The 64,556-nt window shown below is 32.9% G+C and overlaps 7 protein-coding genes across 9 annotated transcripts; 2 read left to right on the forward strand and 5 right to left on the reverse strand.

The window, feature by feature from the left end:
* Nucleotides 1-2,954: 2,954 nt before the first annotated feature.
* LOC25499733 (UDP-glycosyltransferase 73C3) lies at nucleotides 2,955-4,674 on the forward strand. Its single transcript, XM_013595152.3, has one exon. The coding sequence runs from the start codon at nucleotides 2,986-2,988 to the stop codon at nucleotides 4,435-4,437; it is 1,452 nt and encodes a 483-aa protein (XP_013450606.1). The 5' UTR covers nucleotides 2,955-2,985; the 3' UTR covers nucleotides 4,438-4,674.
* A 428-nt stretch (nucleotides 4,675-5,102) lies between these two features.
* Nucleotides 5,103-11,159, reverse strand: LOC25499734 (uncharacterized). The gene is made up of 5 exons (XM_013595153.3): nucleotides 10,886-11,159; nucleotides 8,095-8,420; nucleotides 7,045-7,140; nucleotides 6,145-6,204; nucleotides 5,103-5,640 (listed from the first exon to the last, which is right to left on the reverse strand). Exons 1-5 carry the CDS (start codon nucleotides 10,980-10,982, stop codon nucleotides 5,437-5,439), a joined length of 783 nt encoding a protein of 260 aa, XP_013450607.1. The 5' UTR covers nucleotides 10,983-11,159; the 3' UTR covers nucleotides 5,103-5,436.
* Nucleotides 11,160-12,880: 1,721 nt separating this feature from the next.
* On the reverse strand, nucleotides 12,881-15,060 carry LOC25499735 (E3 ubiquitin-protein ligase SINAT5). The gene is made up of 3 exons (XM_013595155.3): nucleotides 14,520-15,060; nucleotides 13,734-14,120; nucleotides 12,881-13,411 (listed from the first exon to the last, which is right to left on the reverse strand). Exons 1-3 carry the CDS (start codon nucleotides 14,748-14,750, stop codon nucleotides 13,058-13,060), a joined length of 972 nt encoding a protein of 323 aa, XP_013450609.1. The 5' UTR covers nucleotides 14,751-15,060; the 3' UTR covers nucleotides 12,881-13,057.
* Nucleotides 15,061-17,349: 2,289 nt separating this feature from the next.
* Nucleotides 17,350-20,280, reverse strand: LOC25499736 (UV-stimulated scaffold protein A homolog). The gene is made up of 2 exons (XM_013595156.3): nucleotides 20,005-20,280; nucleotides 17,350-19,515 (listed from the first exon to the last, which is right to left on the reverse strand). The coding sequence occupies exons 1-2, from the start codon at nucleotides 20,200-20,202 to the stop codon at nucleotides 17,836-17,838; spliced, it is 1,878 nt and encodes a 625-aa protein (XP_013450610.1). The 5' UTR covers nucleotides 20,203-20,280; the 3' UTR covers nucleotides 17,350-17,835.
* Nucleotides 20,281-30,804: 10,524 nt separating this feature from the next.
* LOC25499738 (aspartyl protease family protein 2) lies at nucleotides 30,805-32,593 on the reverse strand. Its single transcript, XM_013595159.3, has one exon. It carries the CDS (start codon nucleotides 32,530-32,532, stop codon nucleotides 31,075-31,077), a length of 1,458 nt encoding a protein of 485 aa, XP_013450613.1. The 5' UTR covers nucleotides 32,533-32,593; the 3' UTR covers nucleotides 30,805-31,074.
* A 3,141-nt stretch (nucleotides 32,594-35,734) lies between these two features.
* LOC25499739 (54S ribosomal protein L17, mitochondrial) lies at nucleotides 35,735-41,391 on the forward strand. The gene is made up of 7 exons (XM_013595160.3): nucleotides 35,735-35,744; nucleotides 36,687-36,855; nucleotides 39,622-39,687; nucleotides 40,033-40,107; nucleotides 40,707-40,836; nucleotides 40,916-41,041; nucleotides 41,208-41,391. Exons 1-7 carry the CDS (start codon nucleotides 35,735-35,737, stop codon nucleotides 41,349-41,351), a joined length of 720 nt encoding a protein of 239 aa, XP_013450614.2. The 3' UTR covers nucleotides 41,352-41,391.
* Nucleotides 41,392-49,111: 7,720 nt separating this feature from the next.
* LOC25499741 (lysine-specific demethylase JMJ25) lies at nucleotides 49,112-61,358 on the reverse strand. 3 transcript variants are annotated; one of them, XM_013595162.3, is made up of 15 exons: nucleotides 60,838-61,358; nucleotides 60,662-60,748; nucleotides 60,335-60,400; nucleotides 59,907-60,037; nucleotides 59,683-59,782; nucleotides 59,460-59,586; nucleotides 59,313-59,376; nucleotides 58,304-59,078; nucleotides 57,892-58,221; nucleotides 51,957-52,493; nucleotides 51,805-51,877; nucleotides 51,635-51,720; nucleotides 50,749-50,868; nucleotides 50,421-50,491; nucleotides 49,112-49,328 (listed from the first exon to the last, which is right to left on the reverse strand). In XM_013595162.3, the coding sequence occupies exons 1-15, from the start codon at nucleotides 61,060-61,062 to the stop codon at nucleotides 49,310-49,312; spliced, it is 2,811 nt and encodes a 936-aa protein (XP_013450616.1). In that variant the 5' UTR covers nucleotides 61,063-61,358; the 3' UTR covers nucleotides 49,112-49,309. The 3 variants fall into 3 exon arrangements, with proteins under 3 accessions (XP_013450616.1, XP_039683552.1, XP_013450617.1); XM_039827618.1 differs by having other exon boundaries at nucleotides 49,131-50,040; XM_013595163.3 differs by having other exon boundaries at nucleotides 49,131-50,112.
* Between the last annotated feature and the right edge of the window lie 3,198 nt (nucleotides 61,359-64,556).

The following is a 64,556-nucleotide window of genomic DNA, read 5'->3' on the forward strand; positions in this document are numbered from 1 at the left end:
CACATGAAATAAAGAATAATGCAATATGTATTTTCAATTTGTGCGTAAAAAATTCAAAGCATGTTTGTGCATAAAAAAAAAAAGCAGGCCTTGACTAAGTTTATAAATTCAACAATTGGCCTAACTTGAGACATATTGAAAAAATCGTTTTATGAAGTACATTGAGAAGAAGCTGAACTCTGACTTAAGTTCTGACTGATACTTTGACTCTAAGCTTGAGAAGTGTTAAGGTCGCGACAACAATTCAAGAAATATGGTAAAAAAAAATCAAATTAGATTGTGAAATAATAATTTACTCTAACACTGTATTGTGAAATCATAATGCAAACTTACTAAGTCTTAAACTTCTCAACAACCGGATAATGTAGGTTGATGACCAGCCTCGAACCTGACTAATTGTTACATATATTTGGGTTGTCATTGACTACAAAATGGAAGCAAAGAACTCAAGGTAAATAGATGGTAAATGATAAGGCTACGAAATATTTTTTCCATAGTGTTACATCAACTATATTCTCACTGCATAAGAAAAGACATCTTTCAGATCATTATCAAAATTATACAAAATCCTATAATCTTATGCCAACAAATAAGAAAATAATACCTTTTATCTTTCAACACAATATTCGTACACAATTTATTTCTAGTCCCAATTGGAATTATCTTGACAATCTCATGAAGAAGCCCGATGATTTCTTAAAAAAATTACTATTATAAATGTTGGAATTTATACTATATGATATTATATTTGTTGGTGTCATGGAAACATATATGTTTAGTTTTTTTGAATAAGAAAAAGATATTGAAATATAATATTAAAAAATAAAGAAAAGGTTTCAAGTGTGAGTTGAAAAGAGGTGTTTGTGAAATAAATTATGTAGAAGTAGTTTTTTAAAGTAACATCAACAACTTCTGGTCAAAGCTCATTCCATTCAATTTTATGCGTTCAAAAAATGTTCTTTTTTTAGTAAATACTTAATTGATATTGTGTTTGGCCTAACTTCTCCTTAAAAATGTAGAGAAGTTTGAAAAAAGTCGGGTCAAACGATACCTTAATCTCCCACAACGGCAATGTAGAAGCAGCTGAATTTGGGAGAAAAAATTCAAAAATAATTAAAAGCTATTAAAAATATAAAAATTAGAAAATAATTAAAAAAATTGGTTAGGGGCAAAAATGGAAATTCATAGGAAACCTTCAAAAAAAAACACTCAGCCAATAATTAATTTACCAAATTGCCCCCAATAGGGGCAAAATGGTAATTTCAAAGGACATTTCTTTTAATATAAGTATATAGATTCGAAATTTGCCTGTATCAAATTGAAAGGGTTGAAAATGCTCGGACCTTCCCATGCACATGTGTTTGGTCAAGGTTTTTGTCTAGAGAATGAATTGTCCCTATCTTAATTATGTAGGTGAAGAGGCTGCCAAAAATAATCTAGAAGCAGCAGCCAAACTCAATAATATCTCACATGTTATATGGATGTAGTTTTTGCTAGAAAAATCTAACTAATTCAATTTCAGATTTTGTGAATTATTTTTGCACTATATAACTTTTTTTCTGCATAGACATATTTTATTAATAAATTCAATTTCAGATATAATGAACCAATGTGATTTTAATAAAAGTAATTATGTCAATTAATTAATATTTTGATCTTTACTCTCTTGTTCCAAAAGAAAAAGAGAGTAAACAAAGTTTAATTAAAGAATATTTTGATTAAAATTTGAGTTTGGATATTACGAACAATTCAACCTTAATTAATTGAACTTCGAAAGGATGGATGACACTCACTTGATTAAGATAAAAGATTAAATAAGTTAAAAATTATACTTCAAATCATGACAAAAAATACTAACATAACAATTAATCTACTAACATTTTTCTTTAAAAAATCAACCTACTAACATTTCTCATTCTTCAATTATTCAAAAAAAAAAAAAAAAAAACATTTTTCATTAATTTTTTTTTTAACCGAAGTCCATTAATTAAATGAGTTCATCTAATTAGTTTTTTTTTTTTTTGACAAATCATCTAATTAGCTATTGGCGTTTATACGCTTTCAAAGAGTAGAATTTTTAAATAAATTTCTTTTACAAAATTAATTGAATTTAATGTGCAGCAAAGGATCACTACACGTCGAGGAAGTTTTAGACAAGTTTTTTTCTTCTTCTTCTTTCAAATTGACATGATAATATACTGAAATCTGTTTTTTTTTTTTTTACAAAATATACTGAAATTTGTTAAAATTATTTTAATACTTTTAAATTTATTGTACATTTTTCTATAAAAAAAATAATAATTAGGAAATGGAAAATTATTATTGATTAGACATTTCACGCTAGCTCATATGGTATTTAAATTCCAACCTTTGAGGTTACAAATTCAATCAATGATACATGATAAACATGATGTGATCATACAAAGGATAATTGAGATAAATAAATAAGTGGGTAAGACATTATATAGTACTTTTCTAGGAAAACATAGAATTATACTGAATCTTCACGTCACTTCTCTCTGTCACTCTCACTCTTTTGTTTGGCCCCGACATAGATTTGAGGTAATCATAAAGCATGTTACGTGATCCATATAATACCCCCTCCGTTCCTCAATAGATGATTTAGTTGACTCTGACACACGTATCAATGCATATATTTTATCTTTGATATCTTCAATTCTCTACTAAAAAATATTATAAAAATTTAATATTTTAAAAATATTCATCGAGACGAATCCAACAACATCTTACATGATATTATTTATCTTTGTGAATTAGTAGAAAAATATGGTCAAAGTATGTCAAGTCAATAATGTATATTGTCAACTAGGTCATCTATTAAGGGACGGAGGGAGTATATTATAAAACCTTCTAGAACACACATCTCATCTTTATAAAACAAAGTGTGACATATATTTGAAACACACTTCAATTCAATTCAAGGGTAACCCTCAAAGTAGAAATCATTAATTTTATTTTCCAACCATGGTGTTGCCAGCAAACATTAATGATGTTCCTCATTTTGTATTATTTCCCTTAATAGCACAAGGACACATTATACCTATGATAGACATTGCTAAACTGTTAGCACAACGTGGTGTTATTGTTACCATATTTACTACACCAAAAAATGCATCACGTTTTACTTCAGTTCTTTCTCGTGCTGTTTCTTCTGGCCTCCAAATCAAAATAGTAACACTCAATTTTCCAACAAAACAAGCAGGGTTACCAGAAGGGTGTGAGAATTTTGACATGGTGGATTCAATAGACATGAGAATGAATCTCTTCCATGCAATCACCTTGCTCCAAAAACCAGCTGAAGAATTGTTTGATGCATTGACACCAAAACCAAGTTGCATAATCTCTGATTTTTTCATTCCTTGGACTATTCAAATAGCTGAAAACCATAAAATTCCAAGGATTTCATTCCATGGGTTTTCTTGCTTCTGTCTCCATTGCATGCTCAAGATACAAACTTCAAAGATTCTTGAAAGAGTCGATTCAGAATCTGAGTATTTTACTGTGCCCGGCATACCTGACCAAATTCAAGTCACCAAAGAGCAGATACCAGGAATATTGAAAGGTGAACTGAAGGAGTTTGGGGAGAAGATGCATGATGCTGAAATGAAGTCATATGGTGAAATCATAAACACTTTTGAGGAGTTGGAGAAAGCATATGTTAAGGATTACAAGAAGGAAAAAAATGGCAAGGTATGGTTTGTTGGACCAGTTTCACTTTGCAACAAAGATGGTTTGGATAAGGCACAAAGAGGTATTATAGCCTCAATAAGTGAACATCATTGCTTAAAGTGGCTAGATTTGCACCAACCAAAGTCTGTGGTGTATGCTTGTCTTGGAAGTTTATGCAACTTAATTCCTTCACAGCTTATGGAATTGGCTTTGGCATTGGAAGCGACAAATAGGCCATTTATTTGGGTTATTAGGGAAGGAAATAAAAGTAGCGAAGAGTTGGAAAAATGGATTAGTGAGGAAAGAAACAAAGGGAGAGGCCTTATAATTAGAGGTTGGGCTCCACAAGTGCTAATATTATCACACCCTTCAATTGGAGGATTCTTAACACATTGTGGATGGAATTCAACACTTGAAGGGATAAGTGCTGGTTTGCCATTGGTAACTTGGCCGTTATTTGCTGACCAATTTTTGAATGAGAAGCTTGTTACTCAAGTGTTGAGGATTGGAGTGAGCCTTGGTGTAGAGGTTCCAATGAGGTTGGGAGTGGAAGAGAGTTTAGGTGTGTTGGTGAAGAAGGAAGGTATTAAAGAGGCAATATGCATGGTGATGGATGAGGGAGAAGAAAGTAAAGAGAGAAGAGAAAGGGCTAGTAAACTAAGTGAGATGGCAAAAAGAGCTGTTGAAAAAGGTGGATCCTCTCATCTTAATATAAATTTGCTTATCCAAGATATCATGGAACAATGATCAAGCAGCAGAGTTGACACATGAAGGGATACAATCTATAACATCTGTCCTTTTGATGTCATTATCTGTTTTCTTTTTATTATTATTGCATATTCCACGCTGCAATCATGAAGTTATGTAATAAGTTACATGCTTGAAGATGTATTCAATACGTATTTATATGAAGAGGGTGCTATATGTTCTCACTTCTTTATAACAATAAATCATTATTATAAAAGTCCACCTGACAAATGACATGTGAATTTCTTCCTCACTCTTGATTCATAATAACTGTAAATGGGTTCTTTGAAATCAAGGATTCAGAAATTTACCATAAGAGATTGACGGAGACAACTGAGGCAATGAGTGTGTAAGAAAGATTGAAAGGAGCCATGGAATTTGGGAGATTAAAGAGCATTGCAGTGTTGTGTGTGAATAGTGCAGGGAAAAAATATATATTTTCTCAACCAATACAACCGGTCATTAGGTAAAATAAATAAATAATATGTCAAATTATAATTGAAGTGTGTTAGAAGGTGCGATCCTAACATTCCTCATTATATTATAAGGACTAAAAGCTGATGAAAAATTTATATAGGGACTAAAATAAATAAATAATAATTGAAGTGCGTTAGAAGGTGTGATCCTAGCATTTCTCATTATATTATAAGGACTAAAAGCCGATGAAAAATTTATACAGGGACTAGATATATTTAACTCTTTTGCTTGTATACGAGTCTAAAGAGAGTATTCAATAACACTCTTTCAGTTCATTAAGCTTCAACATAATAGGCTCGATTAGACCCCAAAGTTCCTACTTCTCAGATAGAAAAGAATGCTCAATGCCTTAGAATTTATAAAAGTACTACATAGGCACCATAGTAATCAAGGAATACTAGCAAAATCACTTATTCGCTAAATTTCAACCGTCTCTCAAACAAGGTAGAGAAACCAAAAAAAGAGAAAAAAAGATTATGCAAGCTAATTCAACACCACTGCATAGACATTAATATGGATGCCTTAAACGCTGTCTCCTTCCAAATCAAGTTCACTAGGCCTGTTTCTAATTTCACTCCTGTACGAGAAGTCATCATCGAGATTCTCCATAGTTCTCCCATAAACAAATGTCTTTGTACCCATTGTCGTAAAGGGCATTAAGCCAAATGCTCTGGCAGTTTTAATCTCCCTGGCAACCTTCCTTTGAGCCTTTGCGCTGATGCCAGTCTAGTCACAATGAATAAGAATAAACAATTGGTAAGATCCCAATATTTAATGTGCAGGAGGAAACAAGGAAAATGATTACAGTAGCAGTACAAATTGTAGAGCATCCACCCTTTATTTTTCCTTAATAATTCACCGTTCCTACCCAGTCTACTAACCTACAGCAGTGTTGTGAGTCTGGTTCGGTTGCTGTCATGACAGCAGGGAGTGTGCAGTTTGGGTGTGGGCAGCTGGAGCGGTTTGGAGGTTTGCTATAGGTAGCTTGGTTTGCACCTTGTTTTCCTGTGTTGAGGTCTTGCTTTGTGCGCAGCTTTCCACTTCTGTTTTGTAGCTGGATTGTAAAGGTTTTTTTTATTGAGTTTGTATTGGTGTTGTGGGGTCTTTTTGTTATAAGGCCTTTGTATACTCTTTTTCCTCCTTTTGCGGGTTAAGTGCATATTGTGCTAGCCTAGCTTAATAATTTTTGCCGATTCAAAAAAAAAAAACCTACAGCAGATTAGAACTTACCTTGCTTCTCTTGATAAGAATTCCAGCTTCTGTTATGAAGTTTGCCAGGAATCTTACATTCTGCATAAAATCAATGATACTACTAAGAGTCATTCCAGAAATAACATTGATAGGAACATTTTTTAATTATCAACGTAAATATACAAATCTTAGCCTCAATAACACGAGCTACAGCAATTAAACAGATTTGTCGCAAATATCTTCCTCACCTTCATCTGCCTTCCCACAATAAAAGTCGAACCACCATAAATCAATGAGGACTTTAGCACGACAACATCACAATAAATTTATGTGAGTTGCATATGAAAAAATTCATCCTGAGTTTTTCACACAATTTCATAAGGATACCAAACTGGATCTAAGGTGTAAAGAAGCAAGGCATAATATTTTAGGGAAAAACTGAAAGGACAACTCCTGCCCTTGTTCAAATGAATCCGAAATCTATGACAATTCATCCTTGTTTTCTTGCGTAACATGTGCATGTCATCTGTATTCTAACACTAATACGTATGGGAGTTAACATATACATGTCATCCTCTGAGGTCTGAGTTAAGGATCTAAGGTTGACTCATTCATACACCTTTTCCAAGAATCTTAGAATGATAAGATGGTGGGCATTGTACACAGACTACCTAGCCATATGTATAAAATATCTTTGACAATTGTCAAGTCTAGTTTATATGCATTCCAAAATTAGCTCTGAACCATAGCTTTGCCAAACAAATTAACAAAATCATTTTCTTTTATTGTTTCATAATACTTGCATGCAAAAAGAACAAATTCATGTACATGAAAAATTTCACCTTTAACATAAGAAACAGAAATAGAAAGTAATTAGTTAATTACAGCTATGATATATAAAATATCTTATAACAGAACTACTCTGAACGAAGTGCTGACCCTGAAATCTGCTTGACTAAGAACATCTTTGGTGGATACTGCGAATTCATTTCTTATGGGGGGTTTTCGTGCAGCAGGCTTTGTTAGATCAAGATCCTGTATGAAGAAAGATGTTGCACAGATCAGAAAATTAATTTGATACAGCTAGTACAAAAGAAACACCAGATAAAATCACCATATCAATTGCTTTTTGAAGCAGACAAAAACTGATGAGCTAAAAATAACTTATCCACATTATTGGCCCATATATCAAATCTTAATAGTACAAATGTGTGTGTTATTTCATGTAATTGAAATCCAGCAATACAATGGATTTTATCAATATTATCACAATAATTTAAAAAAGACAGAGAAAACACCAATAATTCTGTCCAGCCATCTAAAATTATATTCTATGCTACTGCAACACAGAATTTTCCTTTAGAGGAACAAAAAGGGAAACTGTGTTTTGGGTCAAAAGGGTTTGTCTGTCTATCTGCGAGTGAAGTGTGATTTGACAACTTAGGCTGAATAGGTATAGGTCAGGCTACATGTTTAACCAATAAGTGAAATTCAGGCTACGTGTTAAATCAATGTGTGAAATATTTGTTTCTATATCAGTCAACATCTGTTTTGATTCCAGTTCTCCCCCCTAAAACTCTTGTTTTCAACAGAAGAGAACAAAAAACTTGCTTGAGACAAGGCTTCCTTGAAAGCAACGTCTCATTCATGTTCAATGTGAACTAGAGTATAATAATGAATATTGATCACTATGCAATAAAAAACTTAGGTTCTAAATTATTTTCAGCAGTTCCCATAACAAGCTTCATGGTATCTTTGAGAAACCAGGTATATTTCACAAAATAATCTTCACTTTACTTCATGAAATATTTCCCACCAAATATCTGTTAGTATTGATCACATCTAAAGACCAATTCAGACATTAACTATAAGCTGCCCTCATTCCAAACAAAATTTAAAAAATTAGTAAGAGAATGCAAATATACAGAATATGGAATAGTAATACAAACAGTGATACCTGACGAAGTTAGGGATTGTTATTCGGCATACCTTTGTATTATATGTTGATCCACGATGAAAGGTGGTGTCATACCGATAAGAATAATCATCTTTTTCGATTTCATCAGGATCATATTCAAAGTATCTGGCAGCATTATTCAGCTTCCCATCCATTCCATCAGATAATGTGTCAAAAGTTTGTTCCAGATCATCCAGCAGCTGGGAACTTCCACCAGATCTATCTCGACCCCTTGTTTGTTGATTCAGCTTATCTAAAATGAAATCAGTTTTGGAAGTTCCACCAGGACTAAATATCCGCTGCTCAAATTCATCAGGAGACTCTGACTTGTTAACCTGCTGATTAGCATTTCCATTTCCTGCTTAATTAGGTGATCATAAGGATTATATAAGTAAATCATCATCAAAGAGAAAATAAAAACAACAAATTCAAAACATCCTAACCACAGACAGACTATGGCTTTATAACAGAAAACATGAAATTCTCATCGAACTATACGAAAACTAAAATTTATAGAGGTTTGCTTTATTAGACTCAGTTCCTCCTTATTCCTGAAATTATGCTGACCCTCCCGATTTTGAATATTTACAGAAAACAGCCTATAACCCTCAAAACAGTAATTTTTTTTTTTTTGAGGTAAGTGTATTAAACCATCCTATTATTGGACAAAATATGCAAGTACCCAAGAGTATAAAGAGAATAAAATTGCAAAAACACCAGCACCCAGAAATAAACAGATGGTGGTACAAATGATGATGTAGGTTTGATACTACACCAGCTCACCTATTCCCCTCCCATAGCCAGATGCTTACATGTCGCAAGTATCTCAAAAAAATGTTGGGGCCACTGGTGCCCAGTTTTTATCACTAAGAAAGCTGGTCCCAACACACTATTCAAATGAGGGATGGTCAGTTAGCAGACAACAAAAAACCCTTCGAAACCATAGCTTATAACACCGATGAAAATCTTTGTACACTGATTTGGTCACGGCCATGTGGATCAAACAACTTCATAATGTCCAGTCATGAAGGATTACAGATCTCTCAATGATAAGGCCACAGTTTCCCACTAACCATCAAACTATGCTACATTTATATTTTGGTCTACCCTCCTTAAATGTTTCATGATGAGTTTACTCTTAAGCTTAAATGTAGGATTCTTAAACAGAAATCATATATTGTGATTTCTCATGTCAAATAAGATATAGTAACTGGTAAGGATTCATGGTAGAATCTTCGTAGTTTTCCATATGGTGACATATACAAAATAAGTTTATTTCTGAAACGATGAGGCATTTAATGAATTAAATAGACTGTAGACATATATACATAATACATATTGATTAAATCCTCAGAGTCTGCACAACCCATGACATCGACCATTGTTCAACATGATTTAGGGAGGGTCGATCATGGAAACAAGCTAGAAAATGATGACCCAAACTTAGTAGACTGGAGGAAAAAATAGTCAAACAAATTACTCACGAATAACTTTTTGAAAAAGGGGAGAATTAACATGTGATATTTATCACTGGGTTAAATATTTTTATTCTCTATAAAATATACATTTTATAATTTAATCACAATATATTTTTTACCCATTTTTAGTCCCTACATTTTACATAAACGGGGTGCTTTGAGTCCTTATGGAGGTAACTCTTTATAATTACTAGCAAAAAGAATAGCCTAGACACATACTTTGCATATAGTAAGAAATTTTATTATGAGAAGGAAATTGATGTGGTTAACTCCTCATTATCGTACAAAATACCCAAGAATATTACGAGGAGAAGCAAATTGCGAAGACTCTACACCACCCAAAAAGAAAGAAAGAAAAAAAATATGATAGTGACTTATCACCCTCAAAAAACCAGGTATGCAGGACAAATGATGTTGCACGTTAATTGGCATCAACCCTAGTCAGGTTTGAACCTCCACTAGCACTTTGTTCCCCTCCCACACCTAAGTTCTTCAATGTTACCCACACAAAAGACGTCAGACCAATTGGTGTCCAGTTTGTATCTTCAAAAAACAGGAATAAACACTATTTAAACGAGGATCAGTTTGTTATCAGCTGACAAGAAGAGCTTAAAATCAATAGTTTGAAACAAGGGAGTCATTTTCTCAACTACATGTATCAAATGAGTCATAATGTCTTGGAATGGACTACGTACATAAAATGTTTACTTTTCAATCTAGATCTCTTTTTGGATGGCAAAACCAATCCTCGTAAACACAACATTCATGGACCTAGGAGACATGACATTGCTATGCATGACCTTTTGGACTCTATGTAGACGATCAACAGCCTCTGGTGCTAGAAAACCGAAAGTGTCAAAAGCAAATGGTATAAAAGCATGTTGATTGTCAGCGGCACAACTTGTTGCCCGCCCCCGCTTGCCTTCTATTCAAGTGTAAATAATGGTTTATATAATTATATATTAAATTAGATATCTTGCCTATCTCCCTAACTATTAAACTATCTTATGTCTGATCTACCTTCCTTAGAAACTATAACACACATCAAGGAAAAGGCAAACTGTTTGAAGGGTTTATTGTATGTTGAGATTTGTTATGAAAAAAATAGCATATTATTATTAACTGCAAAAGTTATCACATTAATTCTGAGACTGCAATGAAGAGAATATCTGGGATAAACAGGTGTAACACTACACATAAATTCGACATAGTTACTGGGAGTCCAGAGCTAAAATTCAAAATTGATAGGTTCTATGTTATTGAGAGTCGACAGCGTGAAAATGCAAATTTCAAAACACATGGTAAAACAACAACAGATTCAGAAATGAGCAAGAAGGGTATCTACCTGGAAATAACCAAGTAGAAAGATTTCTTGTTGTTGAAAGTGAAAAATTGGATTTGAATTTGAATGACCTAAGTGCTACTGAACTCATCTTCATCATTTTCTGTTGCAAAAGAAACCGCCGCGGAGACAGAAGATTCTTGTGAGAGATGAAATGACAAAATACGAAATTACTAAAATACACCCACCCTAGGGTTTAGTGTTGGAAGTGAACCCACAGCGCTGCCACGGAAGTAGAGGAGAAAGGGTGGGCGACACACTTTTTCTTTCAACTTTGATGAGTCAATTTTTATTTTTATTTGGCTTAAATATGATTTTCGTCTCTGTAATTTAGGCACGTTTTGATTTTCATCTAAAAAAAACTTTAAATTACATCCTTCTAAAAAAATTTTGGTTTGAAAAAGGTTCCTAGCCCCACATTTTTTATGATATGGCATGGATTTGCCACGTGACAGTTGCTGACTGTGCAACTTCTGCCACGTGGCGCGCAGTCCACGTAATTAAAAAATTAAAATAATTTTTAAAGTTTTGAAAATTATTTTTTTCAATTAAAAAAATATGAAAATTAATTCAAAAATCATTTAAAAAAATCGAAAAAAAACTGTTAAAATTTAATTTTCGAATATTAATTTTTTTTAATTTGAAAATTATATTTTTTTATTCATATTTTAAAAAAAAATTAAAAAAATCATTTCATTTTTTTTTCAAAAATTTCAGATTTTATAATTTTTAAAAATAATAATAATTTTTTTTAAAAAATTATATGATAAAAATAATTTCAGAAAATAATTTTAATATTTTTTTTCAGATTTTTATTTTTTTTATATTTTAAAATTTTAAAAACAATTTTTAGAATTTAAAAATTATTTTTAAAAAATTTAATATTATGTGGCATGCCACGTGGCCTAAGTTGCACAGTCAGCAACTGCCACGTGGCAAAAACCATGCCACTTCAACGTTTTAGTGGGGCCAGGGACCTTTTTCAAACAAAAAATTTTTTACAGGATGTAATTCAAAGTTTTTTTTTACAGGGACGAAATGCAAAACCGACCCAAATTACAGAGACTAATATCATATTTAAGCCTTTTTATTTTTTTTTACTAATCAGTTTTTTTTTTTTTTTTAATCACCAGTTTGTTCTCCTTGATTAAGTTTGGTTCGTATAGCCTAGAAATGATTTTAAAAGAAATCTATATTAAAAAAAATTAATAATAATTAATTCACTTTAAAATTTAAAAAGAGATTTATATTTATGGATAGGTTAGCATATAATTTTCGTTAAAAATTTTCATTAAAATAAATATGGATGACAACATATTTAAAAAATCTTCACTTCACATGTTAGTTTATATGATTGTGATAAGACTCAACTTTTGTTTCAATTGCGAGCTTGTGTTACTTTTATTCTCAGAGTAAAATTTTTATTTTTATTTTTCATTTTTTCTTAGGAATTCAATTATCGGGAATATTATTTCCATAAATTCTTGATATTCCTAGAAACTTTTTTAATATTTTGTTTAGATTTTTTTTTATAAAAAATTTAGTTTAAAATTATAAAATGAAAATAGGAAAAATAATAGAGGAAAGTAGGTGGTTATTGCTCGTTGCATTTCTTTTTTTCGGGAATAAAAAGTAACTCAATACGTGAGAATAAAAGTTGGGAAGTTGTGTGTAAATTTTATTACATCAAATAAATAATATTTAAGAACAATTTTTATAACCATGTACCATAAATGCTTATAATATATATATATATATATATATATATATATATATATATATATATATATATATATCAAATGTGAGAATTATATTCATTACCTCACTTTCTCTTTAACATGCGTTCTAATATTTTAAAAATGGAAACTTTGCCTTGAGAAAAAATGAATAATTTTTAAAAATATGTAAACTTCAAGGTGGGAACCTTAAAACTTAGGATGATAGCATGTTTCCATTTCTTACAAATAGCTAAAAAGATCCTAGGAAGATCAAAGTAGCTGTAGAAGTAAAGATTCTTGCTTGTATTACTTGTTATGAACACGAAATGAAAAGTGGCATGAGAAGGGAAGTGTGTTTTGTAAATTGAAACCTCCATAACCATTAACAAAACATACACCAAGATAACTAGATAAGACTTTCCAAAATCTAGTAATCTACAATAAGAAATAGCACAACCTAGCTACACATGTTGGGTGTGCATTCAGAGTTTTGCTGCTCTTTCCATATCCTTCCTGTTACTCTTAGTTTCAACTCTTTTCTATCCCCACCTGAGAAGAAAAGTGCCATGTTACGGTATATGATTAGGCCGTCATGACTATCCTTCACTTTCTTGTGACTATCTCTAATGCTTCTTGGACTCCCTTCAAATGTTAGTTTACGTCCATTTCCTCCCACTTCTAAGCTGTAGCTGTAGTTCTTGGCGTCTCTGTCATCACCCATGAATCGAAGAAACGCCATGTAAACAGGTGACGTTTCAAGCTGGAATGCTTCAAAATGGAGACAAAAATATTGACCAAAACAATGGAAAACCTACATGAACCAAACAATAAGAGTTAGTCATAACAATTTGGATAAGATATCAAAATGTATGACTGTGCATGAATTTAACTACAAAATACTCACTATTCTATTTAGTAACCAATTCAGAGACCGGTTTTAAAAAAATCATCAAACTCAAACCAATAGTTGCTAATGTTAACTACTGATTTCATATTTTGTCTCTCTATCACAAATTCGAATTCTTTGGAGCGTGGATGTGTATAACTGGTGACTATCAAAAATCTGAATTCATCAGTTGCTAAATAACTAAACCGATCAATAAATAGCAAATTTTGTTAAGGGTCATAATTACCGTTAGCATCCAAGTAGCATTTTCTACTTCCGTAGGATTTGATTTGACATAACGATGGTTAAAAGTGCATCCAGAATGCATATCAACCCCATGGTCATCCCTTAAATGGGCAACAAGGTATGGAATATTTCCAACAACAGAACAGTCTGATCCAGCATAAGGGCAATTGTATGGTCTAAAGGTACAGATAGACTCATGTTTGAGTTTGCTAAAATATGGAAATATCTCTGAACAACCAAGAGATATGTATCTACAAGGAAATTCAAGTGATTCTGCTATTTTCTCCAATGCTAAACACCTTATATCGCCTAGCTCTTGCCTGCAAGTTGGACATCTGTTGTGTACCCTTGTCTTACAATTTGAACAAAGGGTATGTCCATTGTGACACTGCAAAACAAATTTGATTTTTAAGAATTAGTCATCATGTTGTAGACATGATTAATCAAATTTTTCTAGTTTACTGTATTTCTTGTACAAGGACAAGAATGTCCTTTGGTTTAATGGAACATTTGTATTCTATTATGATCTCCTTGGTTTCAATTGTGATTAACTTGTTATATAGAACTAAAATATACCACTTTTTAAATCTCTCAAGTGGTATAGGTTGTGAAGCTGAAGAAGGAGGTTTGATCCCTACCATTAACAAATTATCTCTACTTTTGAGGGCTGCAACAAACTAATCACTAACATTTGCCAAGAAAAAGAGAAACGAAAACCGTAAAAAGATAGCAGTAATTATCTAAACATAGACTTGCAACATACATGGATGATATTCAGATAACAAACCTGATGGATTGGAGGGTACATTGAATTGGTGCAAACCGGACATTCAAGAAGATCATGGACACTGGTAGTGGTGGGAGCATTGTTGAGTAGCTTTGAGATTGAAGAAAACTGATGGTGATGATGTTCAGCCTCTTCCATCATAGTCAATGACAATATACTACTATCAACTCCACCTGTTTCCATTTTTAAGCATATATCACAGTGGAATCTGAGATATGAATGGTTGATCATATGAGAGATATCATACAATAGTACTAAGGACCCTTTGATTTATGTCTAACGGTTTTCATGATTTCAGCAACAAAAGCTATAAAGTGTGGAGTTAAGAAGACAGTAATGAGAAGCCAAGATTAAGATGGAACATGTAATGAGAGAGATATTTGTCACGATTGTTGTTGGATATGCTATGGCCTTTTCATGGTAATAAAGGGGCTTCTCTTCTCAATGATAAAATAAATAAATTATTTATCAAGGGAATTAATTACATAATTATCCAAATCCTAACCAAGATCAGGATTATGTCAATTTGAAATAAGAACAGGTCCTATATAATTGTGGCATGTGGAAGAAGATATGTAGTGAGTCATGCTCTAGACGCAATTTATTTGAATGATTGCCGTCCGTGGTGTACACTTTGGATACACCGTATGTTAGGTCCACTCACTATCAATCATTTTCACGTGTATTGCAAAGTTTATCATCACAGTTTGACAAATGGTTAGTATTTTAGTTTAGTATTCAAAGTGTTACATTTTTTATATCCTTGATTTGTGGACTTAATTGCCTTAGTCATACATAGATTTACTTAATCTGAGGACACTAAATAAAACACTTGTCTACAGAGCTATTTAGAGCAGGTATTGGTCCACTTGCTGATAAAGTATTTACTTCAATAGTTTTGTTTCAAGGCTAACACAGATATTCTTGTGCTGGTGAATAATTGATGATCAAATAATTATTTTGTACTTGTCGTTACTGTTATTTCTTTCTTTTTTGGTAAACGTGTTCATATTGTACAGTTGTCTTAGAGTTCTCTCTTTCAATTATGGTTCTCACTGTTCAGTATAATTTTGAACAGGATTCATGATGTGTGCACCAGTGAATTATTGTATTATGAGTTATATTTGCATAAATGTATCAGTTGTATCGTCAACTTTAAGTGAGTTCATTTCCATGTGTGTTCTGTTCATTATAATAACGATTCTCTAGCTCAAATACCTGTTGTACTAAAGAGTGTCACTCTTGTAAGCCACAAGTGATAAAGAAGATATTCAATGATGAGCGTTTAATGTTAAATATTTGTAACTTAGTTGTTAAGATCAATTTTTCTCCTTCATAGGGGTTGTACTAGGACCACCAACTCCTTATTAGTTCAAATCAGTTGAGTTATCCAACCCTACATTTAATTATATGTAACTATGACGAGAATAATAGAGATATTATGGGAAATGATAAGAAAGCATGGGAAACAAAATATGCAAATGAGTATAAGGAAATAATGTGAAAAAATCAACGATTTTAGAAGAACTGGTAAAAAATATTAACAGCAAAAGTTTTGTTTGGTGCCAAAGAAGGACGAATATTTCTTTTGTAGTTCCTAGTAACTTGGCTCCACCTCCATCTTCTCGTTTTTTTTTTTTTTTTTGAAGGATCTCATTTTTTATATAGATCATTAAAGAAAATCCATTTACCGATAAAAATACACCTGAAGTATTAGTATAATTTAGGTGTATTGGATTGAGATTTTAAAAAATTGTGAAGGAATGTATTAACTTTCAAGAGATTTTAAAAGACTTTTTAGATTTTGAGGGATTTTAGCTCATAGACTTCTAAAGATTTGAAAGTATTTTATGAGAATTCATAAGATTTGAAATAACTATCAAATTTAGCAATAATTCAAAATTACGAGAGATACATGAAAAATCAAAGAGCAAAAATAAACATCTAAGAGCTTATTGATAACTTATTGAAATGACTTTTAAAAACTTATTGATAATAGTAAAATAAACATGTAAGAGCACGAAAAGAAAAGAAAATAAAAACATGAAAGTAAAGAATGTGATCGACAACAACCAATTCGTGAAGAAAAGAGAAACGAGAGAATCACAAAAAATTAAAATCTGAAAGAAAAGAAAGAAAAAATGAAATAATGATACTCATGGAGAAACAAAAAACTGAAAGAGGTGTCAACACTGAACACACGTTGATGGCTGATGTGGGAGAAGGAGTAAAATGTCTCAAGAAATCTCAAGTCTTTGTATGAAATTGTTAGTTTTGAAATTTTTAACTAAAAAGTCTCACAAAATCCATTTCAATAAGGAATCCATTGAAATCTATACATTTTTGAATACCAAGAGAATTTTTAAGTTGCGAAAAATCTTGATGGAATACCACCGAATTTAGTTAGACTCTTTAAAAAATCCGAAAAATCTTAATTGAATACTACCAAAATTATTTCTAATCCTTTAAAATCTTGATTGAATACCTCAAGATTTTTTTTAGAACTAAAAAATCTTTTAAAATCTTTCAAAATCTCAATTCAATACTTATCTTAGTAAAATCTTGTTATTGAGGGAAACAATAATAAGGTCAACTACCAGCGGCAACTACTTAAACAACTTCAGTGACAGATTACCTAACACCTGTGACTATAATGGAAACCATTTATGACACTTTTCAGACTGCTTAAATATCACACGAGACTTTCCGAATTAAGATTCCTTCCACACCCCACGGATCTGGTGTGTACCACTACTGCAGTTTCATTTTCTCAGCCATAAAAGCCAAACCAAATCAGATGCCAATATTCATTTGTGACAATTTTTATGAATTGAAGACATGTTGCTATCTGCAAAGCAGGTATTATTGACAACAAATAAATTTGCAACATCCACATGACAACATCAATTGCCAAGTTTTTAATCCTCTGGCACCTAGTATACAAAACAATTTCACAGAAGATGTGGGGAAATTTTTTAAAATAAATCACATAAACAGACCAAACTACTACTTCTCTGTCCTTAACTGATCCTAAGTAATCTGCCTAAAAAAAAATAACTGCAAGGAAAAATAAATGAATGGATGAACAATTTCCCTCCCTCTCTCAGTTCAAATAATTGGTCTCATGATCCATAGGCAAGACTTTACTCAAAATACAGTTGATTCTGAAGTTTAGTTAAGACTTCCGAGCAATCAGACAAGCTCAACCAAAATCATACCAGTTTACTGATTTGGGAAGACATCTCTATATTTAGCATCCTCAATTGACAAATGCTAGCTACCTTGCCCGTGAGCATCCTCAATTGACAAATGCTAGCTACCTTGCCCGCGAACTCAAAAGCTTCTGAGCTATTCTATCTTTTGACGTTACTTTCTTTTTCAGCATGGATGCGAGACTTGCTTTCTTGTCTCTGTTAGTTACCTCATCATCTTCTCCAAAAGCGGCTGATCTTGAAGTTGAAGCCAATGCAGCATCCCGTAAAACTGCATCATTGTGTTCCCGAATTTTAGCAAGTTTTGCTCGTTTCAATTCTTGTTTATCAATTTCTCTCTTCTTGGCCGCCACCTTGTCTGTTTCCCGAACATTCTTTACTGCTTGTTTTGCTAACTTCTCTGCTAAATCAGTCTTTGTTATATTAACATTCATGTCTTCTGAAGGACTTGCACCAAGCGGCTTCCCTTCATCATCTCGAGGAATAATAGGTCCATGAAATGGACAAATTTTCATATCTTTTCTCCGACAGAGTCCCCCTTTTCTCAAAGGAGCACGGCATGGTTGGATCTCAATTTGCTTTTCTTCATAAGGCATTGCCGGAACACTCAATTCAGAAATTATATCTGATGGAATAACTGCATCATCATCTACCCTACCCCAGTGACTTTCAAGATCCAATCCCCGCTGGTTGGCCATAAAAACCCTGTTTGAACCCCAAGTATCCAAGTGAGAACCCCATCTCACCACAGGAGCTTTGGTCAAAAGTTTACTCCTCAGAGGGTGTGACTCTGATTGATTACCCCCATGAAGTAGGCTGTCAGTGTTGGAGCTTTTAGACTCTTTAGCATATGAACCAAGTTTATCACTACTCATATTCTGGGAAGTTGATGCCACGTCGGGATGTTTGTTTTTATTATCAGGCGCACTAGATGGGGTTTCAATGGATACAACATTACCCTCCTCCCAAAAATCTTCTTCCCCGTCAAGTTTTGATGAGTTTAGAAAAGAACAACCTGCCTCCTCACATCTTTTTTTAACTGATTTAACACGGTTTTGGATATCAATGAACTCCTTCAACGTAGAATCTCTGAATCTATTGTCAGCTACTTCAACTCTTACCAGAACAGAAACCCATTCTTGAATGGAAACCAGGTGCTTTGTCACCAGAAGTTTGTATAGCTCCCTCAATGCATCAAAAACTACCTTGTTATCACCGCTTTCATACACTTTCTCCCCTTCATTCAATGCTTCACGACGAAGCTGCTGCAGCTCCAAAGAGCGAAAGTCATCAAGCTCTTCATCGTCTAAGATATCATCTGACTCAAGTTCCTGTTTTGAATGCAAAATGTCTAAACACCCATCAATCTCGTCCATTGTAGACAGTATCTCTCCCTTTATTGAAGAAAATTTCTCTTTCAAAGATTCATACTTGTTCAACAAAATCTCTTTCGACCTCATCTCCCTCTCCTTTCTCTCTTGCCGAATCCTCTCCAGATTAGCTTGTATGTTAGGAAACTTAAGCTTTAGTGTATTCTTCAGATAATCATAACCTAATCTAAGCTGTCTGTAATGAACCCCAAACGAAACATTCCACTTCTCCAAAAATTCAATGGCCTTTGTACGCAAAAGGGATGCAACAGACGGAGGGGCAGGAAGCGGCAAATTTCGCCGAAACCCAACACTCAAGGACATTAATTGTTCCAAATTCTCAACAATGAGGGTCCTAAAAAGCTTTGAACGCATGAAGAGTTCGTCAATTATTTGGAGTGCAAGGTACCTAACCTGAAACACATATCAATCCATGTCAACATGGGGGTTTTATATTGGACTGGCAGCTCTAATCTGAATGTAAATAAACTTGAGTTGATTATTTCTACAATATGGATTATTCTCTCTTTATCATTTATTCTCTCTTCCTATTACCTTTGACATAGTTTTCCTTTTCCTTAGATAGTCTAAATTGATTTTTAACTGAAACCTATTGTTGAACTCGCTTTTAGTAACAATTTTATCATGGCAGAACCAAATATAAGTAGCTCCTTCACAGGTTACCCTATTTTGATAGACCCTATCTTGTATTGTATATAAACTAGTATAGTTTCATGTAATGTAATCAGAGAATTCATTCCAAAATCCAAAGAATTCAACTTCTTACGTAACACAATTATATCAACATCGACCGTGGCAATTATAAGAATAATTATTTGTGCAAAAAAGAATCAAATAATTGAGTTGACCCTAATTAGAGAGCGAGAAATTAAATTAAATTACCTGGGAGTGATCACGCTTCATGAGATCCATTAAGGTTTGAGAAGAAAGTCGGAGCTCCAGATCGGAGTAACGAACCACCGTTTTGATTGCTTTGAGGAGGCGGTGATCGACATCGGGTGCGGTGGAATTTGTTGCCTTTTCAATCAAAAACCTAACCTTTGCGCCTTTTCCATTCCCTTCTCTTTCGCCTTCTTCCATAACTATCCAATCTCAATCTCAATCTCACACTTATTTTATTATCTGATATTCTGATTATTATTATTATGAATTGAAAAACCTTAAATTTATACATATCCCATTTCATGGTCAATTGCTCCTTGCTTGCGCGCTACATTACCATACGACAAAATCGATTGTCGTTTGTGGAAAATTAAATTGTTCCCTTTATTTTTTTATTTTTACTTTTTTTTAACGGTGAATTGGTCTTTTATTGTTAATCTTTTAACAAGTTTTATTAAATAAAAATAATAAGTGACATTTTAACACATTTCGTCTCTCTTGTAAAAAAAAAAATCATATTTCATTTCTCTTTTTCCTACTTCTTTTTTTAAATTTAAAATCTAAAAACCATAGAATTAGTGTATCTAATTTTTCACACTAAGGTTTGTATTCATGAGTCGTGGTTCAAAATCAAGAACCCCAAATAATGACTAATTTATCTCCATTATGAGGCATCATAAATAAACATGGGTTAATTAAGTTTTTTTTTTTTAAAGAGAGTTAATTAAGTTTTTAGTCTCTATAAATATTCACAGTTTTGTTTTTAGTCCCAACAAAATAAAATCACACTTTTTAATATTTGTGACAAGGACTAAAAATGCTGATGGGAAATTTTTATAAGGATTAAAAATGTTAAACTTTTATAGAGACTAAAAAATGTGATTTTATTTTGTAGGGATTAAAAACAATATTCTGAATATTTATAGAGACCATTTACTTAATTAACCCGGTAAACATTTGAATATTCTTCATATCTCTTTGTGAAACAAAAGTTATAGACAATGAATATAATATGGTCTTGTTAATGCCCCCGTGACACTCTTCAAACATTTCAAAAAAAACAATTATTTTTTAAAAAAAAAGTCAAATATTTTAATTTCCAAGGTATTGATTACATACATTCTATAAATACTTACCATTTATGGTCCTTAAAATGTCTCGGAGGCACTCTTAACATTTCTCATCTTTATCTTTATTACGGAGTATATATATTTGCACTATTTTTTTTTTAAAGTACAAGTGTCACCTCTCTATTCTAAACATCATTTAATGTGATCTCATTTAATGTTATGAAATGATCCATTCTTAATGTTATTCATGTAACCGAAAATATTAATTTGTCTTTATTAAGAAGATTATAAGCCAATGTAATATCCATGTAACTCAAAAAAAGTGATGATACAACAACTTTCTAATTGGATGAAGGTGTTAATCACGTCATTAAAAAGAGTTCCTCCAATGGTTGTTTAACATGTGTCAATTTTGTTTTGTTGAACCAATCATATTGCTTGATTTTGGTTTTATTGTGTCATATATATTTTTTATATTGCTTCAAATATACAATACTTAAGCTCTTAACCTATATATCAGATGTTTTATTTGGTTCTTTTATCCGCTTTCTTCTTCTCCCGGTATCCTAAAATAAAAAACATATGCAGAAATAACTAATATATGCAATATTATCTTTCTTGCACATATTATTATGTATATTTTTAAATCTTTAAAAGTGTTTTGATAACTTCTCTTAATCTATTAATGTTGAATTATTCATTGCACAACAGATTCAACCACCTATTAGCTTCTTATGTTTGTTTTGATTCATGTTGTGCTTGATTCTTAAGTCCATAAATTTCTTTCTCTCTTATTTTTTCGTTCAATTTTTTGTGTCTATTGAATCAATTTATTTTGGATTTTTTTCAGATGTTCAATTGTTTCAGGTGAAGAAAGACTATAAATGATTGATGCGAGTGACGATGAAATTAACATCATTCTTCAAGAACATAAGCAAGATTTGAAGGCCTATTATATTTCTCTATACATTGTTTCTTATTACCAAATTCGTGTCAATTTATTATTCATTTCATTGATAAATTATTTTATTGTTATTACTATATTTTTATAATATACAAATCCATGTAGAAAGTTTATACTTTCACAATTATGGAATGAATTTCGATTTGAAATTTCTACCTAAGGCATGAGTTAAAAGACATGAATAATATTTAATTTTTCTCGCAATGCATGGGTTAAAGGATATGAATAATATTTGTTTTTTCTTGCATTTGTTCTTCTACTTTCTTGACTTCTTTTTTTTAAAAGCATTATAATATATCTTTGATGAAATAGTTCTTGGACGGTTATATGGATTTAGACAATTTGTGAGGTCGCACACAAAAAATGCATATCATATAATCATTTATAAAAACTAATTATTATTCTTTAATTATTGTTTTTCTATTATTTTTCGTCTTTTTATGTGTGTGATGTCAAAGGAAGTGAAATTTTTTGTGTTCACACAATAATTTCTCTCATCAATGTCATTAAAAAACATTAATATGTATTTAAGTCAAAATTCAAAAAACTTTTCATATTTACTTTCTATATATTTTTTTAAGGAGGGATATATTGACTCGAGTAAGTCTATACACTTACTCTAAATCTTAACCCTTAATTTAATTTTAATCTAACGGTTCTAATAATTCTTCATTAATTCAAATCGTGAACACCGTGCATATGCTTTCTATCAACGACAAACAAAAACTATAACATTTCAATTCTATGATTTTTTTTTAGAGAATTATTTCATCTTTATATTATTCATATCTTTCTTTAATGATATATCGCATTGATCACATCACATTTCAAATTATCGAGATTCCATTCCCTACCACTCCTGTCCCTAGCACTAAAATTATGGGCTGGCAATTTATTTATATTATTTAAAAATACAATAAATATATTATTTCTAGATGATTACAAGCACATTGAATTATTTTTCAAAAGATTAGGGAAGTGAAAAATATTACCAATAGAGATGCCTAGGGTGAACAACGGTTGGCCAATGCGCATGCCTCTACGTATGAGCCGGATTAGTCGTCCACCTTTGATGGATCGGAAACCGGTGCGAAAGCCAAAAACAAAAATTATTATCAATAGAGATGACAATATATATTTTACAGTGATCTAAATAAAGATTAAACCCTATCAATTGAGATGTCAAACTCTTACAATCAAATTGTCACCTCATGCATGCACATTGCTCTAGGTATGTGCATATAAGCGGAAAAATTTCATTTTGTAAAAAAACAAAGAGTAATTATAAAAAAAAATAGAAAAGGTTTTTTTATGAAAAAAAGATAAGAAACTATTTTTTATTTTAATTTTTTATTTGTGTTTAGAAGAATCCAAGTTAGATATTTTGGAGATCAAGCCTAGAGCCTCCAACTTAAAACTCCTTAAACGTCAGGTAGCTAAACTTAAACTTATGGATTTTGCAATAAAAATTGATAAATTAACAATAATTAACGAGACAATTATGTCTTGATGATGATTAAAAAATAAATTATTATATGATTGAAACTACTAAGTAAAAAATGAGACAATTATATCTCCGACAAAAATTTAACAAGAAATAATTTGATGTCCCAACAAAATATTTTTAAGCATAGTGAGATAAAGACTAAATTTTTCCGGTTTATTTTTGTAACTAACATGTGCTTTTATTTTTCTTAACAACTAAACTGGGTGGGTCTCAATATTTATAAAAAAAAATAAATAAAAAATTATTTTCACACAAAATTCAATTGTGTCCTCCTTCACTGTGTTAACCTATAAATGTCAAATTTTACAATATCACATTTCTAATCAATTGTAATTATTAATTATTTTATAGAAATGTATCATACCATATTAACCATCCATTATTGTATTTATAGCAATAGCAATGACAATCATATAGTTTCAATGCAAAGATATGCATATGGAAACATGTATTGCAAAATAAACGAGGATGCAACTTTCTTTCCTTTCAAATTTAAAAATTTAACCATTCTTTCATTTATTTGCATTCTCATGTATTTCATCTATTATAGCCCATAATTTGTGCATTTTATTTTGTTTTTTCATACATATGAAACTCATTTATAACCCATCAAATTATTTTCATAATTTATCGATCATAAAAGTTTATAATAAACATGCATTTTGTCAACTAAACATAACACATTAGCATTTATTTCATGGTTAGACCCCACCAAGACCATAAGTAAATGAATTTGAAATAATATAAAAAAATGAAATAGTTAATATATTGAATATAAAAAAAAAATCTACAAATAACATCCAAAAACTAACAAAACATTTCATCATAACGTTTGTAATTTTGAGGGAGCCTACAATGAGTTTGATCATCGCATTTGGTTACGAGAAATCCCACAAGTGAGATTATCAACATATCTTCATCAAAAACCTTAAGATATCTTTATCTTTATTATATATATTTGCGCTATTTTTTTTTTAAAACTACACGTGGCAACTTAATAGTGATAGGATCTAATGTTATTTCTTATGTACAAAAAATGTTGTGCAAAAAATCATAATTTGAAATTGTTATTTAATGCACCAATGATTTCTTTTATGTATACAATAAATATGGAAAAACTTATAATATTTTGATAGGAGAAGTTATTGCACCATGATTGCAATCAAAATTATTCAATGCACCGAAATTATTCACTAAAAAAAATGAGCACGAAAAAAAAAAACAAATGTATTCCTCCAATATAAGCACCGAAATTGTGTTGATGGTTTTTTGTCAAAAAAACAATAAACTACATGATTGTTTTTTTTTTTAAACAAATAAAAAAAAACTACATGATTGTTATATGAAAGATTACTTTTTCAATTTATTTTTTGAGGGAATTATTAGATTATTGCTACACACGTTGTTGTTTTTTCTTTTTGAAGGATTGATTAATATTTCAAAAAAAACAAATGGAATTGGAATTTGATTAGGTAATCGAAATTGTTGTGTAAAAAGTCATAATTTGTAATTGTTATTTAATGCACCAATGATTTCTTTTATGTATACAATAAATATGGAAAAGCTTATAATAGAAACAACAATCATAATTTCGAGAATTTACCTAAAATGTTATCTCCATTTGATAGGAGAAGTTATTGCACCATGATTGCAATCAAAATTATTCACTGCACCGAAATTATTCACTAAAGAAAATGAGCACCGAAATTAATTTGTCAGGTCTCCATTAACATTTTTTTTTATGCATTGAAATACATAATAAAAATATTATTAAAACTAATTTATGTCATTTGTAGGTATTCCTCCAATATTACATTGACACGTGTCAATATTATTTTTTTAAACCAATCATGTTGCAGCTATTTGATGTTATTTTTTTATTTTCGCATTGCTTCCACTGATATTATTTATGCAATTAGCCTATTTATACCAATGTTGTCTTCTGTTAAATCATCTGTCTTATTCTCTTCCCTCTCAACCTAGAAAAAAAGGTATTTTCAAATGGTTCCAAGATCAGATAACATATCTGAGATCAGTCCGGTGAAGGAATCTTGGAGCATAGTTGTACGGATTGTCTGTGCTTGGTTTGTTCGTGACGTCAATCGCGACGCACATCCATTTTCTCTCGACATGGTTCTCATGGATGCATCTATGAGCAAATTACATTAGTTATTATTATTATTATTATTATTATTATTATTAGTGTTTTGTGTTGTGTTGTTGATTGTTGATTGTTTTATTCTTGGCGTTTTCAGGGAAACAAGATTCACGCCACTGTACGAAGAACTCTGATCTACAAATTTGAGAAGGACCTGCAAGAGGGAAAGGTCTACTCTATGAGTTGCTTTGGTGTTGCTGCGAATCTTGGATCTTATCGCACCACAAAGCACGAGTACAAACTCAATTTCCAATTTAACACCAAAGTGAAATTGTGTGGCAAAAATGGTGTTCCTTCTGATATCTATCCGATATCAAATCCTATTGCTGTTTTCAGTTATGTTGGATGTCCAGTTATGCTGATGAGGAATATTGACCAGGCAGCTGGATTGTCCAATGAGACTAGGTTGATTGTAGACAATCTTGAGAAAAACTTTTATTGGTGCAACTGTTATTACCGGAAAAAATGCTGGTGAAAAGGTAATTATTCCAAGAATGAACGTAGTTCCGAGTGATCCTGGACTGCCTTTCAAATTTACTAGAAGACAGTTTCCGTTGGCTTTGTGTTTTGCAATGACAATAAATAAAAGTCAGGTCAGTCGTTGTCTCATGTTGGAATCTATCTTTCCAAACCAGTTTTTACTCATGGACAGTTGTACGTCGCTGTGTCGAGAGTCACTTCCAAAAAGGGATTGAAAATGCTTATTCTAGATGAAGAAAACCGCGTGTGTACTGAGACCACTAATGTTGTGTACCGTGATGTTTTTCGGAATGTTTAACGAGTCGTTTCTGATGACGCAGGTGTGTACGAGTTTTTTTTTTGTCTCTTTTATTTTGTTTGATCGCGTTGCTTCTGATTTTTTTTTGGAAAGTCATGTGACGATGTCATTCAGGCCAATGGTTTGATGATTCGATTACATTGTTGCAACTATACTTTTGGTTTTTACTTTTGGATTGCCTCTCTTAGTGAAGTATATTTATGAAATGGAACTAACTTCTCATAATTTAAAATGTAGAATCATGTTGATTCACCTATACCCGGAGAATTTGCTGCAATGAGTGGACAAAGTTTTCTTTTCAAGGTGATCCCCAAAGCTGTTTTTAATGATGATGTTAGGAGGGCAGCGCCGTGGAGATAATGTTAAGGATGATCATGATTGTTTTTATGGCTTCCAAGAACCTTTTTAATTTGCTTCAATAACTAGGTGTTCAACTACTCATTGAGCACTTTGCATTGTTTCGTTTCATTTTCGTAACTTCATCCTGATTACTTGGCTTTTTGTGTGTTTGACTGTGTAAGCCTGCTAAGGCTTTCGTTGTTTTTACTTTCAGTCGACGTTATATATTGAATGCATCATCAATATTTACAAACTTGGACATATCATCTTTCTCTTAATTTTAAGTAGCGCTTTCGGTTCTTTGTCAATTTTTTGTTTTTAACGTTGGTTTTGTTCTTTAAGATTCTTCTTTTTTTTATTTTATTTTATTGAGAGAAAACGAAAAAATTGGTTATTCCAGAGCCACGTACAATGGAATCGGACCAACTTTAAATACTAATATTTCGGCTTTACATCCGTTAAATCATTTCCGTTGATTGATACAAAAATCCAACCTCTATATAACTTTTCCGGACTCGCAGTTAGAAAAATATTGTAATTTTACGCGTTTCAGTAAAAAAATTAAAATAAATTGAGGATTACTCGAAATACTAAGAAAATTTTCAGATCCTCTATATGTATTTTAATAGAGATGTCTGCAAAAAAACAGCTCAAAAGTCAATTTTTAGGTTGATGTTTTCGTGTCTTAAATTTTAGGCGCGTTAAAAATTCATATTTAATCTGTCCCTTGTCGAAAAATTCAAATTTTTTGTGGGACATGTTATTTTTTTGTTCTAAACATGAGTGCAAAAAAGCCTAAAAAATTTCAACCTTTAGGACACTTTTTCGGACTCGCACTTGAAAAAAATTGCAATTTTGCATGGTTCGGTCGAAAAATCAAAATAAATTGAGACTTAGTCGAAATGCTACGAAACTTTAAAGACACCTCTATATAAATACATATAGATGATGTGAAAAATTTCGTAACATTCCGAATAAGTGTCGATTTTTTATATTTCTTTCAATTGCGATTATGCGCGTTTCGGTCGAAAAAATAAAAAAATATCGAGATTTATTCGAAATGTTATGAAACTTTGCACATCATCTATATGTATTTTTATAGAGGTGTCTGTAAAGTTTCGTAAAAATCTGAATAACTTTCGATTTATTTTGATTTTTCTACCGAAACACGTTAAATTATAATAAAAAGCAGCAAAGTCAGTGGCAGTTAACTGCCAGCGCATATGCCAGAGGCGGCAGTTAACTACCGATGGGGGTAAGTTGGTCATTTACTTATGTCAATAGAGAAAAACAATTTTCAAACACCGATTATAAATAAGGGTTAAACTTAAAGGACCATAAAGTCACAAACGTAATTTTGATTTATTTATGAGTTGACATTTTATTTACAACATGGTTTTATAAAAAACAATGGACTTGTTAACAAAACCCAACAAGGTGGAAAGCAAAATGCACATATAATCTCGATAAGTAAAGTACATTAGAGTCTTGGTTTGGCTAATGTGTGTAGTCTTATTCTCACTTATTGTCTCAGACAAGAAAAAACTTCACTAATCCTCTGCTTTTCAGTAGTTTTATCCCCGTCAAAAAAATACTTTGCAAATATTTTTAGAAGGTTTTATTATTTTGTTGGTTCTTGAAATATATCTTCAAAATATTACAGATTTAATTCAACTAAGACTTAAGACAGCATCTATTAGAAAAGACCTAAGTCTCACATCGGATATATTAGACTCTAGATAAGAGTTTATATAATAGAGACATTCATCTTACAAACCAATTTTGTAATGATGAGTTATGCCAAATTTTAATATAATCATCTCTACGAAGCTTATCATGACACAATTTCGAAGAAAAACAGATTTAGACGGAGGGATCGTAGCATGCCAAATCAATTTAGACCAGGTTTTATTATTGATGCAATGCAATAATGTTACAGTTGTGTAACCAAATAGGATAGATTGGACCATCTTCTTTTGAGACAATGATGAAATACACTTTATGATATACTACACTTTATGAATCGGGCTTAATTACAAAGCACTAATTCACATAACCCACTTGGAGCATCTGCAATGAAGGTCCTTACTTAACAAGGATCACTCCCCATTAAGGACCCTTCATTGGAGGAAGAAAAAATGAGTCATCGTTAAGGAACAAACAGCTATATAAGGACTCTCTCTTTCCTGGGTAACTATCGGATTCAACGTTTAAAAAATTAATAAAATGTGTACTACTTGGTCCCACTTGCATAAAGGAGTAATAAAATGTATACTACTTGGTCCCACTTCTAAAAATGAGTAATAGGTAAATTATTTTTGTTCAATGATGTAAAGATAGTGCGATTATTTAAGTACTTTTCATTGGACTCATTATTAATGTATTCTCATTGGAGTCATTGAGTCCTTAATAAATATTTTTATTAAAAAATTATAAATATGTGATGTGTCACGTGGATTCCATTTAAAGAGTACTGGTTAGTGAACTACCATTGTGGATGCTCTTAGTTTGAAAAGTGTTAGCTTCATGGTTGTTTTAGAAAGAGAAATGATATTTGTACAACCATTATGTATAGGGATGGCAATTGGACCCAGACTCAATGGGCACCCGCAAAAAATATCCGCTATGGATAGGTAAAACCCCGCTTTCTTGGGTACGGGCATGGGTATGGGTAATTACCCGCAAATTTAAATGGGTATAGGCACGGGGATGAGCACTGTACTACCCAGCCCCGCAACCCGCATATATGTATTTATATAATATAATAAATAATTTATTTATTTTTGTTGTACAATTAATTTATTTATTTAACTACTTAAGTCTAACCCTAAACTTAAAACAACTTAATAAAATTTTTAGCAACAATTTATATGACTTTAACATCTAAGTGCAACATTTTAACGTATAACTGATGTAAGATATCTATTTTTTCTTTCTTTTTAGGGATATTTTAGATGTTTTTATTTATTTGATTAAATACTACGATTCATACTATTTTATGAGTTGATTTGAAATTTTTTGGATCATGGTTTTATTTCAACTGTGCTGTTTTTTATTGTCTTTTCATGGTTAAAGTGCGGGTAATGGATGCGGATATGGACACTTAAGTGGCCATAGGGTATGGGGAAGGGCACTAAAGTTGTTGCCCACGAGGGTACGGGCACAGGTACTAACATTTTTTACAAATGCGGGTATGGGGATGGGTACTATAGTACCGTGCCCATTGGATACCCATTGTCATCCCTAATTATGCGACAACTTGTCATCAATTGGATGTACAAATATCGCTACTCTTTGTAAAAAGGAATTGCCTTGGGTTAGTACCTTAGTGGTTGCTCCACTTATAATTTTTGTCACAGCTAGAATCCAATAGTGTAGAAAAGAGACGATTGCTTTTACCTTTCCCAAGCTATCCCATCCCATACTAACTATTCGACGTATTTCTCTCCCTTTGTCTGTACTTATCAATTTTTTATGTGTGGGGGGTTAGTGCTCACATCTTTTGACTTACTGTCTCTAGCATGTGCAATTTGGCCACTTTGGAAATATGGCACTAGACCATGTGCTTTGCCTCCTTAAAACAAATTCAATTATATGAACGAATCATAAGCAATGTGGACAGGAGTAACGAGTAAGAGATACTGCACCGTTTTGGTGTAAGGGTGGAAAAATGACTTGCAAGAATTTTAGAGCACTACACCCTCTAGAAGCACTCTATTTGTTTAATCCAAGAGTTTTCCTTGCGGCATGAGATGGCAAAAAGGGTAAAATACCGAAAGAAAATAAAACATAAGTACGGTTTTTACACGTCTGCTGGTACAATGACACAAAGCAAGATCTTAAGAAAAGGATGTTCAACAATATTTTTATTGTATAGTTCAATTATTATTATTATTATTTTATCTATATTCAATTGTATTTTTGAACGCAAAATATAAAGTCAAGTACGGTCACAGTTAGATATTGAAGAAGCAAAACAGATCGTAGACTCATGGTAGTTGTGGTATTTAATTGTGAAATAAAAATCACACCAACATGCAAAGACTTAAATCGGTGGAAACTAAAAAAAACATTCTCATTTTGTTAAATCCCTGCGAGATCTAAAAAGATTATTAAGATCTCATTTTCCTTCTCTAATCTATAATAACATTAAAAACATAAGAATAAAAAAGACATAATATAAATTGATATTGATAGTACTAATCAGAAAACAAAGAAAAGGGAAAGAGTTGATCCCAATTCTCATGACTGATCTCATTCGCACCCTTTCGGTGCAAACCCGACCCGTGAAGTCGCAAGATCATAACTGACCCGAAACCCTTGCTGCTGAATGTTACCAATGATAGACAAACCACTCATCGTTCCGGCGAAAGCAAAGCAGAAACTCCCACTGTTGTCCACGGGAATCAAGTAATTCTGTGCCGGAAGTGACACGTCAGCACCCTGAAAATGAAGCACCAATGTCGGTACCTTCACCTCCGTCAGCCCAGATAAATCAAAGCAAGTATCGAACAACGAAAACTCCGGTGCCTTCTTCAGATGCGTAGCACCGAGCCTAAAAGCATCTCTCAGTGCAATGTAAGCAGGTCGGGTCAATCGGGTTACTGAAGTACCTGAATCAATTATAACTCCGCCGTTTCCGGCGGTGTCGAGTTTGAAGAGCGAGGCGGAGACGCCACGAACTGGAGCACCACCCACACTGATTCCGAGAAGCCCAACGTAATAGAAAGTGTCGAGTTTAGGGTTTTTGAGAAGTGGAGTGAACCGGGCGGTTCGAGAAACAGCCGAGTCACCAAAAACAACGGAAGACGGTTTTGACGTAGCAGATCGATCCACAAGACAATAAGAGAATTTCTGATTGAACCGGCGACCGGTTTGAACCGGGAAAGATAATCTACCACGACCAAGACCTAATAAACCAGCAGCACCAACGAAAAGACCTTCGTTATCATGACCACACCCTAAAGCCACACGAGCCACGCGCGTCTTTCGGAACGTGAGTGTTTCGGTGGAGAAATCACCGAAGGTGAAAGACCCGTCGCCGTAAGAAACTTGATACTGACAAACCTTGGTCTTGGTGTTGCAACCAGCAGTGTCGAGTCGCCGGCAGAGAGGAGCACCGCATGGGATTCCGGCGTAGGAGCGTGACTTCGTTGGGTCAAAAACGGGATCTGCTTGAGAGTAGCATTTCCGGCATGGTGCACATTGGAGCCAAACCACGTCACTTCCGGTGTCGAGAACCATGAAAACATACCTAGCTGGAGTTCCAACACCGATGCGAGTGAAATATTCGCCGCTGCCTTGAGAAAGACCAGAGACGATGGAGCTGCTGAAACCAGTAGCGGATCTATGGGGACGGGTTTTGTTGAGAGCTGTTGCGAAGGATTCGACTCTGGCAGCATCTCTTTGGAGTCTGAGATGGAAGAGTTGTTGTGGGGTTTTGTCGGAGGAGAGAGTGTCTATGTGGTGTAGCTGAAGGGATAGAGATTCTTGTTCTATTGGGTCTACGGATTCGGGTATGGATAAAGATTCTTGTTCTGATTCGGGCCATGTGAGTGTTGAAGGGTTGGGAAGAGAGCGAATAGAGAGGGTTTGTGTTTGTGTTTGTGTTTGTGGATGAGTAGTAGTGGTTGTTGATGAGAGTGTGAAGGAGAAGGAGAAGGAGATGGCTAATAATAGGAAGAGAAGGGTATTGTTATTGTTCCCTTCCATTGTAGTAATGGTGAGAAGAGAGAGAGAGAGAGAGAGAGAGAGAGAAAAGTGTGATAGTGAAGAAATGGTGGGGAGTGAATAAATAAATAAGTGAAGGAGTGAGTGAGTGAGTAATAATGCAAATTAGGGTGCGTGAAGGAAGGAAAGGCGGTTCTGAGTTGATGACAGTATAGTGTGGGGTGCATCACTCAGTGCACTGATTCTGGTCTAACAATATTACTACAAACGTTACACTACCCGTGTAAAAAGTAAATTATTCTTGTTGTTATTATAGTTGGTGTTCGGTTGGATAGCATTAGTTACTACTACTAATTGCCTTTCTTATTCTAGATAGACAGTTGAGTTTAACTTCTGCCAATAAATTGTTATTACTAACAGGTAATTAATTAATTAAATAGATTCAAACCTAGTTCACCACCAAAATTAAATTAAAAAATGATTAACAATCTATGTTGGTAAATTGTAAATAACATTGCCGCCGTATCTATCGTACACGGTTGTTGAAAAGTGGTGCTTGAAGAGAGTGGAAGTGCAAGACTAGTGCCCTTGGGTTATTGCTGTTGTGCAGTGAATTGGAAAGCAATGTATTCTCAATTTTTCATAACTTCACGTAAATTCTTTTTAAGGAATAATACTTTACATAAATTCTGAGTTGGAAATGCTGAAAATACCTTCTTCTTTTTTTTTTTGGGTAGAAATAAATGAGCAAGTTTCACAAAAAAAATAACACCTCTGAAATCCGCCAACCCAAAAAAACAAATTCTAACCATCTAATTTGATATTCTTCTCTTCTAAAAATAAAAAAAAAATTGTAGATCTATTGTTTTGTATTTTTCGTTTTTAGCATTTTAAAAGTTCATAATTAATTCGTCCCTTATAAAAAAATATCTAATTTAATGTGAAAGGTTGTGTTTTAACGTCTCCTAGGTCACTTTTTTGAACTTTATGTCAACAACTAAAAATAAAAGGTTAAAAATATGAAAAATCTAAAATTAAATGGTTAAAATATGATTTTTTAGAGTCATTTATCAGATTTCGCAAATAATCAATTTATATGGTCAATTTGAACAATCACCTTAAAAACTAATTAAATTAGTTTGTAGATGTGTGATTGGTTATTTTGTTTGAAATGGACTATGCCAGAATCGTGGATTTTTCAACAAATTTTTTATTACCATAATCTTGAACTGCAGTTATCATTATATGATAAAAAAAATAAAGACAAAATTGTCTCTCTTTTTCAAATTAGGATCTTCTTCATTTGTTAAAAATAAATGGATAATGTCATTTGATGAGAGATAAATACAATAAAGTATGCAGTGGGTTCCACAACTATTAATTATTTTCAAATTTATTTGTTTCTTTATCTCTTCAAATAGAAGAAATTGAGAGACTGATAAATGAAGACTCCTTCCTTTTGACATGAGACACATGGGATGTACAAGGATACAAATGTAGAGAAATATATTACTGCACTTGTGTGACATGTTGTCGCATGATATTAGCCTATTCAAAGGCGACATGTGGCAATACAATTTCAATTTTTTTAACATAAAAATATATGAAAGAGATAGAAAAAAATAGTTAAATTGACTTATGTGTCATAATTAAATTGATTAATGTTGCTGATATTCTCATCTTAATGGTACATAAGCGGAGTCTGAAAATGATAATGAAAATGAAACATTAATATTTTAATTGTTAACCTGTGTGAAAATAAAACATTAATATTTACATAACATGCTCCCCAATGTGAATGTTTATAACATGGATTTGTTGATGTTATGGCTGGCGACGATCCCGCCAATCATCTCTACATGGGCACATGGAATGCAGCTTATAATAATATCTTACGATATTATCGAATGATGATAAATAAATAAAATAGAAGGAAAAAAATACTATAGGAAGCTTCTTTTGGAGTATCTTTTTGTTTTGTGTCTTAGTCACGACAAATAATGGTTTCAATTTGAATGCGACTTTCTTATCGTGTAAAAAGGTTGTTAAGGAAAATCACTTGTTCTGCAATCTTGTGCCTCTCCTTTTCCTCACGCCCTATTGATTTCATATCAGAGATTGTTCTTTAACCATCTAGCAACTACTTACCGGTCCTATTGAACGACAACTAACTACTATTTATTACTAAACGGTAGTTAACTATCATTTGACACTGTATAAATGATTAAACAAATGATTTTAAAAGCTTCTCAAACAATAGTTAATTACCGTATGAGGTATTTTGATAATTTGAGGTATTCGTGAGCAATTGTTAGATGTTTAAAAAATAATTTTCTTTCATATCTTTTACACTTGAAATCTGTTTTAGATTGCCCATGTCTTAAACCCTTTTCTCTAGAAAACATTTTATGTTCTCAGGAACATTTTATACCCTAGGATAAAATTTAATAAAACTCCAACAAATATAAAAATACGTATTTTTATCATTTTATTCTTAGAAATCTACGGTGATAACAATATTGAAACGAAAATAGTATATATTTTTCTTAAAAAATACATTATGCATGTGGTCACTTTCTTCAATGACGACGATAAATGATTCAAGAGTCGTGTCTATTAAATTGAGGTAGTAACTAAATATTATTAAAACTGTTGAAGTCGATCAAAGCAATCGCTCAAATATGTTAAAGGAATAATTTAGTCCTTTAATTTGAAAAATATTGTTGTTGAATCAACTCAGAAATAGGAATATAGGATCCATTTTGAATAATTGTCAAATTTTGTTATCAACTAATAGTAACAACTCTTATGTTGAGTTTTTTTAGAAGAGGCATTAGTATGAGTATTTGTAACCTTACTATATATAATGTTTTTTTTAATAAACGATTATATATAATGTTATTGACTCGTTTCTTATATTGATATTTTCACCTTTAATAAAGTGAATAAGTTTTTCATTACAAAAAAAGAGGTTATGCTAATGTCTCTGGGACACCAGTTAAGAAAACAAAAAAATAAACTATATATATATATATATATATATATATATATATATATATATATATATATATATTTAAGAGTTTGACTTAGCTTCGTTGATAATGCCTTCAACGTGAGTGTCTCAAATGTAACATAAATTTATCCTTTCAGGTTAGTTGAACAGAGCAAGTATTGACATGTGTTTAGGAGACGAGGAAGGGGGTTTTGATTTGGAAAAAACCACGTGTTTACTCCTATGTGCAACATGGATGTAGGTGAAGCGGCTTATTTGTTTCATGCATTAGAATGAGTTAGGGATACATAGTTTGATAATGTTGACTTCACGCTCGATTAAAAAACAACAATAACAAACGCCTTCCACAACTAACGAGTAGTTGGCAGGGAGTTTGGCCATGTTATAACAACTTCTAAGAATATTTTTGCCTCTTATAAACTCTAAAGTTGAATTTAATATATGACAATATAATAAGTTTGTACATGCTCTCGCGTAACTATATTATTAACTAGTTTCACCATTTATTTTGAAACACCTTCATGTTTTTTATTTTGAGAGAAGAAACACCTTCATGTATTGATACTATTGCGACAATATAAAATGTTATAAGATATTTTTACCATATTTAACTCATTAACTAGTGCTCATGAACATTTTTTTTTCTTTAAAAAAAAAAAACATTTGTTAGCATTTTTTCAAAGCGATAAAAGAGTTAATTAATATTTATTGTACTTGACAAAAAAAAAACAAGATTTATTGTAAAAAAAGAAGAGAGGAGTTTCTCTATAATTTGATTGTTGAAAGCTAAACGACGTCGTTCAGGTTAAAAGAAAAAAGATAATTATATTTATACTGATTGAGCATGATAATATTGTTGAAACTAGGCAGTATCATAGGAAAGCAAATGCATACCGATTCACTTGGTAGTTTAATAAAATTATTTTTTGTTAGTTCATATTGATTTACATTATCTTGCGGTGCAAACTTATAAAAACTAAACATTTGATGACTTCTACATGCTAACTAACATAAGTCTTTTCATTTAATCTGAGTTAAATACCGCTAGTGAATTTCCGAGATTTCTACAGTCTAGTCTAACCATGATGACCAAAGGCTTATTCTATCTATGTCTTAAAACTCTTTATGCAGAAAAATAAATTATGAAAATGAGGTATGGGAAATTGAATCATCATATTTGAAGTGTGTGCAATCTCCCTCTTTTTTCTCTCCATTGGGTTTGTTTTACTTCGTATGTCACTGGTTCGTCCTCTCTTCACAAGGCGAGGCTCTCAGAAAATGGTTGCCTCTGTGCTCTTTGAGAGATTGCCTGTGGTCATTCCCAAAATTGATCCTATTGTTTATGCATTTCAGTTGATATTATCCTCTGCTTTGATATCAAATAAATAATTATAAAAGGACCAAAGATAGAACGGTTAGGGAATTTGACCTTTTATTTACTCTTGGATTAGTAGTAATGGAAGAATAGAATATGATTGCAACACACCTTAGCTACTTAGATGAAGCATCCTATTAGCAGTTGTCAATTATTTTTTGTATTTGAACATCGCTTAGCAAACTAGATAAGGCTTTATTTGTGAGTTGGATTTTGGAGGGGAGGGGAAGGTAAGAAAAGGCTTATGGAGTGTAAACCCTTGTTTGTGAGTTTTAAAAAAATAAGGGAAAAGTTTTGGGGGGTTTTGAAGGGCTTCATTTGTCCAATTTTAAAGTTTCTCCAAATTGGGGGTTTTGGGGGATTAAACATACAAATTGACAATTTTGCCCTCTTAATAATTCAAAATTCCAATTTTAGACATTACTAAAATTATTACAATCTTTTTTAAAAACAACTTATTCATACAAAACAGCTTATTACAACCTCATTTTCAAAAACCGCTTATTCAAAACAACTTATTTATACAAAACAACTTATTACGACCTCATTTTCAAAAATTACTTATTCAAAACAACTTAATTATATAAAACAGCTTATCACGACCTCATTTTCAAAACCCGCTTATTCAAAACAACTTATTTATACAAAACAGCTTATTACGACCTCATTTTCAAAAATAGCTTATTCAAAACAACTTATTTATACAAAACAGCTTATTATGACCTCATTTTCAAAAACCGCTTATTAAAAACAACTTATTTATACAAAACAGCTTATTACGACCTCATTTTCAAAAATAGTTTATTCAAAACAACTTATTTATACAAAACAGCTTAATACGATCTCTTTTTCAAAAATAGCTTATTCAAAACAGCTTATTTATACAAAACAGCTTATTACGACCTCATTTTCAAAAACAGCTTATTCAAAACAACTTATTTATGCAAAACAGCTTAATACGATCTCTTTTTCAAAAACAGCTTATTCAAAAAAGCTTATTTATACAAAAAAGCTAAATACGACCTCATTTTCAAAAATTACTTATTCAAAACAACTTAATTATATAAAACAGCTTATCACGACCTCATTTTCAAAAACCGCTTATTCAAAACAACTTATTTATACAAAACAACTTATTACGACCTCATTTTCAAAAATAGCTCATTCAAAACAACTTATTTATACAAAACAGCTTATTACGACCTCATTTTCAAAAACCGCTTATTAAAAACAACTTAATTATTCAAAAACCTTGTTTTGAATAAGTTGTTTTTAAAAAAGAGATCGTAATAAGCGGTTTTGCATAAATAAACTATTTTGAATAAGTTATTTTTTGAAAAGAGGACGTAGTAAGTTGTTTTGCATAAATAAGTTGTTTTGAATAAGCGGTTTTAGAAAATGAGGTCGTATTAAGCTGTTTTGTATAAATAAGTTGTTTTGAATTAGCTGTTTTTGAAAAAGATATCGTATTAAGCTGTTTTGCATAAATAAGCTGTTTTGAATAAGCTCTTTTTGAAAAAGAGGTCGTAATAAGCTGTTTTGTATAAATAAGCTGTTTTGAATAAGCGGTTTTAGAAAATGAGGTCGTATTAAGCTGTTTTGTATAAATAAGATGTTTTGAATAAGCTGTTTTGGAAAAAGAGATCGTATTAAAATGTTTTGCATTAATAAGCTGTTTTGAATAAGCTCTTTTTGAAAAAGAGGTTGTAATAAGCTGTTTTGTATAAATAAGCTGTTTTGAATAAGCGGTTTTAGAAAATGAGGTCGTATTAAGCTGTTTTGTATAAATAAGTTATTTTGAATAAGCTGTTTTTGAAAAAGAGATCGTATTAAACTGTTTTGAATAAGTTGTTTTTTGAAAAAAGAGGTCGTAATAAGATTTTTTGTATAAATAAGCTATTTTGAATAAGCGGTTTTAGAAAATGAGGTCGTATTAAGCTGTTTTGTATAAATAAGCTGTTTTGAATAAGCTGATTTTTAAAAAAACATTGTAATAATTTGTTTTTCATAAGATAAGCTGTTTTTTAAAAAGAGGCCGTAATAAGTTGTTTTGTATAAATAAGTTGTTTTTAAAAAGTGATTGTAATAAGCTTTTTTTTGTATAAATAAGTTGTTTTGAATAAGTTGTTTTTTAAAAATAGATCATAATAATTTGTTTTTCATGAGATAAGTTGTTTTGAATAAATTAGAAGTTAAATTATGAAGTATAACAATGTATTGATTTTAAGAGGAAAAAGGGTAAAATTGTAAAACTATAACATAAGCCCTCCATCTCCTTACCTTATTGACTTTTTAGCTCCCAAACAAGGGAAAGGTTTTCCCTCCTTTCTCCCTTCCCTCCCTTTCCTTCCCTTCCCCTCCTTAGCCTTTCCTTTCCTTCTCCTCAAAACTCGCAAACAAAGCCTAAGAGTAAAAGCTTGTCTTCTGGGTCACTGTATTTTGTATTCAGTGAATTATAGTTTTCCCAAGTTATATAAAAATGGTAATTTATGTATTGAAATACCAATGCTTTCTAAGGCAAATTATGAGGTTAAAGCCTAAAACATGAGGATTTGCTATCAATATTTCTAAGGCAAATTATTATATTGTGGTTTGCTAAGTAAAACATTGAACTTGATTTAGCAAAGATTGTTGTTATTTTCATCTGCTCTGCTCTACTGTCTGTTCCCTTCTGTTACTGATATTGTGATTCTTGTTCTTTTAAACTAACTACTACTTTTCTTTTTGGGGTTTGGATGATTAGGTTTCAATGGCGACAACAATATCAACGTAGATATCCTGATGAATTTCTTGACAGATCTGATGCAAGGTATAAGTACTTAAGAGCAGGTCTATAGTTAACATTTTAGGTCATTCAAAATTGATTAATTTGAAAGAGATATCCGAGCATATTTGAAAGCCTCAAGAGAGTTGAAATGATTTAAACAGAATTAAGAATGGAAATAAGAAAAGAACAAAAATTTGACTTATTTGCTAGATCACACTTATTGGATGTGTTTTTGATGTAAAAATAATAAACTTTGATATTTTTTCACATGTTTCTCTCGTTATCTTCATCCATTTTCGTTCGTCCATACTTTAAGTGATGTCACACTTTGCAAACTACAGATACATTTCTTTTCATCTATCCTTGTGAAAATTATGTTACTTCCAGGGGGAAAGGTGATTATCAGATTGACTATGTACCAGCACCACGAGTCACTGAAGCAGACAAAAGCAATGATCAAAGGTGTGCACCAATTTAAGCAGACTAATCACTCGTGTGATTTAAAGCAAGAAAATGTAATAAAAAATCTGGAGTATAATAAGGGAAATGAATGCTATATAAGAAATGCCATCATGTCAACTTGGTTATTGTCCTCGTCTTCCTTGGAAGTAAGAAAGTGTCCATTTTCTTTGGCTCGGTGTTTATATAAATGTTCTTAATCAGGGGTTATTTAGCTTGTTATATATTCACTTACCTTTTCTATTGGTGACCGATTGAGTTTACCTTCGACTAATTCGTAAATATAAAAAGTTGACGCATGCTTGTTATCAAGATATTTAAGTTTAATTTTTCATGTATCCTTCAGTATTTAAGGATGTATTCTTAGAAATGCTATACATGTGTCAGTTTTAACTTGGAAATACACTTATGCAAGAGCAGGCGGAAGGCCATTCCTCATCTTGTCTCCTAGATAATAGTCAACGCTAATATTATTTCAGTCAATTTTGCTAGACAAATTAATTAGGCCATTTCCTTAATCCCTGTTAGTTTTTTAAAGAACTGAACTTGTCTTGACATAATTGCTGCGCGGTTGCATAGTTTCTTACTACTTCATTCTTTAGGTCACTGCAAAGAGCTCTTGACAGAAGACTCTACCTTCTTCTCTATGGAGATACCTATGGGGCTCCGAGCGGGAAACCTGTGTGGCATTTTCCAGAGAAACCTTATGAATCAGAGGAAACCATGCGTAAGGTGAACATTCATTGTGGCTTTCCCCTTCTTATATTCTTTATCTTCTTTTGCCTCTTATTTATTTATTGAAATCTTGCAGTGTGCTGAGTCTGCATTGAAATCAGTCATAGGAGATCTCTCCAATACCTTTTTGGTTGGAAATGCTCCAATGGCCCATATGGTTGTTCAGCCTAATGAAGACCATTCAGGATCCTCATCTTTTAAGGTATATTCATAGAAAATTATGGTACTTTGGTCTACTCTTGGAAGGTTGACATCTTCTGGAAATACCTTCAAGGCATTTCCTTTCTTTGGTTGTACCACAGCCTTTCCAATACTTCTGTTTTCTGTGAAAATTGATTATGAATTCCTTTGCTGAAATCTTCCGATATAAATTCTTCTTCAAGTCCCAAGTAATTGCTAAAAACAAGTTTGACTTTAGAAAATGCGAGGATTTTGTTTGGGTGACAAAGGATGAATTGATGGAGTATTTTCCCGAGCAGGCAGACTTTTTTAACAAAATTATCATTGGCTGATGACGGCTGTTTGGTTAAATGTATTTCAAATGAGTTTATTTAATTACATCAAGAACATGAATGCAGGTTTATGAGCTCAACAAAATGTTTTTTATTAAACGCAAATTCTGGAGGCTTGTATATGATTTAGTGGATGTTGGAAGGCTATCTTCTGCACGTCATCAGTTTTTTTCTCTCCCATAGTTATCTCGTAATAAGTTGCCATGTGCAGTGCGGCTATTATACTGTTGTAAAATATATAGTTTTGGTTTTCTAGAGGATCCTCCATATGAGGTAATCCTATTCAAGTTGTGTCGGATCGCAACATGTAGATACCTCTCTTAACTATAACTAGTATTCAAACTTGAGTTTGTCATGTTGCGAGAGTCTAACCCTATCGCTAGCTCAATCTTAGTTGGCGAAATATTTTACTTGAAATAAGCATCGTAACCTTTTTGAATTTTAGTGAAGGGAGACTTCCATTTAAATATTTGGGATTGCTGGTGGGGGCAAATCCGGGTAGAGAGGCCACATGGAAGACGTTGGAACAAATTAATGTCGGAGAAATTGAACTCGTGGTCATGGGGAAATAAGCATATTAGCCTCGAAGGGACAACTGTACTTCTTAATTCGGTGCTAAATTCAATTCCAATTTTTCATCTTTCAGTTTTCAAGATGCCGGTGACGGTTTTGAAGATTAAAGAAGCTAAAATTTCAGATTTATCAAGAACACATATAAAAACAAAATTAATAGCAAACATTATCACTTGTGGTGAGAGGCTGTGAATATCACATGATATCGATTTAAGTGCTTCCATATGAGTCGAAGAATCTAACTTAATGATATCGATTTATTCCAACAAAGTAGCAAATAAAAGGGAAAATAAAAACAAAACAAAAAAAGGTGAAGTACTCGGAAGGAAATGGTAGAAATGGCCATAATCCATAACGGAATGATAAGATCAAGGTAGAATCACCACAAGTAAGAGGCTCTGATAAAAATCAAGTTTTGGTTCAAAGAAAAGCCCTAGAGAGCAAATGTCATACAAACGAAAGACATAAATAGTCTAAGACAAAAAGACACGAGGCCTAAGTTACCAAATATATATATATATATACGCACAAACACAAACCAAGTTAATATTTTTCTGATTTTTAGAGAACTCTGGAGCTGCAAACTGTCAAAATTAAAATCACAACAGGAATGCTATTAAAAGCTGGCAAACACGTACCAATGGATGAAAATCAAAACATCTTAAAAAGTAGTCTAAACTAATAATAAAAATTTGTATGATTACAAAAATAAAATACTTCAAAGAAAAAAGTCACACAACCTACTTAGAGGTATCAAATCAAAAGTTATAGTGGAAGAGGAATGACAACAACATTTTCTCTAACATTCAATCATTCAACGTGTGAAATCAATGTGGATCCGACTACTTTACGTAGGACTGATTCCAAAGTATGAAACCCATAACAGTTTTATCTAATAAGAGAGTGATCAGTGTTATAGAGCCATATATAAAAATCAGAATGATAACCATGAAAAATAATAATTAAAAAGTAAAACATGTGTATTAACCATTTTCACTCACCATGAGGGACAATTTCTGCAAAATAGGAGAAGCTTTAAGGATGTTTAAGATCCACAAAGGATCACACTCTACATCATCCAAGATGTAAGATGTTTAAGATGTTTGAATGGTTGAGTAATTTGTAGAGAAGTTGTGACCTGAACAAAACAAGTAAAATTCAAAAGATAAAGAAATGTAATTAAAAAAAACACAATTTTCCAACACATAATAACTAACCATTGAAAATATGGTCACATGTATAATCTCAAAGTTTCGAGCAAAAAAGTTGCACATGGAGAAACAAATGAATCAAGCTCATATTTCAACAACGACGAAATGGAGAATTTAATGCTCTTCAACATAGGGGTATTAAAGTTCAAAGTATCCAAACCGTTCTTGGATGAAGTGAGTTCAAGAGAATCTAGCTCCAATGAAGTAAGTTTAAGGCAATATACCGAATTCAAATTTAATTCCCACTTGTTATGGTTGGATACTTTGAACTTAAGATGACATAAGGATGAGTGTACTATTTTCGGCATTGATGATTTGAATTCACAGATAAGTAGTAAGCAAAGCACTTCAAGTCGTGGACAGTTAGATAAGAGACTTTCAAGTCGTGATCAGTTTTTGTTGGGAGAAGAGCAATTTTCTTAGAAGTTTTAGGGCAAGCGAGTGGAAATTGAAAGATAAAAGAAATTGCAACAATTTATTTGCTAATCGAGTATCACTTCTCTTATTGAATTATGTCAGAATTAGTGACACTAAACGATGAGCTAACATTTTCCTCAATTAGAAGAATTTTCAATTCATTAAACAAGCTTGATTTTTTATAAGCGAATGTCCTATTTTATGAACTTTATAGAGGCTCGTTACCTCGTTTGGGGAGACTTTTTTTGGCTAGAGAAATTACGAAGAGAAAGGGAGAGAGAAGGTAATTTCCACCGTTGCTGTGCATTAAAGCTTTGATAACTTTGGTCTAACTCTATTCCTTTGTGTTAGTTATCGTAAGTATGTCTTTACCTAATTTCTATTTTTGCATTGTGATTAGGTTTGGTTAGATAGAATACTAACTCTTAATCTAATTGATTATATATAATTCTTGTTTCATTATATTGATGATATATATTCCAGCATTAATGTTTTTCCAACTTTAAACTCTGAAAATAATTGTATGATTTAGAAAGTGGTAAACATAAACTTTATACCTAAAGGATCTAGAACACATTCATTCATTCATATGTAGATGTTAGTTGTTAGACATAGATCTAGGTTGACCGTCGATGGATACAATAGATATCTCGTCATTTACATATGTATATTTAGGTTGATGGATCTAAGTGTGAACTTTTTAATATATATATATATATATATAATGTGTGCGCGCGCGCGTGCGTGTGTTAAAAATAATATTTAATACAAAAATTATTTACCAACCGTTAGAAATCTTAAAATAAAAAATAATATTGAAATGATATAAATGTAAATTAATTTTTTATGTTTACAAACTTTGATTACACACTAATTGTCTTAATATATTTAGAACAACCGGCATCAAATTAGATTGATAGGAATCAGAAGACAAAAAAAATTTAAGGTTCAAATAACCAATAAAATAGTTAGCATTAAAATTGAACTTGCAACATGAACTACGACTCCTCATTTACATACCACTTGAGCTTCGAGTGAACACATTTACAAAATTTGACGTACAAAAATATTTTCCAAAGACAAAAATACGAGACCTAAAACAATTGAAGGCCTAAAACCCTTGCTTTAGTGGCAGCCTCCTTGGGCCAGCCCTAGAGACACTTTTTGTTAATAAAACCTAATGGTTCCTAAAGTGAAGGGCATCTAATTAAATTAATGGTTCCTTAAGATTTCACATGCTAATCAATCTAAGTCAAACCAAAAAACTTATTTAAGTTTGTTTAAAACAACATTCATACGACCATGACTCAATTTCAAGTTTCAGATGTGAAGACGACACTTCTTATCATAAGTCACAATAATATGCTAATGGGATTTTATAAGTTCTATTAATATTTGCCTACTCATTAGGATTGATGTTTACCATATACATCCCTTCTTAAGCTTAAGTCAGAAACAAATTAAGTACAAGATAGTGAAAAATGCCTAGTTAGTGCTGCAAACCCGCAGACACGAAAAGGAAGAGTAAGGTTTGCTTACCCGCAGACAAAGAACATGTACAAAGAAATTAAAAAGAGTGTTTCAAGTATGCACAAAATTATTAACAATTATTTAGCAACAACCTAGTTCATGAGCAACATGCCAGCAGCAGCTTCCAACATCTTGGACCAGAAGGCTCGACTATCCTTAATGACATCACGCCTAATGAAATGGTCAGGTGAAAGCAATCATCCCAGGATCACTGAAATAGGTATAGTTCAATTCAAATACAACAAAAGTAAAAATGAAAAACAACATACATTTGCCCATAGTTAACACCTGAATCAGCAAATCTAGCTTTCAAGCTATTCGTTACGAACATCTACAATAAAGCACACCATTTTGGTGCTTAAACAGGTCCCGACTGTATACGTCATTCGTTTTTATAACTAATACTTGATAAGCACTCAATCTCTCTAACCCAGCACCTCAAAATAATTATTAATTGGGTCTCTGCAATAACTCTATATCATTAAATTTTAACAATAATTTATATATTCATTCATAATTATATAATTTTAAAATATTGAAATAATTTAATTATAAATTATAAAAAAGTTAAAACTTGAAAAAACAATATAAAATAAATGATGATAAATTATTATTAAATGATTGTAAAATAATATAATCCATCTCTATAAGCACCATATTAATTGATGTCACAATGAGATGCCTATTTAACATGATGCTAAATAGGGGAAGAACTCCCTATTATGCATTCCAAAACAGGGAAAAACAACATTAAAAGCAATTAAAATAAAAACTAACCCAAGATTTACCTTCCAAAACAAACTCATACAAAATAAAAAGTATGTTCTTACTTCTTACTGTCAACAAAATAAAAAAACAAAACAGTTTCCATAAATAACAGAGTGGTGTTTTAGAGCTGTTCTACTTATGTCAAAATAAAAACCTCTCCTTCTTCACTGTGTATGATACATGGTTGCTTTTTTGCGAAGAACATTTGCTAAAATCAAATGCAACATATCAAACTCTTTAATCATTTTGTTTTGTCCAACTGTTTTATGATAGTTTTGTGCAAAATGGTTCAACACACATTATTTGCTGCAACCCAGATACATCACTTTTTTTTTTTAAGCCAAAACAAAAGTTTTATAGTAATAAATAAAAATAAAAAGATACAAAGACTGGAGTGATAGAGTTATTATAATTGGTAAGTTCCAATCTCCTTAAATCTTTAAACACATGTTTGGATTGACTGTTAGTTTGATAGGATCACGGTATGCCACCTTGATTTTTGTAAAAATTATACTTTAGAGCTTCAAAGAAATCGGTGTCCAGTGATTTTGTTAAATTCTCCGTGATTTCAAACATGCATTAAGTTAGTTATTTGTCTTGTGTGAACGTGAAATATGTAACTTTGTTTTCAGGTTGGATTGGCAATGGTTGTGGTGGAGAGTGTTGTTACATCGATATATATTTCCTATGCAGAAGACCCTTTATTGATTCAGAGATGGGATGCTGAATTTTTCAACAAGATGTCTGAGACACTACATCACCGACTTCAATATAGGAGTGCTCGAGACAGGGACTATCGATTCCATGAGGACCCTATACGAGAAAACGCCTCTATTTGAGGATTCACATGTGTTGTTTTCTTTTGTTCTACAACAGTTTATTTATCCATTGTGTAGACGTATCTATAACATATTTTCATATAAATTTGGTGTTAAATGAATAGGAATAGGAGAAGGTTTCTGGTGGTGGTGTAATCTCAGCAATGTGGGATTGGATGAGTGAAAAGGCCACGGTTACCTCATGGCTTCAAAATTGTACAGTTTCTTTTATTTTTGACAAAAAATAAAAGCACGTTTACATTATTAAGATGATTTAAAATTCCAATATCACAATTAGTACAATTTCTTTTTAAACTAAATTATGTATTTCGTTGTATTCATTATCGTTAAAAGGTTGTGTATCCCCGTGTATGTCTTATGAATGGAGTTGGTACCCTGGAGAGGATGGTTATTTTCTGCCGTTGTATGTTGTTGCTGGTTTCTGGTTACAGTTTTGCTTGCGCGTTTGGCTGGAACCTTTTCAGATGGTGATGGCTTTGATTTTGAGCAAATTGGGTAGGATACTCAAGCCTTGGTGGTGTTTTGATTGGTGATGGTGTTTTGGGAAATATATTTGGGGCTTTTTAGTTTTTTTTTTTTTTTTTTTTGTGCAGCATGTGTTTGTTTGTTTTGCTGCCGTGACTGTTTGTTTTGGCTTCAGCTGTATGTTGCTTTTGTTCGGTTGTGTCAGCTGTGTTCTGTTTTGATTGGTGTAGATGTTGAGCAGTTGATGTAAAATGAGAATAGATGTATATACTTATCATTGCCTTCTTATGGTAATGCAAATTCAAATGTTCTCATTAAATTCATACCGTATTTGCAATGATTCAAATTGGCCCATCCACGTGAGTCTCTTCTTGAAATCAAATAAATATATATCGATATGAAGTCGGTGTAATCGGTATAGTTTTAATTGCGTGAACATCATTATGAACATCAAAGGCGACCTGAACAATAATAGTGACACCTTAACAATTTGAAAATGATATCTATATGGTATCGTGTCGTCGCATTGTCGAGATACTGACTCACATATTCGATTTTGGTGCACACTTAGTTTGATACCAACAAAGGGTAAACTTACCCGTGCGTTCACGGACGGGCCACACACTAGTATGTGTATATAACAATATATATATATATATATCTTCTCTAGTTTCGATTTCTCTTAAAACTCTCTCAATGACCCACTTGCTCATTGAAAATAAATTCTCAAGTCTTATTCTCCTTCAAATTGCGTGTAACATCGAGGTAAGACCTTCTCATTATTTTTCTCTTGTTCCTCTTGCCTCCACTTTGTCCCTAATACTATGTCTCCTTTTTGAAGTTTCGAGTTCTTTCTCTATTGCAAGCTCTTTTGTTGAACTAGAAGCCTCGTTAGGAGGTGTGCAACTAGAAGTCTTGTTAAGGAATAAAGCGTATAAGGTAAGGGCTTTTTCCCCATACGTCCATACTAAGTACTGGGATAATGTTATGAATTAGAGGTAGAGATTCTTATCCGTTAAAAAGAAAATAATTAAAATATGAATTTATATGGTAAAATTTAATATCTTATTAAAGTTATTAGTTTTAATTATATATTATATGATGTGTGTATGATAATGTGATGCAGAATGACATTTATTCTATTTTGTTATTGTTTATATGTTTTTTTTTTGTGATATTGGAAAAGAAGTGTTAGATTTTGAATAAAAAGTGTGAGTTTTATGAAAAGGATATAAATGTTAGAAATAATGATGATATAGTACCTGAAATTCTCCTTTTAATAAATTAATGAAAGTCTAATCTTATTTTATTTTCCAGCACAGTTAATAGTCTAAATTTGCATTATGTGTATAGCTTAATTAATTCTGGTAGCTAGCTGACAATAGTTAATGTTCTCTACTCCAGTAGAAATAATTAAGTTAATGAACTATAAGAATAAAGTTGTTTGTTACTCATGGGTATGTATGTGTTTGGTAAGACTTAATATATGAACTCAAAAGATGAAAGGTAGACTCTCCTTTTATGTGGGTATATGTTTTGGATTGATGAACATAAATGTGAGATCGTTATCGAACTAAAATAATAAGAGAAATGAGCCTTTTATGAAAGATTTCTTTTGTCATGTATATAATGATGCTAACATTTACAACAAAGTAATAGAGGATCCCATCCACAAGCACAGCCGCATAAAGGCACAACAAAGCACCAAAAACCTCTAAAACCCAGCCTAATATATCCCAGCCTCAAAACCAGCCCCCAAGTTATGGATACTATGCACAAAAATCACAAACAACAGACCAAAACAAGTCGTGCAAAAAACACAAACACAAACTTGTTATATTAGTATACCATTATTCTACAATTGATTCAAAACAGCACCAATACTATTGTTTTCAATCAAGAGTAACCATTGTTATGAAGAAATCATGAGAAAGCATAATACTAACCAAAAAAAAAATTAAAAAAAAAATGATTTCATTGATGGATAAAACTTAATTTCATATACACATTGAGATCCAAATTACATGATAGAGACTTAATCTAATATACATGTAATCAAAATCTGACTTAATTGAATACACATAACAAGATCTAAGCCTTCTTTAGAGACTTTCCTTCCCAATAACAGCTGTCCAATCTTCTTGTTCAAAATCCTTCAAACAGATCCAACCTTCCTGCAACCATTGACACACCAAAAATCATCTTGATAAGCCAAAAATCTTATTCACCAAAACAACATGGATTCAATCGAATACGAGATTGAGAAGGAGGGATGTGAATAGCCGGCGGCCTGTGATAAATTGATGTTCAACAGTGCGGCGGAGGGCGGTGGTTGAAGCTTATGGCGGCGGACGACGAAGAAAACCGATGGTGGTTTCTGGATCGCGTTTTCTGAAAGCGAGAATGAACATGTAATGTTGCGTTTTCTGGACACGTGTCAAAATCTGATTGGTCTTATCGCACAATGGCACCATATTACTATGGCACTGAAGTGCTTCCCCTTTTTTAGTGGCGGATCTATTCAATGGCCTATTCTCGAAAAAGAAAAAAAAAGAAGCTCTTGGCATATTCATCTGTATAAAGGGAAGCTTAGTATATCTGATTAATGACATAAACATTCACTTGATTAATTGACACTAATCTGTTGAATCACATTCGCTTTTTTCCTTGTTGAAAAACATTCACTATCATATGTTGTTTTTACAATCATTCATCAAAATATGCAAAGAAAAGGGCTAAAACCCGATGAAGGAGTGGAAGAAAAGTAAACACAATTTTCATGCCCCACAGCCTGCCAATGGCCAATGGGGCATGTGCTCTTGCTACATCCTTGTAAGGTTTGAACCCTAAGTCTATGCTCGCTTGCACACCCACTCATCCATTTTCCTGTCCTGAGACCGTTTATGTGAGAAGCTACACATTGTCAATTCAACTGAACGTATGGTGGAGTGTCTTTCACTGCGATATCAAACATATTCTAACTCACATATAGGGACATATCGGGCACAATTCTACATCCATAACATAACATGACAATTTTTTCTAGTTCTATATATCCATAACATGACTATTTTATGTTTTGGTTGTTTGTAAAAGAAAAACTAGACAGTAACACATCGGTCTTCTATATCTATAACCTTATTCCCTAAATTACAATCAAGATGAGAAAAATGGTAATAATCAAATAAAAATATCCACCCTCATAGTTTATTGTGACGGATTCTACGAAAAATATTCACAAAAAATTAAGATTGAACCAATCTTACTCATTGGCCATAGTCAATTCTTTGACTTGTCTAACAGCACTACTTACAGCATAAAGGGTCATCTTTTTAACCTGCAAAAGAAGAGAGGTGGTCAAGAATGTAAAATCAACGAGGCAAAATAATTAAATGCAGAGAGTGACCTTTTTAAAATGCAAGGAGAATAAGTAAAAATGGGAAGCTCTTGGTGAAAATATATACTTTGAAAACACAGTCAATTCAATTAACAGAAAGACTGACAAAGAAAAGAACAAATCATACGACGGTAGGATATAAAAGGATAACTAACACTCAACATGCATGAGAAATCAAAGACAAATAATAGACTTGCCTCCAATTTGTCCTCCTTGGCCCTGTGGGACTTCGGGAGTAAACGAAACTCTTCAGTTAGCCGTAAACATTCTTCAACATTTTCTGGAGAAACAAAGTCAAGTGCAACCTTCATACAAGACTGATCAATGAAAATAAGTTAGACAATAAATATAAGTAAATAATGTTTACACTTTTAGTAGCTGGAACAATAAATTCCTTAAAGCATTTTTATTACTAAATAATTTTTTAAAATCCTTCAGTATGAACATCATGATCATGCAATATTAAGTTAAGTTGCCAGGAAGAAGAGGTGATGCAAACTAACCCTTCCACATTATAATTATTAATTACGGAATAAGAAACTAGATACAATACTGGACTTATATTAACATATTTTGGCAACCAATAGTTTAAGATATGGGTCCTTTTAAATGCATGGTTGTACAGCTAATAACTCATTGCAACACACATATGCTGTTCACTCTCATACTCTCCAAGTTGTAAAGCTAATAACATATAGGTTCGGATCCTTTGCCGCCACTACATGGAGGGCACAAGCAAGAAAGGCACAACTTTCCTAGGTTTTAACCCTGATATAAAGCTCAGGTTTCCCTGAAGGTTGTTGGTCCATGAAAATCCTTTATATTCAAATTTTTAACTTGTAATGCCCTAGTGCTATAATCTAAATCCTTTTTTAAATAAATATTTGCTGTTGGGAAGATTTATTGACTGTGAATTGGATGTCAAACCTTTCTTAGTCCAAATAATTACAAAGAAACCGTATTGTAAAACAAAATACAAAAACAAAGATCAGGAGTGAGAGATCGTACTTTTTGCAGAGATTATAAGAATGTAGATGATATTTAGAACTTAAAAATACATGTTTGTCACCAGACTATATTTACCTGTCTATTTCTCACTTGATGAGGACATCCTGCTGGAATGAAAACAGCCTCCCCAAGGTGTTGCTCAAAAGTCCATGGTTCAACGTCTGGATAGAGAAAAGGATGTTCACAATGTTGTGGTAGTACTTTTTAACGAAATTTAAATCAGGCAAATGAGGTAAGTATCTTACTAAATTCTCTTTTTAGCTGTTTCTTATGCCTCTCATTTAAGAATAGAGTCTGATCATGAATAGGATGAATAACCTGAAACCAGCATATTAAAAGAGACTCAGCTTCCCACCTATGGTTAGTATAGTAAACAATGGCTGGTAATGCTACTCACTGAATCAACAGGTTCATTATTGATATGACGAAATTCCTTCTTGTGCTTTCTCAAGTACTCAATTAACTTTGGGACATCTTGCCGGCGGAAGATGTCCCAAACAGCACCACCAAGGACAGCCTCAGCCCCATTATCAATGTCTAAAGAATCTCTCCCCATGCCTTGTTTTGACTCTATCTTGGGATCACTAGACACATTACCATCTGAAAAATTAATCCTCATTCTGTAAGTGCAAGAGCCCTTTCCGTTATCATCACATTGTATTGTGTTCCGTGATTCTAACTTTCCACACCAGTCTTCGGATATTGATGAAATGCACTGATCTACTTGGCTACTTCGTGTAATCCGGTTAACTTCATTCTCTGCCTTTTGGTCATGGTCCAATGCTTTAGATTTAGATTTTCCATCAACATTGGCTGAAGCTTCACAATAAAGGTCAGAATAGTCTTCTTTATCGTATCCCTTCTTCAATTTATTTATGCTTTCTCTCTGCCAGGGAGCTATATTCACCTTGTTTGTGTGTGTCAGCACATTCACCTGAATCTCGATCACAAAATTATGTGACATAAGCTATAGTTTTATGCATCGTAACTAAAATACTGCAAAAGTAGGAGGTCACAAATTTTCAGGAGTGGAAATAATTAGACTTGTATACTAATTGTTCACAGTCAAATTGAACTCATGTACACACATGCAAACACACAAAAACAACTCCATACTGTGTAAGAAGTCTCTCTATTTTTTTAAATGGACAAAGTTAATATTGTTAGCATAATGCTAGGACAAGGGGTCAAACCCTCGACATTCTCATCACTCCTTTCCTTAACTCCCCCAACAAAGGTCACTTCATATAAACTAGACTGCATAATTCTATTAATGACTATCCTAAAATCAAGTAAACAGAGTAATAACTACAAACTACTTTTGTCAAAAAAAAAAAAAAAATCTACAAACTACAAAATTGGAAGATGTGAAGACATACGTACCTATAACACAACACTTCTCCTTAAGTAAGTGAGTAGATATCTATTTTTCTCAATTTTCCAGTAAGACCTCAATTTTGGAGAATAGTTTTTCCACTTGATACCCCGAAGGGTTGCATGCTGTAGCTATAAGACCATTATCTAGTTACTCCTTGAAAAGTCTTAGTCTATATCTATGTGCTTAACCCTTAAGTAGGTTGTTGTAATACTACTGGCACATTTATACTCACAACATAGCCTCCTAGGAGTCTCATATTTAATTTGAGATCATCAATATGGATTTTATCCACAACTGTTCACAGCTCCATTAGACATCACTCAGAATTTTGCGTCTGACTCTCGGCCTTGCAATTATATTTTGCTTTTTACTTCTGCATGACACCAAATTTCCACCGAGAAATATGCAACACTTTGAGGTGGATCACCCGTCGGCCAACAATTCTGCATAGTCTGCATATGCATATACCTCCATGGAAAATTTCTCTTCTTGAAAAATAGTCCTCTACTGGACTCACCAACAAATTAATTTTATCACAAGCTTTTAATATTGATTAATGAGGACATCCAAGAAGCTCAAGAACAAGAAGAGGGTGTGATTATTAGAAGTAAAGGTAAGAGACTCTAAACGAAAATGGAAGAAAACATTGTAGTTTTAAACTTGTTGGAGAGCCCAATGAAAACAAATTATTTCGGAGTCTTCTTGGAAGTGTAGTAAAATGGTTGCAACTTAGCTTTTGTATTTTTTAGTTGTCTCCTTTTGTAACTGTGACAATACATGAAGCACGAACATGACAGGACACTGACGTCACCGATCAGAATTTGAGAAAATGACATAATTCAATTTGATCACGTCTTCGTGTCATGTCGGTGTCAGACACAAACACATGTCAGACACACTTTCCATCAGAAGTGTTCACAACAAAGAATTATGCTCTTCTTCCAATAAGATTTGCTCACTCCCAACCAAACTTCCAAAAATACCACTGACGTGAGTTAAGATGTATGTGTTAAACTCAGCGTGACTTAAGTCACGCTGAAAATTCACACTGAACCCCCAGCGTGAGTTAACTCACGCAAATTAATAACCTACGTGAGTTAACTTAAGTCACACAAAGGTATTTTCGAAAGTTTGGTTGGGAGCAAGCAATTTTTGATGGGAGAAGAGCAGAATTTCACAACAAATGCGACAATTAAGTTCTATTTAGAAGTTTATTGTGTAATTTGGGCCCATAGATTATTTTTAGTAATCTAGGAGGTGCCTTTAGCATTCAACTTGCATACCTATAAATATGGAATTCATACACATTTGTAAAAGGTTTTTGTTGTTGAGAATTTAACAAGTTTTTATACTTGTGAGGTAGAGAGTTCTTCCCAAAAGTTAACAAGCACAATATAATATGTACAAATAACAAAAATTATGTTTACAACACTCTCTTTAAAGTTGGTGAATGGATATCCATCGTTCACATCTTGCAAGTAAGTTGGTTGAATCTTTCAATTAATAGACCCTTTGTTAACACATCTCCCAGTTGATGTCCAAAAGCAATGTACGTTGTAGTTATCAAGTCACAAGGTTCCCGCACGAGAATGTGCAATAGCCTGAAGTGGACTTTTTTTTAAAGAAGCTAAATTAGCTCACCCAAATTGGCATCAGAGAGAGTTGAACTTGAGACCTTGAGGAGGAAGACCTTCTATCACTCATCGAACCTGGATAATCAGCTCGGTATAAGTCACCATAGTTAAACTTCCACATTTTTGAATAGGAGTCATCTCCCTTGCGTAGCCTTGAGATATTGCAACACACATTCCACAGTTTGAGGTGTCTCGCCTTTGGATCATGCATGAATTGACTTTTATCATCGACTGTATATTCTAAGTTTGCGCCTTTATGTGAGCTAAGTAAATTAACTTCTCCATTAATCTCTGGTATAGAGCCATGTGAATCTTGGCACTATCTCTCCGTAGCTTATCTTGTGATTTTGATCAATGGGAACACCAACAGTTTTAGATCAAAGTTTGCTAGTTTCTTGCAAACGATCGAGCATGTACTTTCTCTTAAGAGATAAAAAATGTCTTGTCATGTGTATGTCACCTCAGGACAACATTTGGGTGACATTATGTGCCAATGTCATGTGACATTGGCCAACCACAATATAACAAGTGGTTGTTTTCTTTCTCTTTTATAAGAATGTTTTGCTTTTTGTTATTTTTTTTAAGTAAAATGTAACACTTCTCACATTGTGGTTGTTTTCTTTCTCTTTTATAAGAATGTTTTGCTTTTTGTTATTTTTTTAAGTAAAATGTAACACTTGTCACATTGTGGTTGACCAATGTCACATGACATTGGCACCCAAGTGATCTCCTCCTAGGCTCTACTTGAAGCATATGCCCTCTATTGCTTTTGTGGATCTTCCAACCAATTCTATGTCACCCAAGCGCTACCCAATCTTCCGAACCACACCGAGGGAGGCTATTTTAGCCCATGTAAGACTTTCCTCAATTTGCACACTTGGTTTGTTCCTCCGGTGGGTCTAAATCTTGGGGGAATCTCCATATACACTTCCTCTAAGTCTCCATGTAAGAAAGAATTGTTGACATCAAACTGGCGTAGGTCTCAACCATTGCAAGTAGCAAGGTATTTCACTTGGGTGACTGAGTTTGGTGACTTTGGTGCCTTTGTTGCAGTCTCTCTCTTAACCAACCACTCTCTCATCTAAATATTTTATTTTGAACATTTATCCATCCTCTAAGTGCACTAAAGTCACCCAAGTAAAGTAAAATTCGAGTAGCAAGATCCCATAAGATCCCAACAATGTTCATGTTCGCCCCTAGAGCAAATGTCTCCTCACAATTGACGTCATATGTCTTGGGGTATCTTTTTACCACCAATCTAGCCTTCTATCGATCAAAAGTGTCATCTGATTTGTGCTTGACTATACAAATCCACCTGCATCCAACAAATTTCTAACCTCCTTGCCTCTCAACAATCTCCCGAGTCTAATTTATTTCAAGTGTTTTCATTTTTTCATCCATAGCTTGGACATAACCTGTATCTTTCAATGTTTCTTGAACATATGATACGATCTCACACATTCAACAACTGCAATAAAACTTTGATGCTGCAGGAAACGATGATTAGAGGAGGCAAATTGAGAAATTGGATGTGACACAAGACCCTTTTTCTTTTCTCAAAGAAATAGGTAAATTGTCTTGATCAATATCAAAAGTATAATAAATCTTAGAATCACTAATAAGAGGATTATTTTCAGAACTTACCTCCGGTTCAGGCGATAAAGGTTGTTTCAAGAGAAGATCGGGTTTACTTCTTCTCTGATACACTAGAGTTAGCTCACTAGAGATTAATTAAATAGGCATGGTAAATATTGCTTCGCCCCAATATAATTTTGGGGCAAACATTTGGAAGAAAAAGACTCGAGCAACTTCAAGTGACGATTTCTCCTTTCTGCAGCCTTATTTTGTTGTGGGGTGCCAACTCATGTAAATTCATGGATAATGCCTAGTTTACTATTATAGCTTGAAAGGCTATGATTGACGTATTTTTGCCATTGTTAGAACGAATCTTTTAATGTCATTTGCAAATTGTCTATCATAAAAAAACACCACGTTACTCAAGTACAATCATCTATAAGAGAAACAAATTATCTCGCACTAGAAATATTAGAAATAGGGACATGTCCCCAAACATTGGAATGAATAAGATCAAATGATTCCACATTATTAGTAAGACTAGAAGAAAAAATAGTTTGTGCTTAGAAAACTGACAAATGCCACACTTAAAAACTGAATACGTTGTTTTAAAAGATGGAAAACTCATCAAGGGAAAAAGAGGATGGCCGATACATTTGAGCTACCACACAATTATGATCTTTGGTAAGCTTACGAATGGAGATAAGGTTATGAGACTCTTGGAACATGTAGCACATCTTGCCGTCAAAAACAAGGTTGAAGTTCAAAAGTCACAGAGCCAACAACACAAGAAACATCAGCGACTGCAATATAATGAATACTAGGAGAGTATGAAGTAAACAATTTTGTCTGAGACGTTGTGAGGCTGGTGGCTTCAGAGTCCAAAATCCAGGCATCCATTAGGCGTAATACCAGAGGCAGTAAGGGATCAAGATCAAAAACTCTTATCAACCATATGAGTGACACCGAACATGATCTCACCAACATCTTCCATTTAAAAGGAAGAGAGCATCGGGGAGAGGGAGAGAGAGAAAAAAAAAATGCCAACAAAAGAGAACTGTTGTTAAACACCTTTAATCTGCACACCTCATTCTCTCCATTTGTGGGTTTGCACTGGAATCTCCATATACACTACATCTAAATATCAATTCAAGAAAGCATTTTTTTTAACATCAAATTGGTGCATCCCTGATGTATTTGAATTGCACCACATTGTCCAATTCTTTGACATGAAATTGTAGCTCACTTAGGCTTGCATAATTTTTTATCAGTTTAGTTTGTGTGATTGATTTTTCTTTTGTTTTGTGCATATGGGAGGGGCATTGTGGCTTTCAAAAATGCTGGAAATCATAAGATGCAATGCTGGGACAAGTATGGAAGCAAACCAAATAAAAAAAGGATTGATAAGTACAGTCCTTCAAAATCATATCTTGAGCAACCCATTACTTTCAACATTAATAAAAGTAACGGTCAAGACACATTTATTATCATAGTGGTAACCCCGATCCTGAAAGGCATTCTAGATAATGAAAAACCGTTTTTTGATTTCTTGCAATTTTATTCTTGTCGTTATTTGTTCTTATTACTTTTTTTCTGCTGGTATTACCTTCTCTTCGTCAAACTATTTGTTTCTTCTATTTATATTTAATACCAGATTATTAGATTTATCAGCAATTAGTAAGGACTCCCAACAGCAGGTTTCTACATGTAAAAAACACAAAAGGATTTCCTAGAGCAGAAATTACCGCATCAGACACATCCAAGTGCAGTTTGGTCACAGAATCTCCTCGGCCAAGCTCTTCAGAAAATCCATAAGCAATATATGTTTTGGGTCCCAAATCTGGTTTCAACGAGCCAGCAGGAAGTTTACTAGCAAAATTTAAAAGACCTGATTTTGGATCAGTGTAGTCCATATACGGAAGTGCAGCAAGGAATTCAGCACCATGCCTAGGCAAGCGCTCTTCAAAAGAGGTGGATGAAGGCCAATCTTTCAATTTCAACATTTCTGGCCACTTATCTTTATGCATTCGACCCTTTACGTAGCCTTGAAAAAATTGGTGTATATTAATTTCAACCTGTGAAGCAAAGCCGTGTAAATAAAATGAAGTATGACTGAGTAGATAAGTTATTTTCAAATAATTTACTTGCACAACTTACCCCGCACCAATCCAAGCAATCAACAGCCTTAACACTTTGTGTTTCCTCTTTCAACTTCGCTTTGGAACCTGTTTCTCTGAGGGCCCTCCACATAACCATTGGTTCCCAACTTAGACCAGATGTTTTGGCCAAAACATTTCTCACAACCACAGGTTCTCCCTTCATCCAGTGCCTCTGGAAGTGCTCGATCTCATCATCAAATATGTCAAGGGTGTTTGGACTATATAAGAAGTTATCTTTACTGTCATCCCGAATTGCTGCCCTCCTGACTTCAGGATTGATTTTTCCTTCTAACAAGTTTAGCTGGCAGGAAGAACACTTTTCAGTAATATCCACATCCACTGGCGTGTAATTTCTAGTGAGATCCTCGGCATTATTTAGTAGTTTTGCTACCCAATTAGCTTTGTAAATGCGTCTCAGTTCTAGTAATGCAGTACCGCAACCTCCACGCTGCTTTGGAGGACATGGAATGTTACCATCACCGTTAGCTTTCCATTCTGGGAAGGGAGAGAACATGTCAGCCTGATAATGAAAACTAGTAGGTGCAAGTTCGCTCTCCCAGTCATATCTTTTACGATGTATTTTACTCCGATTTTTTGTTGAACCGTGATGGTGAAAAATCTCTTCAAATTTTTCATGAGATGTTCCAGCCTCCATGCCTCCAGGTTGGCAGCCCTTTCTGAGCTCTTGACAGCACACGAGACAGAGATCATAAGAGCAACCGGTGTTGGGGCAGCTACGGTAAAATCCATATATGGATGTATTGCAATTGTCACTGCCATTTATAATGTAGGCATCCAGTTTAGGATCAAATAGGATATTATGAAAAGGTAAAACAATCAAGGCCTCCAAGTGACAAAGCCTTGTCGTGAAATATTTATGAGAAGGAGCGCATTCTTTTCCACAAAGTCCCGGACAAACCAAAGGCATAGAAGATGAAACCAAAATAGTAACAGAAATAATAATGACTACATTCTAACTTCTTATGCAGTATGCAAAGTAACTGTACCAGTACAAGCGTTCACTTTCATCTAGCTTTGTTCTTGTTATGTCAATTTCTTGTAGTTCCTTACCTAACATCATATAATCAGGTAGAATTAAAGAAATAAAACTAAACTAAACTAAATTTCTATGCACATGTTTCTCATCACGTTACCCCTTATTTTGGTTTCAGTCTCTAGTTCCAAGCTCTGTTCCCGGTGGATATGCCTCAGAACTGGCAGGGCTTTAGATAACAAGTACAGCAGCCGCTGTAATTTGACACTGGCGTCTATTTCTCGGTCCTGTGAAAACAAGGAAAAGAGTTTAAATCAAACTAACGATAAGCGTATAAATTATATAGTTTTGAAATTTTTTAAAATCGAAAGCATGACATCTACCATCAGCACAGGAAACTCCCGTAAGCAAGCTTTGCAGTTACAATTACCCAGACAAAATGGACACACGTTCTTAAATTCCTCTCGGGTTTTTCCTGGGTACCTGATTAATCTCAATCACAGTGAGTTGCCAGCCAGTATTGTGAATCAATAAGGGAAACCAACTGGTTTCTTCAAGACAACATCATAAAATCATTTACACCATTCTTAAAGAAAATAAAGCTCACCAGTTCTCAATGCATTCGTAACAATAGCGCTTTCTGTTGCAACTTGAGCAAAAGACAACACCACTCTTATCATTCCGCTGGCACTGATGACACATCAAACTTTCACCCTTCTTGGCTTTTTTGGATATACCCTGAGAAAACAACATTTTGGTAAAATTCAAAGGCAAGAGAAGAGAACCTTCGTAATCAAACAATATTAAAATTAAAGAATTCCAACATACATGTGAATAATACCGAATACATCGATACACAATACAGTGAAACAAAGCACATTCTCCCAAAAGATTTATAAATGTCAATTTTTTAAAATATTAAAATCACAATTCCAATCATCAACAACTTTATATGACAAGAGATGACACTGAATTTTCTTAAAAAAAAAAAAAAAAAAGAGATGACACTGAATTATGGTGTGATTTTCTTCTCACCCGTTGTTTGGTATCTTCGACTCCATTTTTGGCTTTGTTAACCTTGTTACAGCTCCCTTCCTTTTCCTGCAAATCCAATTGAATTATTGTGTGTTCGGAACATAAAATGTATAACTGAATCATAAAAAAAAACTGGTAATTTTATCAATAAATTTTAATTCTTTATCTTAGTGTAAGAGAAGTTTCATCCTCAAATAAAATTACAATTAATGAAATCAAACACACATTTATTCTGAAACAAGGAACGTTCTCCAAAAGATTTATGAAAGTTTATGTTCTTAACTATGAATCAATATCACATCAATTATGCTGCAATTTTCTTCTCACCTGTTGTTTGGTATCTTCAATTCCATTTTTGGCTTTGTTGACCTTATACACATCCATTAGTCCCTTGCCAAAATCACCTTCCTTCTCCTACAAATTGAATTGAATTATTACTCTGTAATCAGAACATAATACGTATAGTTAAATCATCAAAATTAAACAATCATGTATTAACTAACTTGATGAATCGGTTTCTTCTTCTTTCTCGTGGAGTTTCCATTCAGCTCCGACTCCGATCTGTTATAGAGATCGGTGACAGCGACGATCTTCCTCTTCCTATTGTTAGACTCTGCATCTTCAATTTTGCTGTTGAATTGATTCTTAAGCCGCGGTATGTGGTTCTCTCCGGCGACATTGGCTCGATTCACCGCCGCTTTAGGACGGTCGCCGGAAGAAGAGTCCATCTGATCGGAATATGTGGAATGAGGAATCTGATGATGGAGAATAGGAATTATCGAAACATTACCAGTGAATTGAATTATTTATAATATGATTGGTTGAATTAGCATTATTCTATATGATGAATTAATATATATAGTACGTGGAGTTGCAATGTAATTGAAAAGTGTACTATTATCTTTCCGGGGAGAGGTGAATGTAATGTAATGTAGCAATAAATGGATATGATGATGATGCAGCGTGCGCGGGATTTGTGCTATGATCATATCTCAGCATTCACTCAATCTTAAGGTTAACTATTTTGTCTCTTTTGTGGAAACGTGGAAAACGCTATCTACCTACCCTCCCTACCCCTACTTCATTTACTAATAGTTGGCTACACCTTTTATTCTCAATATTAACTTTTCGGATCTGGATTTGGCGCTGTTTTATAATGTAAAATTGATTTTATAATCTAAATTGTTGGATCATAAATTAATTCGTTATAACATAAAACTGTGATGTTTTGATGTCAGGGAATTTGAGAATTGTTGTTGACACATGTTGTTTGGCTGAGAAACACGAGTAAATTATCTAAATACCTCTCAACAGTTAACTGCCGAATTCTAAAGAAACCGGCTGCAGTAATTACTGAGGAAAACCTCGGCAGTTAACTGCCGAAATTCAATTTCGTTCACAAAACCCACAAGAAGCTTATGGTTTGTACCATTTTGATAGAATTATTCTATCTAATTCTCCACATATTGTCTTTCATGGACACGCAGCACCAACATGTGACTCATGATTCAAGAATTCTCCGCATCTTGTCTTTCATGGACACGCATCATATGACTCATGATTCAGAATTGTAGTGCATATACTATCTAATCTAAAATTGACATACATGCAAGTTGACTCTATGATGTTTATGAACTCAAAGTCATGCCAAAATAAATTAATTACTCCTCAATGGCTATATAGTAACAATTGTACTTCAATATTAGAAAAATATGAAAATTTGTGGAAAGACATCATCCATATATGCTATTGGCATCACTTATATGCATTGTTCATGGATCTAATTGAACGAAATGGTTTCCAGTTTCCACGGCACTTAAGTGTCGATGGGTGAAATTGAATTTCGGCAGTTAACTGCCGAGATTTTCCTCGGTAGTTAACTGCAGCCGATTTTTTTAGAATTCGACAGTTAACTGTATAGGGGTATTTGGGTAATTTACTAATGTTTCTCAGCCAAACAACATGTGTCAACAACAATTCTCAGGGACTTTGGGTCTTAACTTTTCTGCCTCCTCTTACCTTTTCTTTTAACTGCTAGGGGTTTGTTTGGTAACATCCAAAAAATAGCTTTTAGCTCTTAGCTTATACTCCCTCCGTTTCTAAATATAAACAAATTTTACTTTTTAGGTTCATTCAATTAATGATGTATGTGGTCCATAATATGAATCACATACATCATTAATTGAATGAACTTAAAAAGTCAAATTTACTTATATTTTGAAACGGATGGAGTAGTTTATAAGCTCGTTTGATAAAAAAAGCTCTGTTTGGTAACACTTTTTCACCATGAGCTTATAGCTTATTTCACGAGCTTATAAGTTATTTTTCAAAAGCTATTCAAAGTAGCGTTTGAGCTTATAGCTTATAGCTTCTCACTTTTTCTTCCAATTTTACCCTTATTATTTCATTTAAATTCCATTTTTATCCATTACAATTTTTATAATAAACTACGTAATAAAGACTATTATCCCTTTATTCTAATTTTTGTATATATATCAGCTGACCTTTTTTTTTTGTTTTGAAAAAATATATACCTTCGTTTTTTTTTACGAAACAAAATACTATTACTCTAAGTGTTACTTTTATTTTTTATTTTTTTGAGGTAAGTATTTTTTTAAAGAAAAATTAGTTTACAAAATTACAAATAATTAAATAGAGTAATGATATTTTGACAACCAATTTCCAACAACTTTGGGTGACAACCTTTTGAAGTTGAAGTAAATGTCACTAGAAGGGGGGTTGAATAGTGACCCTTTAAAAATTTCTCTGTACTTTTAGAGAGTTTGATTGAACTCTCAAGACTTTGTTTAGAGTAAGATGATTAGTAAAACAATAAGTAAATATGTAATACTAAAATAAACAAAGCAGAAAGTAAAGAGTAGAGTTTAAGAGAGATCACGCAGAGAAGTTATCCTGGTTCCCCCAATATGGGTTAGTCCAGTCCCCACAGCTTTTGTGAGATTATCCACTATTCTTGGGAGTTTCTTCCGCCTCTTTGCAATGTGCAAAACAATGTATTCTCTAAGCCTCACCAGGCTTACACTAACACTCGAGCTCTTGAAGAGCTTGAGGCTATACAACTATGTATTCTCTTAGCCTCACCAGGCTTACACCACTGATATTATTAGCTTCAACAAGCTTACAGTATCACTCGAGATTTTACAGGCTTGAGGATATACGATCAAAATGAGATTTGATTTTTGGATCTAATTACAACTTTCAAGCTACTAAGAGAATGAGAGATTGTAGTTTGTAATACTCTTAAAAAGATGATTGAGTACTGTAAGAGTATTTTTGATATTGAGATTGATTGATGAATTTATTGCTTGTATGTAGACTTGTGATTGTATTTCAAATTCATACTTTCTTTGTTGAGAGAAAACTTCTATTTATAGCCAGCCTTCATCCTTCAATATCTGCAGCTGTTCATTCTTGTGTAGACGCCTTTGCTGTTGATAGGAATTGCAAAACTGTCATTGTTCCCTCTTTTGTATGTTGAGTTTGAGCTTGTCAGCCTCGGCCTCAGATTTTAACACTAAGAGCTTGAGCTTGTCATGGACCAGGAGCGTGTGTGAGCAGTAAAAAGTACATGAACATTGAAAAGTCTTTTCTCTTTACCACTTTCTTCTTACTTGTTCTCCAAGATGCATCATTGTCATTGTCCTTGCAATGCTTTGTCTCCAAGATACCATTAATTAATCATATTAGCATACTTGGTCACCAAGTCTTGTTATTTAATGACTTTTTGCTTGCTTGCTCGTCAAGATACACAATAGGGCTTATGTAACGCCCACTTTCGTTTAATTAATTATTTAATCGAGTTTAGGCGATTATATTATATTTATATAATATATGTGTGAGTTTTGTTGATTAAAGTTGATTTAGATGATTTGAATGATTTTGATGTGTTTTGATGATTTGATAAGATTATGAGACTTATTTTATTGTTAAATAAAATAAGATTTGAAAAGAAAATAAAAATATTTAGTTGAGGGCTGTTTTGAGATTTTAGAGAGTTTTGAGGGAGAAAGTGAGATAAGATAAGATTTTAGGAAGAGGTATACAAGAGATAGACCTAGTTTTAGAAAAACAATTGCACGTACGACTGTTTTGGAGAAAAAGGGAGAAAAAGCCAAGAGAAGAGAGAATCACCTAGGAGAGCTGCGATTTCTTCATACAAGGTAAGGGTGAGACTAATAATTCAGTAATATTGATTGCTATA

The sequence above is a fragment of the Medicago truncatula genome, chromosome 7, assembly GCF_003473485.1.
Source record: "Medicago truncatula cultivar Jemalong A17 chromosome 7, MtrunA17r5.0-ANR, whole genome shotgun sequence".
Taxonomy (NCBI): Eukaryota; Viridiplantae; Streptophyta; class Magnoliopsida; order Fabales; family Fabaceae; genus Medicago; species Medicago truncatula.

What these genes read in the sequence shown, in the direction of transcription:
- LOC25499733 (XM_013595152.3), top strand. Translation starts at nt 2,986, where the DNA reads ATGGTGTTGCCAGCAAACATTAATGATGTTCCTCATTTTGTATTATTT.
- LOC25499734 (XM_013595153.3), bottom strand. Translation starts at nt 10,982, where the DNA reads ATGATGAAGATGAGTTCAGTAGCACTTAGGTCATTCAAATTCAAATCC. An exon ending in TTAGTCAAGCAGATTTCAGG is followed by an intron (nt 6,205 to 7,044) that starts GTCAGCACTTCG and finishes GATTTTATGCAG; the next exon opens with AATGTAAGATTCCTGGCAAA. An exon ending in TTCTTATCAAGAGAAGCAAG is followed by an intron (nt 5,641 to 6,144) that starts GTAAGTTCTAAT and finishes CATTGTGACTAG; the next exon opens with ACTGGCATCAGCGCAAAGGC.
- LOC25499735 (XM_013595155.3), bottom strand. Translation starts at nt 14,750, where the DNA reads ATGATCAACCATTCATATCTCAGATTCCACTGTGATATATGCTTAAAA. An exon ending in TGTACCCTCCAATCCATCAG is followed by an intron (nt 14,121 to 14,519) that starts GTTTGTTATCTG and finishes TTTGTTTTGCAG; the next exon opens with TGTCACAATGGACATACCCT. An exon ending in ATGCTACTTGGATGCTAACG is followed by an intron (nt 13,412 to 13,733) that starts GTAATTATGACC and finishes TGGTTCATGTAG; the next exon opens with GTTTTCCATTGTTTTGGTCA.
- LOC25499736 (XM_013595156.3), bottom strand. Translation starts at nt 20,202, where the DNA reads ATGGAAGAAGGCGAAAGAGAAGGGAATGGAAAAGGCGCAAAGGTTAGG. An exon ending in TGAAGCGTGATCACTCCCAG is followed by an intron (nt 19,516 to 20,004) that starts GTAATTTAATTT and finishes TATGTGTTTCAG; the next exon opens with GTTAGGTACCTTGCACTCCA.
- LOC25499738 (XM_013595159.3), bottom strand. Translation starts at nt 32,532, where the DNA reads ATGGAAGGGAACAATAACAATACCCTTCTCTTCCTATTATTAGCCATC.
- LOC25499739 (XM_013595160.3), top strand. An exon ending in GACAAAAGCAATGATCAAAG is followed by an intron (nt 40,108 to 40,706) that starts GTGTGCACCAAT and finishes TTCATTCTTTAG; the next exon opens with GTCACTGCAAAGAGCTCTTG. An exon ending in CAGAGGAAACCATGCGTAAG is followed by an intron (nt 40,837 to 40,915) that starts GTGAACATTCAT and finishes GAAATCTTGCAG; the next exon opens with TGTGCTGAGTCTGCATTGAA.
- LOC25499741 (XM_013595163.3), bottom strand. Translation starts at nt 61,062, where the DNA reads ATGGACTCTTCTTCCGGCGACCGTCCTAAAGCGGCGGTGAATCGAGCC. An exon ending in TCGAAGATACCAAACAACGG is followed by an intron (nt 60,038 to 60,334) that starts GTGAGAAGAAAA and finishes TTGTTTTCTCAG; the next exon opens with GGTATATCCAAAAAAGCCAA. An exon ending in ACTTGGATGTGTCTGATGCG is followed by an intron (nt 52,494 to 57,891) that starts GTAATTTCTGCT and finishes ATCGAGATTCAG; the next exon opens with GTGAATGTGCTGACACACAC.